The sequence below is a fragment of the Delphinus delphis genome, chromosome 1 (assembly GCF_949987515.2).
Source record: "Delphinus delphis chromosome 1, mDelDel1.2, whole genome shotgun sequence".
Lineage (NCBI taxonomy): Eukaryota > Metazoa > Chordata > Mammalia > Artiodactyla > Delphinidae > Delphinus > Delphinus delphis.
The window spans coordinates 18088686-18159548 of NC_082683.1; the positions used below are offsets into that span (position 1 = coordinate 18088686).

Here is a 70863-nt window from a genome sequence, read left to right on the forward strand (position 1 = left end):
AGAGCTACCATATGATCCAGCAATCCCATTCCTGGGTATATATCTGGAAAAGATGAAAACTCTAATTCAAAAAGATACATGCACCCCAATGTTCATAGCAGCACTATTCACAATAGCCAAGACATGGAAACAACCCAAGTGCCCATCAACAGATGATTGGTTTAAGAAGATGTGGTATGTACGCACAATGGAATATTACTCGGCCATAAGAAAGAATGAAATATTGCCATTTGCCGCAACATGGATGGACCTAGAGAATTTAATACTTCGTGAAGTGTCAGACAAAGACAAATATTATATGATATCACTTATATGTGGAATCTAAAAAATAGTACAAATGAATCTATATACAAAACAGAAACAGACTCACAGATATAGAAAACAAACTTATGGTTACCAAAGGGGAAAGGGAGGTATAAATTAGGAGTAAACAAACAAACAAACCCCATGGAACTGTAAGCTTCTCAGGGGTAGGAAGTTTTCTTTCTTTTTTATATTGTGTAATGCCTGAAACCCAGTGTGGGCACGTTACTAGTGCAATGGTTCTCGAAGTAGGGTCCCCCCTGACCAGCAGCCTCAGCATTACCTTGGAGCTTGTCAGAAATGCACATTTTTAGGTCCCACCCCTGACCTACTGACTCAGAAACTCTGGAGACGGGGCCCAGTAATTTGTGCTTTAATTAGCCCTCCAGGCGATTATGATGTGTGCTAAAGTTTGTGATCCACTGGCCTAGAACATAGAGGCTCAGAAGTGTTTCTTTAAAAGGATGTACCAACCTGTAAAATATGTGATTTGAATTAGAATAGGCTGTAAGCTCCATGAAGGCAGCAGGGGCCATGGTTTCCCTAGCACCTAGCAGATGCAGGTACATAGTAGGTGCTCAAAAAATGTTTGTAAAACAAATAAGTGAAAATCCCTTCCAGTTCTTTTTGTGGTTCTTAGTATCTTAAACTTTCCAAATTTCAGTTTTATTACCTGTCCTCTCTCCCAGGATTGATGGAAGGATCAAGAGGCAAATGAAATATATGAATATACATAACAAACTAGTATTGTCATACTGCTAAGCCCCATCAGAAATTCTCCTTTACAACCCCCTGAGAGGTCTGGGCTTCTATCCCTGCTCTAATCTAGAACTTCAGGCACCTTAAGAGTTCTGTGTGCAGACGCACATCTGCCAGGCCTTGTCCATTCATGGAAAGAGGAAGCCAGCTCCTAAAGCAGGTCAACACACTCTTGACAAAGAAGTAGCAGTAGTTATGACCCTACCCTGGCACCGTGGCAGAGTACACTGTAGTTAATTGCATGGGTTTTGAGCCATCAGATCTGGGCTTTTTTCTTCCTCTTGTCCTATTGCTTTGTCCAGGATCACCAGGATGATGTTGAGTTGTAGGTGTCCTGGTCTTGTTTCTAAGGTTTTACTCTTAAGTATGATATTTGCTGTGGAATAGTAATTACTGTGTATTCTGATTTACCTATCGGGTTTCTAAAAACCATAAATGAGTGTTGAATTTTTCCAGTGTTTTTCCTGTATCTATGGAGATGATTACATGGGTTTTTCCTTTAGTTTGTTAACATGGGAATTGCATAGATTGCTTTCTTTCCATTTTTGAGGGCAGGAGTTTGTGTTATGCGTGGTGTCAGAACAGCACCCAGCACTTAATAGGCACCTAAATATGTTTGCTGAATGAATAAAGGAGGAACAGATTCCTAGGAAAACTTCCGAAAAAGTAGCATTTCTAGTTCATATTCTACACATAAGAAAAGCTTGGAGTTTTGCAGCAAATGTGCTGACAACATGTTTGCATGCCTAGGGTCAATCCAAGTTGGCTGTGATTTATTTTTATTTTACAAGGCTATATTTAACAGGTTAATATGTATTTAGGATTTGTGTCTCTACGTTTGAGAGAATTCCTCTGGCATTTTCTTTTCTTGCATTGTCCTTGTCTGGCTTGGGGATCAAGGTTATCCTAGCCTCATGAAACACATTAAATGACTTTTGTTTCTCATTCTCTGAAAAATGTGTAAATTCAAGATTAAGGTTTAATAAAACTTGTAAACTCCATCTGGCTCTGGTATCATTTGGAGTCAGAAACTCCTGAATGCCCATTCAAGCTAGTTAACGATTTGTATTTCTTCTTGAGCCAGTTTGGGTAAATTTATTATTTTCCAGAAAATTTTCCCTTTCACATACATTTTCAGCTCTGCCTCTCATTGGCTGTGTTATCTGGGAACTCTTTTTTTTAAAAACAACTTTATTGAGGTATACATATATATATATATATATATATATATATATTTTTTTTTTTTTTTTTCTTTTGCGGTACGCGGGCCTCTCACCGCTGTGGCCTCTCCCGTTGCGGAGCACCGGCTCCGGACGCGCAGGCTCAGCGGCCGTGGCTCACGGGCCCAGCCGCTCTGCGGCATGCGGGATCCTCCCGGACCGGGGCACGAACCCGCGTCCCCTGCATCGGCAGGTGGACTCTCAACCACTGCGCCACCAGGGAAGCCCTATTGAGGTATATTTTACATAATCTAAATTTCACCGATTTCGGGTGTACAGTGCATTGATATCTAGAAATTGCATCAAGTAACTACAACTATTACCATAAATTTTCATGTCCCTATGTCCACTTGTAAAACAATAGCTTTGTTGAGATATAATTCATATACCATACAATTCAACTACTTAAAGTATACAATTCAGCGGGTTTTAGGGCATTCATGGAGTTGTGCAATCGTCACCACACCGATTTTCGAATATTTCCATTGCCCCCTCTCAATAAATCCCTGTACATTAGCAGTCATTCCTCTTCCTCCTTCCTCCAAAGCCTTAAGCAACCACGCATCTACTTTCAGTCTCTAGATAGGCCTTCTCTGGATATTTCATATAAATGAAATAATATCCTATGCCGTCATTTGTGTCTGGCTTCTTTCATTTAGCATGTTTTCAAGGTTCATTCATGTTGTAGCATATATCAGTAGTTCATGTCTTTTTATTTGCTAAATAATGTTCCATTACTATATGAATATACTCTATTTTATTTATCCATTCATCAATTGATAGACATTTGAGTTGTTCCACTCTTGGATTATTATGAATAATGCTGCAATGAACATGTGTGCACAAGTTTTTGTGTGAATATGTTTTCAGTTCTCTTGGGTATGTATGGGGTGGAATTACTTCGGGTGCATCGTGGTTTTATGTTTAAACTTTTGAGGAACTGCCAAACTTTTTCCCAAAGTGGTTGTCGTATTTTACGTTCCCACTAGCGGTGTATAAGAGCTCCAATTTCTCCACATCCTCACTGGAGCATCGTTATTATCTGTCTTTTAGATTATTGCCATCCTAGTAGGCATGAGGTATCTCTTAGTTTTGATGTGCATCTCCCTGATGGGTGGCTAATGATGTTGTGAAGCTTTTCATGCACTTAATGGCCATTTGTATATCTTCTTTGGAGAATAGTCTATTCATATCCTTTGTACATGTTTTTTTTAGTTTGGTGATATATATATTTATTATTAAGTTGTAAGAGTTCATTCTATATTCTGGACACAAGTCCCTAATTAGATATATGATTTACAAATATTTTCTCCCATCCTGTAGGTTGTCTTTTCACTTTCTTGATGATGTCCTTTTCAACAAAAAAAAACTTCTTAGTTTGATAAAGTCACATTTGTCTGTTTTTTTTATTTTGTTGCTTGTGCTTCTGGTGTCATATCTAAGAAATTATTGCCTAATCCAAGGCCATGAAGATTTATGCCTTTTTTCTAGGCATTTTATAGTTTTAGCCCTTATATTTAGGTCTTTGAGTTAAATTTTGTAGATGGTGTGTGTTAGGGGTTCAACTTCATTCTTTTGCATATGGATATCCAGTTGTCCCAGAACCATTTGTTGAAAAAATTATTCTTTCCCCAATGAGTTGTCTTGGCATCCTTGGCAAAAACAATCGACTGTGAATGTGAGGGCTTATTTCTGGACACTAAATTCTATTCCATTCATCTATCTATCCTCGTGCTTGTATTGACTACTGTAGCTTTGTAATGAGCCTTGAAATGGGGAAGTGTGAGTCCTCCAACGCTGTGTTTTTTCTTTTTTGAGATTGTTTTGGCTGTTCTGGGTCCCTTGGATTTCCATGTTCATTTTAGGATCAGCTTATCGATTTCTGCCAAGAAACCAGCTAGAATTTTGATGGAGCCTGGGTTGAATTTACAAACCAATTTAGGGAATATTGCCATCTTAACAATATTAAGTCTTCCAATCCATTAACATGAGATGTCTTTTTACTTATTTAGATATTCTTTCATTTCTGTCAACAATGCTTTGTAATTTTCAGAACATAAGTTTTGTACCGCTTTTGTTACATTTATTCCCAAGTATTTCATTATTCTTGATGCTATTCTAAATGAAATTGTTTTCTTAATTTTGTTTTTTGCATTGTACACTACTAGTGCATAGAAATATAACATTTTTGTATGCTGATTTTGTACCCTACAACCTTACTGAACTCATTTATTAGTTTTATATTTTTTAATGGAGTCCTTAGGATTTTCTATACACAAGATCATGTTATCTGCAAATAAAGCTAGTTTTTCTTCTTTCCAATCTGGGTGCCTTTTATTTTCTTGCCTAATTGTCCTGGCTAGAACTTCCAGTACGATGTTGAATAGAAATGGAGGGAGTAGACATCCTTGCCTTGTTTCTGGTCTATGGGAAAATGCATTCAGTATTTCACAATGAAGTCTGGTGCTAGCTGTGAGTTTTTCATAGATGCTTTTTATCAGACTGAGAAAGTTTCCTTCTATTCCTAGTGTGCTGAGTTTTGTGTTTTTTTTAAAATCATGAAGGGGTGTGGAATTTAGTGAAATGTTTTTTTCTGCATCTATGGAGATGATCATTTTCGACCTTTATTCTATTGATATGGTGTATTCCATTACTGATTTTCAGATTTTTAACCTACCTTGCCTTCCTGGGATAAATCCCATGGTATATAATCCTTATTTATATGTTGATAAATTTGGTTTGCTAGTATTTTGTTGAGGATTTTTACATTTCTATTCAGAAGAGCCCTCGTGCCCACTTACAGTTCATCTCATTCCCACCTCCAGTCTCAGGCAACCACCAGTTTACTTTTTGTCTCTATAGATTTGCCTATTCTGGACATTTCATACAAATGGAATTAACAATAGGTGCTCTTTTGTGACTAGCTTCTTTCACTTAGCGTATTGTTTTTGAAGACACTCTCATCCATATTGCGTCAGTACTTCATTCCTTTTTGTGGCTGAATACTATTCCTTTGTCTAGATCAAATAGTTTCTCTCTTCACCGGTTGATAGATATTTAGATATTTCCCATTTGGGCTATTATGCTGCTATGAACATTCATGTGCAAGTCTTGTCTTTGCATGGACACATTTTCATTTCTCTTGAGCAGACACCTAGGAGTGGAATTACTGGGTCCTACGGTAGTTTTCTATTTTTGAGAAACTGCCAAATTTCAAAACTAGCTTCTACCATGTTATATCCCTAGGAGCAAAGTACAAGGGTGACCTGGGAACTTATTCAAACGGAGTGTTTCCTCATCTATAAAGTGGTGATAATAATAACACTGACTTCATAAAGTGAACATCAAATGAAATTATCATATGTGAAGGACTGAGCACACTGCTGTGTCCAGACACATGTGAAGGCTTAAAAAATGGTGTCTTTTTTGTTCCTTTGTCTATGCTAATGTCTCAAACCTCAGCCCTTGCTTTGCTTACATGGATGGGATTGTCTTCATGCCCTCCATGTAAACTGACATCTTGGTGTCATGTTCAAGACCCTCCTCATTAATCAGTCCCCTGTGGTCTAACAGGACCCCCAGACCTAGTTTCCCGATCCCACTGCGCTTAAGGTCTGTGTCAACCACTTTGGCTCAGCAGGTTTCCCCAGGGCAAGAGCTCCAAATTGGCAGAGTTGGGGCAGCAGGCAGTGCTCTGTGATGCCACCCTTGTCTGCTGGATGGCAGGACAGAAGGTATTGATTGCTCTGCTTGGAAGGAAGTCTCCCATCCCTCATTTACCGTTACTCCAGGCTAGTCTTATTTATCTGTTAAGACATAATTTGGGCATCACCTCCTCCAGGAAGCCTTCCCTAATGACTTCCCCTCCCAACTCTTATAATGTATATTATTGCAACTGACACATCATTTGTAATTTTTTTTGGCCATGCTGCACGGCATGCAGGATCTTTAATTCCCCAACCAGGGACTGAACCCGCGCCCCCTGCATTAGAAGTATGGAGTCTTAAGCACTGGACCGCCAGGGAAGCCCTGTAATTATATTTTTACGTGTCTGTGTCTTGTGAGCATCCTGAGGATGGGGACTATTCTTATTTATCTCTATCTCCCCAGTTCCTAGCACACAGTAGGTATTCAATAACCCATAAATGGCCATATCTGTGTACAAAGTATTAACAGCTACATACTAGTGTCAAGGAAAAACTCTACAAAAAAACTGAACTGGGCCTTGAGGAATAAGCAGGAGGGCTTCCCTGGTGGCGCAGTGGTTAAGAATCCACCTGCCAATGCAGGGGAGATGGGTTTGAACCCTGGTCCAGGAAGATCCCACATGCCGTGGAGCAACTAAGCCTATGCGCCACAACTACTGAGCCTGCGCTCTAGAGCCCGCGAGCCACAACTACTGAGCCCACGTGTCAAAACTACTGAAGCCCACATGCCTAGAGCCCGTGTTCGGCAACAAGAGAAGCCACTGCAATGAGAAGCCCGCGCACCGCAACAAAGAGCAGCCCCCGCTCGCCGCCGCAACTAGAGAAAGCCCGTGTGCAGCAACAAAGACCCAACTCAGCCAAATAAATAAATAAATAAATAAATTTATATTAAAAAAAAGAGTAAGCAGGAGCCTGCCCAGGTGAATTGCAGAGAAGGGGGAAAACATGTTGTTTTCAGGAACTGACAAAGAAGTCCAGTGTGGCTATGGGTGGTGGGAAGGAGTGGCCAGTGAGGCTGGAAAGGTAGGGTAAGCCAGTTGCAAGGTTAGAAATGGACGTTCACACCAAGTGAAAGGGCACTTTATCCTGAGGGCAGAGAGAAGCCATCCATTAAGAAGGGGAGTGACATGATGAGAGCTGTGTTTTAGAAGGATCTCTCTGGATTAGTGGGGTCATGGTTCTCAAACTTCACCTGCACTAGAATCACCTGGAGGGCTCATTAAGACACAGATTCTGGGTCCCACCCCCTGAGTTTCTTATTCAGAAGGTCTGGTGTGGGGCCTGAGAATATGCATGTCTCACAAGTTCCCAGGGAATGCTGGTTTGAGGGCCACACTTTGAGAACCACTGATACAGAGGATGGGGTGGAGAAGAATGGGTAGCGGTGAGAATATTAAGGAAGCTACTGAAATTGCTCAGGTGAGAGGTGATGGAGGCAGACGCAGGGCAGGGGCTCCCAGTTTAGATCTGGGTGCTGCTAACTTCAGGGTCTTATTGGTGAGATTTCAGGCATGGTACTAAGCCAACGTGGGGAAGGGAGCCTGTTTCTGGGCATAGATCAGCCAGTTGGTCAGAACAGGCTCCACCCCCGGCCTGGGAGGACCAGACCCACACTTGGTAATGACCTTCAGAAAGCACAACAGAGACAAGGGGCCCAAGTCTGTCATTTAATGCCCAATCATCACAACACGTGGAGGCTTACACGGTGCTCGTCAAGGCAGGACACACGGCAAAACCAGAAACCCGGCCAGAGGTGAGTGACCCGCATGGAATCCCAGCACAGAAACCAGGGTCCCTCTAGACACATGCAAGGCTTCAGCACTTACCCAGGAGCCAGCAGGCTGGCTGGGCTTCTGCTCACCGAGGGTCCCCATGGTAGGCTAGGGTCCTAGGATGAGGTGGGGACCTCAGGACACAGTGATGAGAACCAGAAATCTGCTTGCAAACAACCCCAAAAGTCTTTCACTTCACATGCTTTAAGCCACACAATGCTTGGACGCAGGAGCACCCAAACTCTTTCACTAAAAACTAAACACGGCGCAGAACTGAGGCTGAACACCTGGAAAGAGGAAATAAAGTCAAAACCACGCTCCAGCCAGTTTTAACACCCTCTGCCCTCCCCCTCGTCTTCCCTGTAGCCGCACTGCTCAGACCATAGCGTGGCTGTGGAGGAGAGATGCTACTCTGGTTTTAAGAAATCTCTCTGAATCTCCAACTCTACTGCACAATTTTTTTTTTTTTTTTGCAGTACGCGGGCCTCTCACTGTTGTGGCCTCTCCCGTTGCGGAGCTCAGGCTCCAAATGCGCAGGCTCAGCGGCCATGGCTCTCGGGCCCAGCCGCTCCACGGCATGTGGGATCTTCCCGGACCGGGACACGAACCCGTGTCCCCTGCATCGGCAGGCGGACTCTCAACCACTGTGCCACCAGGGAAGCCCGTCTACTGCACAATTTAATGCTACTGGGTTCCTGGGAGTCCCTGAGCCTTTGATGCCCCTGGGGACACGAGTGACGGGGGTGGAGTGGGGGCTGCCAGAGCGGCTGGGAAATTTCCTGGCAGGAATAGTTTACCTCAGAAAGAAACTGGCTTTTCTTCTACCCTGGTTTTAAAGTTTACCTGGGCCCTGAAGGGAATTCCACTCAAAATGCTTCTTAAAGTACTTGACGGAACTTGGGAGGTTTCAGACATCATCGGGAAGAAAGAGGCACAAGCTTGTTTCCTACACCAAGCCTGAGGCTTGGCCTGGTGATCCCGCCACTGGGCCAGGACAGGTGTGGAGGGGACAGGATGGCGGGGTCGCCAGCTGCTCTGGATATAGGCCATGGGCCCAAGGGACAGCCTCTCTGTCCAGACCTTTGGCTGGGCGTTGGGGAATGAGCTTCAATTCTGGCTGGACTTCACCATTAAATTCATTTCCCTTTTCTATGATTTAATTCTAGGAGAAAGCTCTAGACAGAGCCCAAGGCATGGAAGTCAGACAGCTCTGTCCTCAGATATGATGGCGCATGGCTAGATGGCAGCCCAGCAGAGACCTCACAACAGCCATGCCATCTCCAGCCCCACCCGCCCCAAACCACATCCCAGGCAGCACCCCTTCCCCCCACCCAAGGGCCAAGGTGGTCCCTTGGCCCTAGGCATCCTGGGCTTCAAAACTGCCTTCGGCTGAGACCCCTGTGAGTGTTTATAGAGTAGAGACCAAAGTCACTTCTGTAAAGCACAACAAAACTAGCCCTGTTTATAGAGCAGGGTATCTGTGACCATTCCTGAGAGGCCACTAACTTGGGGACCCAGGAAGTTGAGCCAATGACAAGGCCTGACTGTCCCCGGCTGGGCATTAGCTCACATTGGACCCCACCCCCAAAGAAGCCCACCTTCCAAGCTTCAGAAGCCAGTAGGTCAGCTCAGGAGCAATCCCATGGAGCCAACTTCATATTTGAGACCAACTTAATGCTACAAACTTAAAAAAATAAAAGTGCTGCCCAGCTGAGCCCCTGAGGAAACCTAGCTCCCTGAGGGTGGGTGCTGGGTCTCTCAGACCACCACCCCTGGCTGCCTCTCTCAGGAAGGTACAGCCTTGGTTCAGCCCAGAGCCCCCCACCCACCCCAAGCTGGGCGGGGGAGGAGAGCTGACTGCCCCATACCCAGCTGGGCTACGGGGACAATGTGGGATGGTCAAGTCTCTGGGGGATGGGGTGAGGCCAAAAGACCTTCTTAGGACCCTAAGCCGGAAGAGGTAACATGAGCCCGTCTCCCCATTAGCTGCCAATGTCTGGTCTGCCACGGAGACGCTCCCTGTCACCCCTTCAGCATCCTGTGATGCCACCAAGCCGTGGTCACTTCTGTCCCTGGGGGTCTGTGTGAGAGCTGGGGGGAAGGGGAGGTCCTTAAAGAATCACCCCCTTCAACAGATGCGGCAAAAAAAAATCCTTCCAGGGCAGGGGAGGACGATACCAGCAGCTCCCAGCAGAGGTGCTTCCTGGCAGTTTCTTATTTTCTGCTCACCCTTGTCCTTAGCGGGCCTGTCTCTACCGCCCAGGTCCTCAGTGTAAAACAGCCCCTGTCCCAGCAAGAGGCAACAACGGAGGAAAGGTGCCCACAGCAGCGGACAGCTGCTTCCATGTTCGTGCCCCAGTTTCCCCGGGAGCTCTTCTGGGCTGACTCCCTGGCACCAGCTCTGGGACAGAGGAGACCAGGAATCCCGCAGCCCCCGCTCGAGAGAATTAGGAGGCTGAAGTGCAACTGGCATTCCAGCAGACTGGACGGCCCCTGAGGCCCGGTCCCCCACTGCTGGGGGGAGTCAGGGAGTTGGCCTGGGCCCCTGCAAGCCCCGGCCTGCCCTTGGACCTGTCTGAGGAGACGTCTTCCTAGGAACTAGAACAACCTCCCTGCTAAAACTCAGGGAAGGCAAACAAACAATACTCAACCTGAAATAAATACAAAGGCATTAAGTGCTTCTTGATAAACTGAGGGTCCTAACTGCCCCTCTAAAGGCAATTGCGGGAACTCTCCTTGGACCTGGTCACCTCCCCTGTGGCCCTTCACATGAGAGATCAGAGGTCAGAAGACTGGCTGGGTCTTCCCAGGCCCAGTTTCCATGAAGGACAGGACCCAACCCCTGACAGGCTCCTTCCCCGTATCCTCCACATTCCCCCGACAGCACTGGCCGGCAGGTGGTAGGTAGGAAAGGAAAAGGGGGGACCCCCATACCCTGAGGGCAGCACCTCGTGTCACATCCTGTGCAGGCAGAGGGCCTGTCAGTCTGCCTGTGAGGAGGTAGAGACTGGAGGGGTTGCCGGGGCGCAGGCAGGGGCCATTCAGTTAATCAGCAGGTCCCCAAGGTCATAGGTGTCGAAGAGGTCACTGATGCCCTCCCCGCCGTCCAGGCCCCACAGGTAGTCGTCCTGGTCCAAGGGCGGGGAGAAGCTGATCAGAGGGGAGCTGCACGGCAGTGTCGGGGACAGGAACTGGTCCTCTGTCTGCTGCAGGAGTGGGTGTGGCAGCTCCAGCATGCTGTCGGTGGCCTCCAGGGGGACAAGGGACGGCGGGAGTGGTGGCAGGACCTGCTGGGACGTCAGCGCTGGTGCTGGAGACAAATCGACAAGGGTTATGTCTGATGCTGGTGCCCGAAAGCCTCTGGTCAGACCTCCGAGAACAAAAACAGCCTCTGGTCTCTCCTACCCTGGCTCACGCCTGACAGCACAGGACACCCTGCCCTTTCCCGCCCCAGCTCCAGCAGCCCCCTTCCTTCACCCACACTCTCTCCCCTCCCCTCTCCTGTCTCCACACCCACCCCCAGCTTCTGCAGTCACCCTACCCGCTTTCACCATCAAGGTCCTGGCCCCTGAAGTCACTATGTCTTTTTCCTGCATCATCAATTCCTCTCACTCTCCTAGATCATTCCTGTCAATACACAGACATCCTCTAATAACTCTTATCTGTATTATGTTTTTTTGGACTCACCATGCAGCATGTGGAATCTTAGTTCCCCGACCAGGGATCGAACTCACGTCCCTTGCATTGGAAGCGTGGAGTCTTAACCACTGGACTGCCAGGGAAGTCCCTAATAACTCTGATCTTTAAAGAGCATTCTCCCCTGACCTCATGACTCTCTCCAATTACCAGCCCATTGTACTGCTCCCTTTCACAGTGAAGTTTCTTAAGAGGTACCCGTGCTCACTCCCTACTTCCCCACCACTATTCACACTTCAACCCACTCCAACCTGGGGTCTGTCTGAACCAGTGCCCTCCATGTTGCTAAATCCAGGGGTCAGTTCTCTGGCCTCATCCCATGTGACATTCCGGCAGAATCTGATGCAGTCGTTCACACCCTTCTTCTTGAAACATCTTCACTTGGCTTCGGAGGTACTAGATTCTCCTGGTTTTCTTCCTACCTCTTTGGCTGCTTCTTCCTGGTCTCCTTTCCTGGATCCTCCTCGTCTTCTCAACTTCTAAACCCTGAAGCCCAGGGGCTCCATCCTCCGATTCTTCTCTCCTCTGGCTGCACTCCTCGCCAGGTGATCTCAGCGGGCCCCATGGCTTGAAATCCGTCTCCAGATCTACTGCCCCCAAGTGGATGCCTCTGGCACAGACACCCGCCCCCCCCCCTCCGGCTCTGGGCTCCTGCTACATCGCTACTTGATGGCTATGGTAGGTCAGAACTCAGCACGTCAAAACCAAACTCCCGGGCTTCCACCAAACCTGAGTCTTCCCCCATTGTATTTAATGAATCCCCGCCCACTCAGTTGCTTAGGCCAGAAGGCCCAAGAATCACCTGTAATCCTGCCATTTCCCCGCATCTGACCCAGCAGCAGGTTCGGTCACCTCCACAACCAAATCAACCCTCTAAGCTCCCCGTCTCTCTTCAGTCCCGCTGCTGTGATCTGCGGCTCGCCCCTTCCTCTCACCCAGGCCCCTGCAGAAGCCTTCTCACCAGTCACCTTGCTTTGACTCTTGGCCTTTGCAGTCTGTGCTGTGACTTAAAAATGGCTTAGAGGGACTTCCCTGGCGGTCCAGTGGTTAAGACCCCGCGCTTCCAATGCAGGGGGCGCGGGTTCGATCCCTAGTCGGGGAACTTAGATCCCAAATGCCAAGTGGCACGGCCAAAAAAAAAGTGGCTTAGAATAAAATCCAAGTTCCCACCAGGACTGAGCAGGCCCGGCGCGACTTGGTCCCGGCCTTCCTTCCTGGTCCCTCTCCCGCCTCCCTCCCATAGCTCACGCTCACCTCTCCAGACACACTGGCCATCACCTACTCTTCAGTACACCAGCTCATTTCCATTTAGAGGTAAGGACGTGATTCCCTACACAGGCACGTGGAGCAGGGCGCCGGAAATCTCCTGCCAAATACACCCTGATGCCCAGAATCTCACCATCTGGGTCGCTCCTTACCAGCCAAGCATTGCTTTGAAAATACAACCGTGTCAGTGTGCCAGACCGCCTGATCAACCTCGAGCTAGCTGAGTAACTGTGGACAAGCGACAACGTTCATAGGTCTCCGTTTCCTCACCCTAAAATGCGGATGATGATTATACCTGCCTCCGGTTGTTGAGAGGCTTAAATGGTAAGTGCAGATAAAGAACAGCTGGTCTGCAGGCTGTCCTTAAAAATAGTTCCCATTTCCCAAGGGCTTACTCCGTCAGCTCTGATCTCAAGGAGAGGCCTGTTTCACCTTCTTGGACACTCCAGAAGCCCCAGGGGGAGGCACTGTTGTTATGTCTACTCACAGATGAGGAAACTGAAGCTCAGAGAAGCCAATTAAATGTAGTATTTGAATGAAAAACAATCAAATGTTTGTTTAGCGCATCGCAGAGGCCTGCGTGTGTTAGAGTACGAGGCCTGGCTTGGGAGTGAGGAAGAGGCTGTGGGCTCAGTCCCCAGCCCCTCACCAGCTACGGGACCCGGCACCTCAGTTTTCCCAGTAGGAAAAATAAGGACCCACCACCCTGAGTTGTGGAAGCAGTAACTGAGCTATCACATGTGAGAGCCTTTACCTCAGGTCCGACCCCTCCCATCCATCCCTCCATCCATCCATCCATCCTCTCTCTCTCCCTCTTTCTCTGTCTCACTGTATCACACCCAGAAGAGAACTGCTCTTTGTAACATCTGTGCCTCCACTGCACCCTGAATGGCTCATGTTCACTTAAATATCTCCAAACCCACACATAACAGGTGTCCAGTTCACACAAGCTTTTAAAAAGTCACATTCACGCTGTATCATCACCTGAGACGCACCCAATAATCATGAGGGAGTTTTATTTAGTGTCCCCCTTTTTGGAGACGTGGGAACAGAGGCTCAGAGGGGTTAAAGTGACTCCCCCACAGTCACCCCATCAAAGGAGGTGAGATGCAGACTCACACTCGAGCGTCCCAACTTCAGCTCCTGTGCCCTCAGCCACATGTAGTTTTAAGTCAGAAAGTCACAGCCCGGAGAGATGTTCAATGACTCAGGTTCAGATTCGTCCCATTACAGATGAGGGAAACGAGGTCCCCAAACAAGAATGATTCCCCTGGTGGCGTCAGAACTAGGATGGGAGCCTGGGTCCTAAGACTGTAGTGGCCTCCTCTTTGGACCAGGCCCTTGGTGCTTGTATCTTGGTGCTTGTATCTTAGGCCAGAACATGGAGCACGTGCGAGTGCACGTGTGTGTGTGTACACCTTCTGGAAAACTTCCTCCTGCTCCTTTCAGCAGGGACATCACTAAGAGACCACGTGGCCAGGGCGAAGAGGGGCAGCAAGGGCATGGGCCCTGGCACAGAGCTGACTTCTGGGCTGGCCCCTCCGCCTACTGTTCCGTAAGCCTCTATCTAGGCTTTTCGGGCCTCAGCCTCTTAACTTGTACAACTGAGGTAAAATCCTTGTCCTTGCTTATGAGGTAGGGTCCTCCACCTCTGCCCAAGGTCTCAGATGACAACTGAAGGTTCTAACTCTGGAGAGCCGTGCACTTGTTGACAGTGGAGCAGCGAGAAAGCAGAGTGTGGGAGGAGGAGAGAGAACAGGGTGGGGCACAGGTCTGGACTGGGAGATAGGCACTGGGAGGTTCCCGGAGGGACAGATGGTCGGTTCAGGGACAGCCCTGGTCCTGGGACTGGGCTGGAACACAGGAGAGATGGCTAGAGAAGAACTAGGAGTCTGGGCTCTTGTCTGAGCTCTGCCACTAACTTGCTGTGTGACCTTAGGAAAGTCACTTGTCCTCTCTGGGCCTCAGTTTATTCATGTGTAAAATGAAGTGTTGAGTTAAATCAGGGGTCAACAAACTTCTGTAAAGGGCTAGATAGTATTTTAGGCTTTGCAGGACACGTATGGTCTCTGTCACACCGTCACTTGCCCTACGCCGAACCCCCAACTCTTTAAAAATGTGAAAACCATTCTTAGGTCATGGGTCATATAAAAACAGGCCAGATTTGGCCTGCAGGCAATAGTTTTATTAACCCTTGAGTTAAAGAAATGGAATGCAATCTGGGTTCTGTGGACACCTGCCTCCACCACCACACACACAAAAAGCTTCCTCCACCAGACCAGTTCTAGCTCTGCATTTGTTTAAAACACTAGGGCTCTATTTAGGGGAATTCTGCTGCTAAGAAAACAAAAGCGGAACACTGGCCTACATGGCCTCGAAGGATCCTGCCGATCTAACCTGATCTCAGTAAAGGGCAAAAACCATTCTGGGGGAGGGGCCTTCATAGGCTCCCATTTCTACTCCTGTCCAACTCCCAGTCTCCCTGGGGAGACCTCGGGGACTCTCCCACCTCTTTACTCCTTGGCAACGGCCTCATACTATTTCCTGCCCGGCATAGACAGCTTTTAGCTCTACCACCCACCTCCCAGCCACCGTCCTTCCTTGATCTGTTCTGTGCCTCGTGGAGAGAGCCCTGGGCTAGAGTGTGGAGACCAAGGTTCAAGACACAGCTCTGCTGCCTCCCAGCTAGGAGGCCTTGGGCAGGTCCCATCACCTCTGTTTCAGTTTATCTATCTCTAAACTGGGAACAATAAAACCTACCTCAAGAACCGCTGTGAGGAGTAATGTGATAATGGATGTACCTGGTACACAGTCGTGGTTAAAACACCTTAGTTATTATCTCCTAAGAAAGTGCTGAGCCTTCCTCAGAAAACCTATAATTTCCATTTACTATGGGCTTATTGAGTGTTAGGAGCTCTGCCGTTAGGAGCTGTTACAGAAGTAGCAGTACTAGTGGCGGTGGCCGTAATAATGATAATAATAGCTAACAGTTATTGCCAGGCACCGTTCTAAATGCTTTACCTATATTAACTCATTTAATGTTCACGAACTATGAAGTAGATACTATTAATTACTATGCCCAAATTACAGATGCATAAATTAAGGCAAAGAAAGGTAAAGTAATTTGTCCAAGATCATATAGCTGGTAAGTGGAAGAGGTGGGATTCAAACCCAGGCGCTCCTCTGCCCAGAGCAGCAACAGTCTCCCCACTGAGACAAGGAACGTGCATGTGCTTTATAAAGTGTAAAGGGCAATGCACACGTGTGTGGGAGAAGGACTGTATCCCCTGCTGCTGGGTAGAAGGTAGGTACCCAACAAATGCTGACAAGGAGGAGGGAAACTCTAAGGCTGGTCCCTCTCGGCATCCCTTGTCCCTCTGGACAGAGGGTCTCACCTGAGGATGCCGTGGATTCCGTGATTCCAGGGTTGATGGTGCTGCTGGGCTGGGTGGGGCCAGGGCTGGGACTGAGGGCAGAGGTGGAGGGGAGGGGCTCCTTGGCAGGACTGTTGGGCTCCTGCACCTCTTCTGGGCAAAGGTAGACTTCGATGGGCCCCTGCGTGCTCTTCAGATATATCTGCAGGTTCTCCTGGAGAAGGAAGAGAAGCCAGGTCATGGCTCTGGGCAGCTGGACTTACTCATGGCTCAGTGGGTATGGATGGACACATGAGGCTCCCACCATCCACATGAGCACGCTCGGCTCCTGAGCTGGGTGCTGGGCCTGCCCCATGTGGTCTGTGGTAGACATCTGTCTGGCCCCAAGACCCCCTTCTTTTAGGGAGAGTGCCTTGATTTTCCTTTGGGCAATCACTCCTCCCCCACTCTCAGGCCTGAGCTGGTATCATAAAAGCTATCTTTGCCACGGTAAGGGGAGAGCCCACCTGGGAACGGAGTTGGCCAGAAAATGGCAGAGTGAGATGGAGTGTGAAGCCACCTTTACGACACGGTTTGAGCCTCTGCATCCAGCCTTGCCTGCAATCCCCAAATCTCCCCCTGGACCTGTCACTTGGTTCCCCCCGGGTCCCCCTCACTTAAGCCAGTCGGACTTGGCTTTCTGTTATTTGTAACCAAGAGACTGACACTTGGCTTTCCTGCCCTTGCCTCCTGCCCACCTCGTACCCACAGCTTGAGCCACAACCGGCAACGCACATGCCGCTGCCGATCGCATTCAGGTGTCCACGCCTGCGCCCAGGCAGTCCCTTTGCCGGCCCCTATGGGCCTTATATAGCTTAATGCTTTTCCACTAAACAGATTATTTCTGGAGCCCTTATCAGACTCTGGGCTGGGGGTACCACATGGGTGGAACACGGCTTTGTGGAGGTTACACTGTAACAGATGAAGCAGAACATAATTATGTAATCACCAATATATCCCGGCAAATGGAGGTTAAGTGCGATGGAAAAGAACACGTGGTTATGAAGTCTGGAGGTAATCAGGGAAGGCTTCTTGAGGAGGTGATGTTCAAGTTGCGACCTGTAGGATGAATAGCCGTAAACCAGGCAGAGAGAGGGAAGAGCACTTCGGCTGGAGGGAATAGCGTGTGAGAAGGTCTTGTACTGAGGTCAAGCTTAGTGTGGTGGGGAAACGGCAGGCAGTTCAGTGTGGCTGAAGTAGAGACAGAAGGGGGTCAGCATGCGAGAGGAGGTGGGTGAGGTCAGAGCACAGACAGCCTCATAGAGAGTGTAAGAATTTTGGTCTTTAAACTAGGTTAACATGGAAGGATTACTGTGAGTACTGACATTGCTGTGCGTGAGTGCACGTGTGCTTGCGCATGGGAACGCAGGGGCTGGTGGGATGCGGAGAGGAACCAGGAACAGAGATTTTCTCCAGCTGGTACCTAATGCCTGATGCCCTTTCCAGCTTCCGCCACTTCTGCCCCAGCTTGGAGACCATCAGTCTTGCCATGGCCACCAGCATGGACCAGGGAAGCTTCGGACTAGGCAGTGCCTGGAACGGAAACTGCAGAGCTGTCTGGAATGTTCCTAACCCTGCTCTCCACTAAATGCTTCCCCTCTCACCTCGCTCCTGTCAGGCACTTCCAGTCTCGTCTGCGGAGGGGCCTTGACAGCGATCACCGTCTGCTCCTTAAAGCTGCCCACAGCACGGATGTCCTGGTAAGTCACGTAGGCCAGTGTAGGGGCAGGAGAGTCAAGAGAAGTGACTGTCTGGTCAAAATTAAAACTCCCGGCCTACTCGGAAGGGATCTAACCCACCTCTCAAAGACTCTGAACACCCCAAAACTGTAACCTGTTCTTTTAATCTCATAAACTACCTTGGACCCCTTTAGAAATGGGGGTATGAATCATTAAAAAAAATGCTGCCTTATATCAGCTTTTTACATAAAGGCTTCATCTACCAAGCTAGATTTTTAGCTCTGAGAGGGCAGGAAGACATGTCTTATTTCTTTATATTTCTCACAATGCCTACTATCCTTCCAGAAATACAAGGTCAGATCCAAATACCAATTAGATGGTCCAACCATTTGCAAAAAGTATATGTAAAGCCATTGCAAAGTCTATGCTCTTTGACCTCATTGTTTCAATCCTAGGAATCTAACCTAGGGAAATAAGTAAAAAACTTGAGAAAAGTTTCTATCTATAAAGATATTTGGGACTTCCCTGTTGGCACAGGGGTTAAGAATCCTTCTGCCAATGCAGGGGACACGGGTTCGAGCCCTGGTCCGGGAAGATCCCACATGCTGCAGAGCAACTAAGTCCGTGCGCCACAACTACTGGAGCCCGCACACCCTAGAGCCCGAGTGCCGCAACTACTGAGCCCGCGCACTCTAGGGCCCATGTGCCTCAACTACTGAGCCCATGTGCTGCAACTACTGAAGCCTGCGTGCTTAGAGCCCGTGCTCCGCAACAAGAGAAGCCACTGCAATGAGAAGCCAGGGCACAGCAACAAAGACCCAGCGCAGCCAAAAAATAAAAAAATAAAAATAAATAAAGATATTCATCACAATGTCACTTTATAAAACCGAAATCTAGCATTGATCTAAATGCCCATTCTAGGCCTTATCAACAAACCATAGTGGTCTGAGTAGGACATTCTCAAACCATTTAAATATTCCCTGGCGGTCCAGTGGTTAGGACTCTGCACTTCCACTGCAGGAGGCACGGGTTCGATCCCTGGTCGGGGAAGTAAGATCCTGCAAGCCGTGCAGTGTGGCAAAACAAAAACAAACAAACAAACAAAAATATATATGATGTTAAACCATACAAAACTGCAACATCAGCAATTTCATGTGGACCAACCAAATAGTTAGGAAGGACATGTAACAACATAAAAACCACCTATGGTAGTACACTAAGTGGAGAAAAGCAGAATATAAAACGTTGTATACAGCAGGTACACACAGTATTTAAATAACACACACCCTGTGTGTAGCTAAGGAATGATGGCTGTGTTCGGGTGGCAGCTCTTTTTTCTTTTCTCCATTTTCCAGATTTATAGAAATGTACTTGTCTTATTTTTATAATGAGAAAGTAACTTCAAGAGACCCAAGAGGAAAAGCCACTGAGGAAGGAAGAAACAGATATGCGAGACCCCTAGGGTGGATCAGTCCCTGCAGGGAGGTACTGCATCAACTCTGGGTAGTTATGAGCATGCAACAGGCCCCCTGCTCCCGGACCCCTTCCTCCCAACCAAAGAGGATATCTCTTGTTGGCCTTGTCCTCCGTCAGGTGCTTGAAGTGCAAAGAGCAGCTCTGGATGAGCTGGTCCAAGGCCTGCTCCATGCTCATTAGCTCCTTCAGCTCCTGCCCCAGCTGCTGCTGCTTCCCAGGCCGGGTGGGGTCTTCAAACAGTCCTCTGCCTCTGGGGACAGAGCAGTCCCCCAGTGTCAGTCTCAGTCTACATCCAGGGACCCCAACCCCAGGGCTGCTGTGCAAAGCTGCACAGACGATGTGGGCAAAACTCCAGGAAGAGGCCATTCACATGGTCTATGATGGTGCCTCCTGGCTTGTACAAATCAGTGGTCCTGCCTAGCTCCCAGGGAGCTGCCAGGGATTGGAACTTGATGTTTGGGGGTTGGGCTAGGGAAAAGAAACAAGTCAGGGCCTGACACCACTTTTGGGGGGCTTTCAACTCTACCCACCCTATGCCCCAGGCTCCCCCAAATGGCAGGGAGCTGGAGTGACCTCACTCCGGACTTCTCTGCCTGCGTTCTCTTAGAGTTCACGCCAGGGGTTGCAGGTCTGTTCTTTAAGACCTTATAGAAGTGAGGAACGGAGTCTGTAGTACTTATATCTCAGCTGGAAGGAGTCTGGGTTACTACTGCGCAGATCCCAGAGGACTTCCCTAAGTTAGAAGAGGGCAATATTGGGACCCCTGACTGAAGAGGATCTGGGGTCCTCTTAGCCTTTACACGTCCTATAAATCATTCTCTGACCCTGCCATGCTCTCCTAATACTACTTCAGCATATACACCTGCTCTTCCGTCCCCCTCGTAAATACATTGGCTCCACCCGCAGCGTGTAAGCTTATTGGATGTTGCCCTTCATTTCCCCCGCCAGCACTTGTGCCCATTGGATGTTGCTCTCAGGCCCGCCCCCTACATTCACAACCCCAGGGTATTGCCCCTGGCTCCACCCACAGCACGCGCACTCATTGGTGCCATCGGCCCCAGCCCAGGCACTCACACCCACTGGATGTTGTTCTTGGCCTTCTTGCGGATGAGCTGGATGCCCTCCAGCACATTGGTTATGTCGTAGATGCGCCGCTTCTGCACGTCCAGCACCTCAGCAGCCCAGTTAAGGTCCAGGACCCCATCCTCAGACTCGCTCAGGAGGTAAATGAATTTCTTGGTGAGCAGCCCCAGCGACGTGTCATAGCGAGTCTTCTCCCCAGGCGACTTGGGGGCTGACGAGGAAAGGCGCTCAGCCATTGCTCAGAGAGGGCCCCCTGGGGGACTTCCTCCATTGACCTGGACCCACTTTCCAGTTTACACCCTCCATGTAAGCACCCACTTTCCAGTTTACAGAGCACTGGGAGGGAGGGGGTCATTCACCACCATTGTTCAAACAGGGAATCTGGTAACTAGAGAGGCAAAGTGACTTGCTTAAGGTTTCACAATCGGGGGCAGCGTCGAGGCTGGAAACCAAATATTCTAACTCTTGGTTCGCACCTTTCCACCAAAGCTCAGGGCAGCCATACCGCCACCACCACTAACAACAACAAATGCTTACTGTGTGTAGCTCACTGTTCTAAGCACTTTCCATATATAACAAATTTAATCCTTACAGCGCCCTATAAGTTTGGTGTGTAACCACCCCCATTTTACAGGTGAGAATACTGAGGCACAGACAGATTAAGTAACTTGCTCAACTCACTCAGCTAGAAAGTGGCAAAGCTGGGACTTAAATCCAGGCAGTCTGGCTCCAGAGTCTCCCTTCCTAACCATTACCCTATCCTGCCAGTTATGTGAGGAATTTGGAATTAGGGTAGGGAGGGAATGACAAGAACATGTTTATAGACATGTTTTTTTCTTCCCTTCCAGTTTTATTGAGATATAATTGACATACAGCACTGACATACAGACTTGCTCTTTCTTTCTATGTGTCATGCAATGATTATCTGAGAGGAATCAGTCCTATTATGTCACATGTGGCAGGTTCATGAAAAAGGTCCCTTTCTTAATGAGGTCGATGTCACAAGACCACATCTCAGCTGCAGCATCTTAAACCACAAGAAGACTTTTGCAATCTAGTGACTTGCAAGTCATATAGCAAGTTAATGGCTAAACTAGTTGTGGAAACTGAATTTTAGAGAGTCTCAGATTCCTCTAGAAGGGGACTTTAGAATCCCTTAATAGATAGACAGCAAGTATTTGGCACACAGACAGTGTTGTCAATTCTTGCATTCATGGCAGACATTACTAACTGATTAGTGCACTTGGGGTCCTTCAATAAAGAGCTCTGGGCAGCCCCTACTAATCAGTTGGAGAGGAAACTTTCTTGCTATTCCCGATCTAGCTGCGCCTTGCTTTGCAGATGAGACAGCTAAGATTCACAGAAGAGGAGTGACCAGTCAGGTGAGAACAGAGTCCTGACCAGACCCTCAAGCTTGCCACCCAATAACATACCTTCTTTATTAGGTCTCTGTCCCCCTGAATTAGAATTCCTCCCTAACGCAGTTGCTTAAACTCCCTCCCAAACCAGAATATTGACCGAAAATATCAAGAGGCAGAAACTGGGCTCTGGTCCTGACTCCACCGACTAGCAGTGTGACCTTGGGTAAGTCACTGAAACTCTGAGTCTCCAGTTGCCTCATCAGTAAAAGGGGGATAATCCACCTGCCTGGCAGGATCCAGTGAGAAGGCACAGGAAACTGCTGTGTAAACCAGAAAGTGTGCTACAGATATTAGCCCTGGTGATCTGGGCAGGGCTGCTGCCCGCTGCCCCTCCCCACCCCACCTCCAGTCTCCTGAGCCTGCCCTTAGATAACCCATTGGCGTGGCTTACTTTTGGGGCTGGGGAGGCCATCCACTCTAATGCATTTCCGCTTGGGAGTCCGGAATTCAGGGACCACAGGCTTCCCGATCCCCTCCAGGTCCAGCTTCCTTTTGGCCTTGGGGAGAGAGAGGGGAGAGAGGCAGCGTTTGAGAATCATTCGTCCTTTAGCTTCTCCCCGACTTGGGGCCAAAGCACTGAGGCCACCAGCAGCCACCGCCTGCCTCAATTTGCCACCAGTCCTGGGTGAAAAAAGTCACTGTACCTGGTAAGGAAATATCAGTGACCTGAAAAATGAGCTTTCAGGGGAAGGAAGTCCTATTTCTGAGGGGCACACAACACTCCCATCTTCCGAGGCCCAGGCACTTGAGACTACCAAAGCCAGTCTGGGTTTTAATACAGGCTTCCTTAATAACTGGACCCGACACCCGCCTCTCTACCCCCCTCCCCCAGGCTGATACAGTGAGGAAGGAGAGGGGAGGGCCTGAAGCACATCAGGCTGGGGAGAGCGTCCGCACCTCCACTGCAGAAGCAGCTGGCTCAGCCAGACTGGGTGCCCATCACAGGCTCACAGCTGGCCCTTATCAGGGTGGGGCTGGGCATCCGCCCAGGCCCAGGGGACTTCCTGGCTCAGTGCCACACCCCAGGGAGGTGTCCACATCGGGAAGCAGTGCAAACATCCCCCACCCCGCCGTTTGGGCTCCAGCTCAAGGGCCCCAGGGCCTCCTGAATAGACTCTATTTGCCATTCTTTCTTTGCTGAGAGGGGCAGACAATGAATCCTTCCCCTGTGTCTTAAGGACAAGCAGCTGAGGTCCCCCTGCTCCCCCCTCCCTGTTCCCGCCAAGCTTGGGAAACACCTGCTGGGGAAATCAAACCACAGACCCATCTGCTCCTCTCCACCCCACTGCCACCCGGCCTCAATTACGCCCAGAAGCTGGGCTGGCCCGGAAGGGGCCTCTCTCCTTGTTAGGGCTGGGCAGAGGCAGGGCTGGGGCACTGGGGCACAGGTCAGGGACCCAGGCGTGAATCTCCCTGCTCCTTCACGGGCTCGCTGTGTGACTTGAGGAAATGCGCCACATCTAGGAGCCTCAGTTTCCTCCTCTGTAAAATGGGGTGGAAAATACCCACCGCCAGGGGCTGTTGTAAGGATTCAAGGAGATAACGTTTGTAAAGCACTCAACCCGTGGCTCAGCGTTCAGTAGGTGTTCAGGAAATGCAGAGTCCCTTCCCTAAAATCCAAACTCGGCCTCTTCCTAGACAAACTATTCTGGGGGTCACTGAGCTCATTTCCTTCTTCCCTTCCCCCAGTCACCCAGACACCCCTACCTTAGTTGGGACAGAGAGGTCTATTTTAACTTTTGATGGTGAGGTCATGCTCAGCAGGGCTGAGACTTCTAACCGCTGCTGAGCACAGGTGGGCTGACACGTGTGGGAGGTAGTGATGGCTCTTCCTTCTGTCAGCTCCCTTCCCCCTTCTCATGCCTCCTTCAGGAAGTCTTCCTGGACTGATTTGAGGAGCCCTGCTCCTGGGTTGGAGGAGCCTGGATAAGAGGATCCTCCCCTCCACCTCCACCCAGACCTGGACATGATCCAAACACCACATCTCCCTGCTCATTCCTCTTTAAGTCCTTCTGGAAAATATTCCTTTTCTAACCTCCCAGCCTGTGAGATGCTAGATTCTAGGGAAAGTGACCTGCTCTAGTCCCATCTTGTTTAGAGGAAAAGTCCTAATCATTCACTGAGACCTTCCACCTGCCCTAGACCAAGCCCCAATGTTCATCACCTCACTGAATCTTCCCAACGCCATGAATCCCAATTTTACAGCTGAAGCAACTGATACCTGGTGAGCCCAGGACAAGGAGAGGAAGGGAAGTCAGGCTGAGTTCTACCTGAGGCAGGGGTGGCAGCCCAGAGTCTCCCCAGCCCCACTCACATTCACCTGACGGAAGCCAGCCCCTACTGAGTTCACAGAACACACCAGGAAGAACCTCACTACCTGCAGAGCAGGGAGGCGGGGAGGGCCTTGAACGGAGTACCTGTGCAGGGCCTATCACGTGCTCATCAGTCCTAACTCAGTACTGCACTCTCTCTCAGTGGACGAGAAATGGAGACTCATAGAGGTTAAGCCACGTGCCCAAGGCCACACAGACAAAGAGCAGAGCCAGAGTTTGAACCCAGATCTGTCTGACTCCAAAACCAGGTATTGGGCTGTTCAGCTCCATGCCATACACGTTGCCCCAGAACTTGCTGAAATTTGAGCCGAGGCCTGGTTATGTCCACCGGCCCCCATCACTTTACTTCACACAGACACACACACTGGCCCCCTCCCTTTTCTTCCTCTCCTTCACCCTTATCCTGCACTGTCAGGGTCCCTAAGCAGCAAACTGTCCCCCAGCTGAGGACATCTCTCTGACACCTCTGAGCACTGCCCAGAGAAAAGTCAGCTCATCATGGATGGGCCTGAGCCTGCAGAATGGAAGTGGCAGAGGACAAGCCCAGGAGGACAAGGACCAAGGAGAGGCTGAGCACAGGCCTTGGAGTCAGAGCTGCCTGGGTTCCCATCCAGGCTGGGTGAGCTGGGCAAGTCCGCTGACCTCTTGAGCTGCACCTGTAAAAGGGGGTGCTCTGCTCCTCCCTCCTGGAGGATTCAGTGAGGGGGCAGCAAAGCGCTTGCTCACGCGGGGGAGCTGCGATCACTAATGCACCAGGGCCACCACCGAGGGGGAGGTTCAGGGCTGAGCTGAAAAGCGTCAGGGACGTGCTGAGGGCAAAGTCCAGGTCGGCTCCAACCTGGCCCTCTTAGGCAGACCCTTTGGCTGTTTCTTAAAGGCCTGGTTAAGATTCGAGCCCACCGTGCCAACCCCGAGAGAGAAGAACGGAGCTCCTTCCTCAGGCAGCCCTAGAAGTGAGAGGGCCAGAGGCCCCAGACACCACCCCCTTGCAGGCAGCCAGGTGAGGTAACCGGGGCTCAGAGGGGAAGTGACTTGCCGGAAATCACACAGGGAGTGGAGCCAGGTCTCTCCTAAGCCCTAAGTTAGACAGTGGGGGTAGGAGCCAGTGGAAGGAGTTGAGAGCCTTGCTTCCAGATCCCCGCTCTGCCTCGTGGTGGCCTGGGAGGGACTCTCTGCCTTGCCTCCCTAAGCCTACATTTCCTCATCTGACCCACCTTGTACGGTTGTTCATTAAAATGTTCATTTTCTTCCCTGGTTCTCAGAGGAAATTTGGAAAAGACAGACAAATGAAAAGAAAAGGAGAACTCTGCAGAATCCCACCCTCTTCACAGGTTCCTGCAGGAATGACACAGAGTGAGGCCATGTGCCCGGCTGGGGCAGGAACATCCCACGCCTCCTCCAGAGGTGCCGGAAAGAGCTCTAGTCAGGGAGTGAGGAGACCTGGGTTCCCGCCTTCATTCTGCCGTTGATCTTGGTCACCGTCCCTGGGCAGTGCCTAAGGTCCCTTTAAACAGCAGTTCCCCAACAAATCCTGCTCACCCTGCACTTTGCAGCCTGGGCACAAAACAAGTGGCCACACCCAGGGTTGGGTTTGGAGCTGCTCCAGGTCACACCCTGTTAAAATGAGTAAGCAGGGGGCCAAGGCCTGCCCACCGGGTTTTGGGGAACAGGGAAGCCAGGGACTGACAGGAAAGGGGGCTCTGGGCCCCAGAGGCCTGTAGGGTGGTCTGATGCAAAGAGATGCTCTCGCGTCTTGGCGTAGGACTTGGACAAATGACTTCATGTCTCTGCTCAGGTTCCTCATCTGTAAGATACCTCATCCCGGGCATCTTGGCATCTTGACCAAGATAAGGAATGTGAAGAGTGCCAAGCAGTGCCTGGCACACGAGAGGCATTCAGTAAAAGAGCCATTCTTGCTGTGATCACTGAGCCCCTCCGGGAGGGAGGTACAGACAGATGCACTCAGCTCCTCTGGGAGGGAAGCAGTTCAAAACCACAGCTGTTACTGAAACTCTGCCGGGTCTCCTGAAAGCAGCTGGCCAGAGGAGAGACTGGGCCCACCACTGAGCACCCTCCCTGGGGGCACCCAGCTCCTAAATCAGGTGGTACTGGGGAAAGTCAAGGCTGCAGAGAAGAGACTAATAATGATAACCTGCCCTGTGGGTCATATATTTCCCTATATGATCTTGGACAGGTCACATCCCCTCTCTGAGCCTCAGTTTCCCCCTGCAACATGGAGCTACTAAAACCATCCACTTCATAGGGTAGAAAACTATTTTAGACTGTAAAATGCTGAACTAAAGATAAGTAAAAACTCCCGGTTATCCTTGGCTGCTTGACTTGTAAAATAGGAATAGCACTCCTGCCGCCTTCCTCCTAGTTGGAAATAATGTACAGGAAGGGGTTCTGAAAGTTTAAAGCCTTGAGCATTGGCAAAGCAGGATTCCAGTAGCAGGGAGTGGGGCTCTCTGCCTGCAGCCAGCGGTGGCTGGAGGCCAAGCCTGCTGATTGACACAGGTCAGATCAGTGCCTCTAGGGCAGAGGGGGTGGTCTTCTCCCTGTACTTGAACTTAACTCACCACTCACAACAAAGCCAACCTACAACATCCCCATCTCCCCTTCCTGGATCCTGCTTCCAAAACCCAGGACCTGGAAGAGACTTGAGATGAGTTAGTCCCACAGCTACTCCGTGCACGCACACATTTTCAAGACAAGGAAACTGACGCCCAGACCAGGGCCAAGACTTGTCCAAGGACACACAGTGAATTAGCGGCAATCAGGACCAGAAATCAGGCTCTCTAACTATCACCCCCACCTCCCAGGGCTCTTCCAACTCCACCCCACCCTATGGTTGTTTCGATTCTCACGGGCTCCAGGAATTCCACTCCCAAAAAACACACCCTGTGCCTGGTGCCACCACACTTTGGGCCCTCCCTGGCAACGGTCCTGCCGCTTTGAGAAAAGAACAGTCAATCTGAACAGGAACCTCAGAGGGCTGCCCCCACCTTGCACCTGCTACTGGCTGTCTGGGACAGAAGACGGCCTGGGGGAGGACCTAGGGCAGATAATTGGGAAAGAGTTGGCCGGATGGAAAATGAGGCGTCTCAGCCAAACTGGACCTGAGAGACCTCCCCCTATTTTAAAGCCCCCATGGTATCCCCAGGCTCAGTTCTGTGCTTGGACAATAGCAGGTGCTCAGTACTGGTTTCTGGGCCAAACAATGAATGAAAGAATGAATGAATGACAGCAAATTGACTCCGTAGACTTCCCCAAGGTCACAGGGTGCACTGGGCGTAGGGCGTTGGGTCTCCACACTCCTGATCCAGTGCTCATTCCATTCCACCCCAATGGATGAGGTTATTTCATCCCAAGTCTGAAAATGAAAGGCTCTTCTACTTAGATATTGGGGCAATGGGTTGTTCTGGAAGCTGAAAGCTCCCCTTCTCCCTCCCCAGACTCGACCTGCCTCACTCAGACAGCTCCCAGGCGTCCCTCCCGCCCGTCCCACCCCCGTAAAAGCAGAGAGGAAAGCGGTGCGGGGGCGGGGGCGGGGTGGTCCCCAGCATTACCGGCAGCCGGCCAGCAGGCACGCATCGCACAGCTTGGCCCTCCGGTCCGTGGGGGGTGGCGTCGAGGCAGGTGCCCGGCGCCGCAGCAGGAGGCACAGTCTGCGGGTACAGCTGGGTGTAGTAGGTGGTGGTGGCCGGGCAGAGCTGAGGGCTGCTGAGGCCGGGCGGCCACAGCTCCGTGGGGCTCATCGCGTGCAGCCCCTTGGGGGGTGGCCCCGCGGCCGGAGCCAGGGCCCGCGGCCCTCGCAGCATGGCGAGCGCAGCGCCCCCCTCCCCAGCCGGGCCTGGCGCGCCCGCCGGCACCTGCGGGCTTCGGAGCCCGCGGCGGCTCACACGGCCCGCGGCATGGCGCGGAGGCCGGGCAAGGCCGGACCCTCCCCTCCTGGCCCGCCGCCGAGCCGGGCAGTGCTTGGAGATCGCCGCTTGGAGATCGCCCCGCGCCGGCGGCGGCGGCGGCGGCGGCGGCACGGCCAGGGGATGCCCCGCCGCGAGGGCTGCTGCGACCAGCAAGGGCCCCGCGCCCCCTAAGGCTTCGGCACCTGGGGTCTGGCCCCGTTCGGGAGTGGTCTCTGGGATGCCCACGGGCTCAGCAGAAACGCGTTGCGCTCGGACGGGGGAGGGGGACCGATTGCACCGACTCCCTCTCGCCTCGCTCTCGAGTCCTTGAGCTTTTCTCTTTTTTTTTTCTGCTTTTTTTTTTTTTTTTTTTAGCGCGAAACTGCGTGCCGCGAAATTCGGATCTCCCGCGGAAAATGCCGCGCTTCGGTTGGTCGCTGCAACAGGCACAGGCTCCACCCCCCGGAAGGACCCGTCCCCGAGGCGGTGATTGCAACACGAGCTGGATGCTTAAAGGGGACGCCACAGCTGCTGTCGCCCGGCGCCCGCCCGCGCTGACAGCCAGAGAAACAGACTGGGAGGGTGGTTCCCTCACAGAGCTGAGGACTGGGCCCGAATTCCCTGGGGGTGGGGGCAACATTTTGGCGCGGAGTCTTGACCTGAGCCCAGACCCAGCACTACATTGCCCAGGCCACAGACCTTTTGCTAGTTTGCATTATAGGTCAGCCAACGATAACATATAGGTATTTATATCGTTTTACCCCCCCGCTAAAATGAAAGCCAGGAAACTGTTCTCTTTCTTGGCAAGGGGGCTGAGGACGGAGCCTAACGTTTATACCTCTTCATAGGGGGTACTAACGTCAACTGAGTGCCCACAGTATGCCTAGCACTCTGGAGATGATTACATCTTATTTAATTTGAGCCAACAGTCGTCAGAAGAGGAATGATGATCTTCGTGGTAAAGATGGACAGTCTGAGAGGCTAGGTAACTTGCCCAGGGTCACACAGAGAGATTCGCTGATTTGAGTTCAGTCTGGGACAGGCCCGGTCCTGAGCCCTTGCTTGTTCCAATAAGAGGCTCCTTCCCTGCTCTCCCAAGCTGTGCCCCTTGCAGGCTTGGGTGGGGGTCCAGGGTGCACAGTTCTGATTTGTTCACAGTTGTATTCCCAGAGCCCAACACTCAGTAAATATTTGAACATCTCCAGGCTTCTCCTCAACAATCCTTTTGTCACGGGTCTTCCCTCCCTCATTGCCGATAATCCATTTACATTCCTCATCTCTCCAGTTTAGAGACGTCAAGGCTCAGAGAAGGGACCTTGGCTGGTGAGTGGCAGAGCTGCTAAAAGCTGCTTCTTAATTCCAGGTCTGCTGATTCCTGCCTGTTGCTGTGTGATTTTTATGCAAGGCTGAGCCTGGCATTCAGAGCCCTTCCGAGTCAGTCCCCAGCTTAATACCTGATCCTCAGATCTGGAGGATGAGGTAGCAATAATGCATAGTGGTGAAGAGCCCAGACCTTGAAGTAGACAGCCCTGGGTTCAAATCCAGGCCTGGCCACTTTGCTAACTGTGTGACCCCAGGGAAGTTTTGTAAACTCTCTGAGCTTGGTTTTCTTATCCCTTACCACTCACTTCATAAGGTTGTGGGGAAATCTCATGAGATAATGCATGTAAAGCACTCAGCACAGAGTGTGGTTCATAAGGAACCCCAAGAAATGGCAGCTGTGGTTACATCTCTGGCCTTATCTCCAGTACACAGACCCCTTTACTCCTGTCTACACATTTCACTGGTCTTTCATGGCCCAGTTTATTTATTATTATTATTTTATTTGAAAGAAAATAGACTTTATTGCCCAACAATTAAAACCATTTGAACATGTATTTTTCTACATAACTTATTGAGGTGATCAGTGTTCACTAAAATATTAATTTTCATCATTTGCTTCAATTCATGTCTTCTTGACCAATTCTTCATTTTTCTTTCCAAAATACTGTATGCCACACCTTTCAGGCAATGAATTTTTAAACACCACAGCCAAGGACTTAAACATTCATCTGCAAGTCCCTATACGCTTATTACATGCAGTTGTGCTCCCAGTGGTTTTCTCACAGCCATCCTCTACAACAAGTTTTTGGAAAACACTTATCATGACAACCTTCATTCACCTTCAACTCATAGGCTCTGTTGCACCTTGAAGAGCCTGGTGACAGGCCTCCAGGCGCTGCTGCCCTGCCCACACAGCTGATGGTGTCTCTGATGCCTTCTTTCCTTAGTGGCCACATGGGAAAAAGCTTCATAGCCTAGCTTAAACATCACCTCCTCCAGGAAGCCTTCCCTGCCTGCCTCCCCTCTCCCAGTCAGAGTGCCTCTCGCCCTCTTAGGACCCTTCGTGTGTTCTGCCTCAAAAAACAAGGCTTTGTTTTCATGCCTGGTTTATCTGTTGGGTTCTAAGCTCTCTCAAGGGACCAGGTGATATCTCTCTCTGAATGCCCCTCAGCATCTACGGCCTGGCGTGGCATGCAGAAGATGGGAAATAAATATTGATTAAATGATTCATTCATCTTCCCAGCAAAGAGTGGCAGAAGTTAATGAGATTTGAAGTCAGAGGCTCAGCAGGCCCAGATTCAAGTCCCACTCCCCACCTGCCATCTGAGCGCCGCTGGACAGGCTGCTGGTCTACCTCTCAACATCAATTTCCTCAACCATCAAATACCGATAATGCTTCCACTTAGCCGATGTCACAGGACATCAGGGATATCATTAAGAGGATGATGGTGATGATGATCGTTAATATTTACAGAACCTACTGTGTGCTGGGCTCCAAGCACTTGGGCATCTCCTCTGATCCTCACGTCACCCCTCTGGGACAGGCACTATTATTAACCCCATTTTACAGATGAGGGAACCTGGAAGGAATTGTGGCAGAATAGGTTTGGGGAAGGAGCAGGGCCTCAGGGCCAGGAAGGGAAATGGGGGTAGCAGGGTGGGGCTGGGACGAAAGAAGGGAGCCAGCAAGGGGGCCGTGAGCCAGCTTTCCATAGTTGAGAACCAGGCAGCTGGGGCTGGCTTTAGAGTTTCACTGCCTGGGAACTAATTCCTGCCAGAGGTGTGAGATGCAGATCTGCACTGGGTCACCCTGAACGTGAATTCCTGCCACATCCATTCCTAGTGTAGGGCTCTTAGTCAGGTTGCTGGATCTCTCTGAGCCTCAAATTACTCATCTTTGAAATGGGAATGGCAAAGTGACCTTTCCATTTACCGTGAAGATTCCATAAGGGATTGGATATAAAGTCCTCAGAGGGGTGCGTAGCAGGTATTTAATATATTTTCACTGAGATTTGTGTGAGATGGACTGAAGAGGCCCTCACATGGAACTGAATTAAAATACTTGCAGTTTTCCCTTCACGCCCTACACTCTCCCATTTCCCAGGCTTGGCCTCCATGGCTCCACATCCACAAGGCCTCTTCTCCCTCCCAACCCCAAGTGACAAATCTGACCCGCCCTTCAAGGCCCAACTCAAATGGTGGCGTGACAGGAAAAAAGAGTCTGAAGTCAGACATCTTCAAAGTCCTTGGGAACACGACCCATGCTGTGTTTTCACCTTCATGTCCTCCTCCCTGAGAGTGCCGGGCACACAGTAGGTCTGCAGTAAGTGATGATGGTGTTACGAGCTCACGTTTCCTGAACACTTCCTCAGTGTAAAGCACCAGACAGGCACTTACATGCGTTACTATATTGAAACCTCCCAACTATCCTATAACGTAGGTACAAGAAGGAAACTGAGGCTCAAACATGTAGGGGATTTGAGCAAGGGTTGGTTAAAGAGGAAACCAGGATCTGACCAGGATCTGAACTCAGATCTCTATCTCCCAAGGCACTGAGCCACTCTTTTTTTTTTTTTTTGCGGTACACAGGCCTCTCACTGTTGAGGCCTCTCCCATTGCGGAGCACAGGCTCCGGACGCACAGGCTCAGCGGCCATGGCTCACGGGCCCAGCCGCTTCACGGCACGTGGGATCCTCCCAGACCGGGGCACAAACCCGTGTCCCCTGCATCGGCAGGCGGACTCTCAACCACTGCGCCACCAGGGAAGCCCACTGAGCCATTCTGAACAAAGAACTCAGCCCCAGAACCAACCCCATTGAAGGAGGGTATGTTCTGCCGGTGAACCCAGAGTTCCAGTGCTGCAGGCATCGTTGGGGGTGGGAGGAGTGTGCCCACAACTAGATAAGTTAGGGATGCTTAGTCCCATTTTCCAGATGAGGAAGCTGAGGCACGGGGGACATTAAATGAGACGGTACAGCTGGTAAGGGAGAAAGCCCTGTTCCAGCCAGACCCAAAAGCCCTAGAAAAGTCCCCAAACCAAAGCAAGCTTCCATCGCAGCTGGTGTACCTCATCCCTGGTATATCTTCTCCTGAAAAATGCCTCTGATACCTTCTACTCAAAGCCCTACTTTGCAAAATATGAATTGCTTGATAGAAACTTCCTGAAGGCACAGACCTCCTGTTCTGGGGCTCCCCACTGCGTTACCTGTTCACATAAATCCAAAATCAGACAGAAGCCAAATCAGAGCTGTGGGAAGGACGAAGGAAAAAATCTCTGCTCCATCATATTTGTGCTTCTCTGTAAAGTCTTTTCCAACTATTCTAAAATGTGTTACTTTGGTAATTGGAGAGAAAAAGTTGTTTTTTTTTTTTAAAAAAAAGAAGGAAGTTGCTGCTTCAGAGAAGTTCTGCTATTGATAATGATCCTTTCACTGGAAAACTGTTGGAATGTGAGGTTCACAGGTGCTCTGGACTGGCACATAGTAAATACTATATGAATGTTTCTTAAGTAAGTAAAACTCTGGGCCCTGACACTCCGTAAGCTGTGGGCTTTTGGGCATATCATTGCACTACTCTGAGCCTCAGTTCCTTCACCTGAAAAGTGGCGCAAATCATGGCTTCCTCATAGAGCTGTTGTGATAGTTGAAGTAAATCTGGGATGGTACGAGAATGTGCTCTGTGTGTGTGTCTGTGTGTGTGTGTGTGAACACGTTTGGCATAATATTACCAAAATGTATTGAGAAGATAAAGTATTTGAATGGACAATTCTCCAAAGAAGACATACAGAGGCCAATAAGCACATAAAAAGGTGCCCAATATCATTAGACATTAAGAAGTGAAAATCAAAGCCACAACAAGAGGGACTTCCCTGGTGGTCCAGTGGTTAGGACTCCGCACTTCCACGGCCGGGGGCATGGGTTTGATCCCTGATCAGGGAACTAAGATTCTGCATGCCGCGCGGAGAGGCCAAAAAAAACCCCCACAAGATTCACACATACTAGAATGGCTTTAATCAGAAAGAATGACAGGGCTTCCCTGGTGGCGCAGTGGTTGAGAGTCTGCCTGCCCATGCAGGGGACGCGGGTTCGTGCCCTGGTCCGGGAAGATCCTGCATGCCGTGGAGCGGCTGGGCCCGTGAGCCATGGCCGCTGAGCCTGCGCGTCTGGAGCCTGTGCTCCGCAACGGGAGAGGCCACAACAGTGAGAGGCCCGAGTGCCGCAAAAAAAAAAAAAAAAAAAAAAGAATGACAATAACAAGTATTGGCCAGGACATGTAGAAATTGGAGCCCTCATATATTGCTGGTGGGAATGTAAATTGGTTCAGCAACGTTGGAAAACGGTTTGGGAGTTCCTCAAAAAGTTATACACAGAGTTACCATATGACCTAGGAATTCCACTCCTAGATATATTCCCAAGAGAACTGATGTTTTCATAGCAGCATTATTCATAATAAGCAAAACTTGGAAACAACCCAAATGTCCATCAACTGATGACTGCTTAAATAAATATGGTATATCCATACAGAGGGATATTATTCAGTCATAAAAAGAAATGAAGGGGACTTCCCTGGTGGTCCAGTGGTTAAGAATCTGCCTTCCAATGCAGGGGATGTGGGTTTGATCCCTGCTTGGGGAACTAAGACTCTTACAAGCCGTTGGGCAACTAAGCCCACACGCACAACTAAAGATCCTGCATGCCGCAACAAAGATTCTGCATGCTGTGACTAAGACCCGAGGCAGGCAAATAAATAAATTAATTAAAACAAAACAAAGCAAAAAAGAAATGAAGTACTGATACCTGCTACAATGTTGTTGAGTCTTGAAAACATTATGCTAAGTGAAAGAAACCAGACACAAAAGGCTACATATTATATTATTACATTTATGTGAGGTGTCTAGAATAGGCAAACCTATAGAGACAGAAAGTTGATTAGTGTTGCCCGTGTGGGTCGGTTTCATTTTACAGATGAGGAAACTGAAGCTTAGAGAGGCTAAGTTCCACTATGCCCACCTATCTGTGTGACTTTGGACTGACTGGTGGCTTCACCTCCTAGAGGCTTCGTTTTCTCATCTATAAAATGGAGGTGATGACGAGCACCTGAAAGGGTGGTTGCACATCCTTCATATTTCTTAGTTCATTTTCCCTTCTCTCTGGCCTTTGGGTGGAAGCTGGTGGGGTTGAAGGGTTAAGGCTGCCATCTAGCGGTGAACTCCAGTACCTGCCCAAAGCCTGCGAGGCTATCTATTAACAAGTTAACCCCCTGTGGACTTAGGGAGGAGAAAAAGAATGTGAAAGATGCAGCCCCGCTGGGAAGGCCAGGGCTACCAGATTGGCCAAATTCTTTCCAGATGTTTCCAGACCCTGTAGATGTTTTTCACAGATGTTGAGTCTTGTGGGTCTCATTGGAGGAGGACAATCGGATTTAGGTTCCTGTAGAGGTGTCCAGAGGAGCTTGGGGAAGCACAACCTACAATTCATGGGATTATCAATTTATTCCCTCCTTTTCCCGAAGGAACTCTTTAGGGTTTTTAAAAAAGATTTATTTATTATTTATTTATTTATTTTTGGCTGCGTCGGGTCTTAGTTGCTTGCAGCACGCACGATCTCCGTTGATGCATGCGGGATATTTCGATGCTGCACGTGGGCTTCTCTCTAGTTGTGGCGGCGGGTTTTCTCTTCTCCAGTTGTGGTGCACAGGTTCCAGAGCGTGTGGGCTCTGTAGTTTGAGGCATGGGGGCTCTCTAGCTGAGGTGAGTGAGCTCGGTAGTTGTGGCACGCGGACTTAGTTGCCCCGTTGCAAGTGGGATCTTAGTTCCCTGACCAGGGATCGAACCCACGTCCCCTGCATTGTAAGGCGGATTCTTTACCACTGGACCACCAGGGAAGTCCCCCGAAGGGACTCTTTAAAACACACATTTGCTTATGGTCTTGCAAATAGCTCCCAGCATGGCCTGACCACCCCACCCCCTGCCAGCCCCTCTGATCTTCAGCATCCTTCACACAGGGACCTTAGGCTCTCATAAAACACACTTTTTCCGACAACCCCTCTGACCTCCCTGCTCTCCCTGTAAGCTCACGGTATTCTCTCTGCTTGGGATGCTTCTCTCCACCTCTTCTACCAGGAAAAAAAAGGTCTGCTCTCAGACACAAGTTTCTCAGATACACAGCTCATTTAGAATGCTGTATACCCCATATGCACGTGTGATCTCAAACAATGCTTAGTAAAAATGGGTGTATTTTCCATTGACAGATGAATGGATAAAGAGGATGTGGTACATATATACAACTGAATATTACTCCTCCATTAAAAAGAATGAAATAATGCCATTTGCAGCAACATGGGTGGACCTGGAGATTATCATACTAAGTGAAGTAAGTCAGACAAAGACAAATATAATATGATATTGCTTACATGTGGAATCTAAAAAAAAGATACACATGAACTTATTTACAAGACAGAAACAGACTCACAGACTTACAGAATGAACTTATGGTTACCAGGAAGGAAGGTGGTAACCAGGGGGTGGGATAGATTGGGAGTCTGGGACTGACATGTACACAGTGATATATTTAAAACAGATAACCAACAAGGACCTACTGTATAGCACAGGGAACGCTGCTCAATATTCTGTAATAACCTAAATGGGAAAAGAACTTGAAAAAGAATAGATACATGTATATGTAAAACTGAACCACTTTGCTATACACCTGAAACTAACACAACATTGTTAATTAACTATGCTCCAATATAAAATAAAAATTCTTTTTAAATGGGTGTATTTTAACTCTTTAGTTGAACAGAATTGAAGCCTGGGACAGCAACATCAAGAATCCAGATCAATTATTAACATAAAAAAATAAGACTCAGAAGTATTTTGAAATAAGCAAGACATTCAGTCTTTGGAGTCCAAGTGGTATTGGCCACAGTATGAGTATGGGTGGTGATAGCTTACAGCACCCATTTCTCAGAAGCTGACTCTGATCCCTGCTCCCCACCTCCTGTTAGGAATCTCAATCTGTCATCATTTCATATTGTAATTGTTTTTCTGTTCTGTCTTTCCCCACCAGATTTAAGTCACTCCTCGTCTTCTTTATCTTCACACCCCAGTATCCAGCCCAGTGCCCATCGTGGAATAGAAGCCCAAGAATTGCTTATTGAACTGAACTCAGTGAAAGATTTTTGGAATAGTTGAGAGGCCACTTGGCCACTGTGAGAGGCTCTGTGACTCTGCAAGCCAAAGAGGTCGCCAGGGTCAGAATTCTCAGGTATCTCCTACTCCTGGTTTATGGAGAGAGGAGAAGTATCCCTCTGCCCATCCCTCTGCCCCCATGATCATTCCTCCCCCAAAATGCAGATAAAAATGATGCGAATAGTGGTAAAGCAAGTATGTTCATACCCCAAATCCACTTCAGTTACAGTGAAGTGGTACCACAGCCCTAAGAAGAAGGCACAATTAGCCCCATTTTACAGGTGAAAGAACTGAGGCCAGGAGTAGTTCAAGATATGCCTGAAGGCACACAGCTTAAGAAGTATCAGGGCACAGAATTTTATTTACTATGTGCCAGTCACTGTTCTTAAGGCTTATAAATAATCCTCATAACGTCCTTATGAAGTGTGTATTGTTATCACTCCCTCTTTACATATGAAGAAACTGAGACTCAGAGAGTTTAGGTGCTTTTCCCAAGATCATAGGGCTGGTGATGGTGGAGCAGGTTTTGAGCCAGGCCAGCCTGGGTTCACCCTCTCAACCACTCTGCTACCTTTCCTTCCTTCTGGATATCGTCTGAAAGCCTTGGCTTCAGCATGTATAAGTAAGATAAGAACACCCATATCTCAGAGTGGCTGTGAGGATTAGATCTGCGTGTGGGCGTCTGGAACACACTAGATACCAAGGAAAAAGAGGTAATAATTTTTGTTCGTCTTTAGAACCGAAGCTGACAATTGCAGCAACTGGCCACCAGGGGGAAATCGTGCGCTGAAGACCTAATACCTTCCCAGGCCCTGGTTCCATGGTTAAGAATTCCACTGAGACCTTACTTTCCCTGTGCCCAACCCTGTAATCAATGACATCTCACCAGTGCAGAACCTCACAGAACTAACCTTCTTGCAAAAGAAATAAGGTTTAGGCCTTAAACGCATCCAAGGCCCCTTTGACAACACCAGTTCTGGGAGGATGTATGTTGTGGGGAGCCCAGCTGTGTCCCATTTTGTGGTGGCAGTGGTGGGGGGTGGTGATTATCAGTAGTGCCCCTTCTGCTGGAGGCCGGGCTCCTGGAGCCACAGCTGCAGGGTGAAGGGTGGCAGGGAGGGCTTTGAAATTGTCTCCCTAGGGATTTCCATGGTTACAGATTGATGCCGGCAGACCACTAGGCTGGGTCCTTTATCTGTATTGTCTCGTGGGGAGACAATTGGCTTTAGGGATGGGGGGGCCCTCCATGCAGATCACTGCTGCAGCAGGGCCCTTGTGTGCCCTGCTCTGTGAATCTCCTGACCCCAGCTGCTGGGGCTGAGAGACTGGGGCATGGGGGTCAGCCTTGGCAATCACTCCTTGCTTTAGGGTACAACACTACTGCTGCAGAGACTTGGGAGAGACCATCTTTCAGGCTCCAAGACAGCAAAGCTGCAGAGGCCACAGGGTGTTCAATAAAAAGCACACACTTTGGAGTCAGCCCTGAGTATATCATGATTCTGACTTGGACAAGTTATTTTACCTGCCTGAGTCTCAGTTTCCTCATCTGGAAAGTGGGGGCAGCACCTGCTTTATAAAATTACTGTGAGGAAGCATTAAGCACAAAGCCTGGTGTCAAGATGCTCAGAGAGGACCTGAGCTCAGACGGGCTCATAGCATATCCGGGTCATAGGACCAGCTCTGTCACTCACTCTGTGGCTTTAACCAAGGCCCTTCTCCTCTCTGGGCCCTAGCTGCCCCATGTGTGACTTGGGGACTTTGAAAGGTTTGTCAAGGATGAGATGAAATGATGATAAGAAAATGCTTGGAAAGATAGAAATCAAACCCTGAACACACAACTCTGCCTCCCAGGACTTAAAGGAACTTGTAATATACAGCACATGATCACAGGGGGCATATGGCACTTGGGTGAGTTGAATCTTTGGAGCTACGGCAGAAAAGGGAGATTATTTAGGAGGCGGGACATGCAGGGTCTCAGAATCAGGGAGTTATTCCAGAAAGATCTGCCACCCTGATTAACAAAAGAAACAAAAGCACAGAGAGGGAATTCCCTGGCGGTCCAGTGGTTAGGACTCCCTGCTTTTCATTACTGAGGACGCGGGTTTGATCCCCAGTGGGGGAACTAAGATCCCACAAGCCTCAGGGAACAGCCAAAAAAAAAAAAAGAAAAAAAGCACAGAGAACTGAAGGGACTCAGCTCTCTGCCACCCAGTTTAATCACCTTGTCCTGTCACCAGCTTCTTCTCCAAGGAAAGGGTGTGTCTAGGTGGAGAGGAAAGGAAGGAGTAAGGGAAAGTTATTGTCACTTATGGGACACGTTTAAATGAGGTTAAGTTGATCGTTAGCCCCATTTTATAGATAAGGAAACTAAAGATGGCTATTATGGTTATTCAACTGGATTGGCCAGCCAATGTATAAGACCCCAAAATAAAAATAATTTGCCTGCAGAATGGAAGACAGAACTTGCTGAAGGGAGAAGTAAAACAATCCCTTCACCTTTAAATAATCAGCAAAGGGACTTCCCTGGTGGCGCAGTGGATGGGACTCTGCGCTCCCAATGCAAGGAGCCCGAATTCGATCCCTGGTCAGGGAACGAGATCCTACCTGCATGATGCAACTAAGAGTTCGCATGCTGCAACTAAAGAGCCCACGTGCTGCAACTAAAGAGCCCACCTGCCACAACTAAGACCCGGTGCAACCAAATAAATACATATTTTTAAAATAAATAAATAATCAGCAGAGGGAATCAAAAACTTTTAAATGTCTATCACTCATCCTTCCATTAAGATGCACTTAGCCCAGAGTCTTGCACACAGTAAGTATTCAGGAAATGAAAGTTCTTATCACCACTACTGTTTTTATTAAATTTAGTTCTACACATTCAATGCAGGGGATACAAAGGTAAATAAAACTCCCTCCTGTCTTTGAGGAATTCAGCCTAGTGAGAGGGAAAGGAAGGGTGCAAAAAATAATCTCTTACACCTGCTGGACTTTACAATGTACAAACCACTTTTACATGCACCATCTCACTGAATTCTCAAAACAATCTCATGAGGAAGGTATTTTTCCCATTTTAGAGATAAGGAAACTGAGGCTCAGTGGGCTCCAATGACTTGCCCAGACATTGTAAAATATGAATAAAAAAGGAAAGAAGATAGTTTTAGGAGGAAAACCACCTTTATTGGATTAAGAGATGTGTTTAAAAAGCAATAAAGAAAAACAAAGCAATAAAGTGTATTAATTATATAAGGTACAAAGACCATAATCCTGTTTTATTAAAGAATATAAAAAAGATACCTCTTACTGAGTTAAAAAACCAGCCAGGCTTTGAAGAACTCTCACTTATGGAGCAATGACTACGTGCCAGGCACTTTTTGTGCATTTCTCTAATCCTCACAGCAGCCCTGAAAGGTAGAAACGGTTAGCCCCCCTTCACAGATGAGAAGCCAAAGCTCAGAGAGGTGAAGCTAGTGCACAGCAAGGAGGGGAGAGAACGAGGACTGAGACCTGGGCTCTGATACTCAGGTTACCAGCTAGAGCCCGGGCTTCCTCCCAGGTCAGTTTTGCCAAGGAAATCTCCTGCTGAGGGGTGAGCACAGCTTCTTGTCTCCCTCCACAGAGCACAGTGAGTGGGAGGGAGGTGCAGGCAGCTCTCCAAGGTAAGAGGAAGCAGCACAGCACAGCATGGCCTTCTTCACAGTGTGTGTGCGTGTGTCTTCATGTATGTGTGTGTGTACACGCCCATGTGTGGCTGTGTGTGAAATTGGCTGGGCTCTGGGTCTCACAAAACCATATTACTTATCTGTACTTCTTCCTGAAATGTCAATTTTATTTTTTAAAAATTGAGACATTACGATTCTATATACAAGCACAGATGGCTATAGAATGTATGAGAACACACTGCACATGGTATGCTAAGATAAGGAATGACAGCTAGCATTTGGGGGGGTTCCTATTACGTGTCAAGCATTAGACTGAGAGTGCTATGTGTTAACTAATTTAATCCTCACAAAGTAGGGACTTTTATTATCCCCATTTTATAGGTGCAGACACTGAGGATGAAGGAAGCTAAGGAATTTGTCCAAGTTCACACTGCTTGTGGGGGACTGCAGGCACTCATAGGCATTTCAGTAGCCAAATATTGTACGTTCAATTGAAAGTTTACTAAAAGATTCACAGGGACTTCCCTGGCGGTCCGGTGGTTAAAACTCCATGCTTCCAAGGCAGGGGGGTGCGGGTTAGATCCCTGGTCAGGGAACTAAGATCCCACATGCTGCGTGGCAGGGCCAAAAAAAAAAAAAAAATCCAAAAGGATTCACAGATGAGGATGATGACGAAGAAGCAGGTGGGTCCTGCCCCACTAGATCTTGATAAAATTATAAGGGCTGCCAAGTTCAAGCATCTCATCTGTGCCAGGTACTCTATCTCTGCTGTCTTATTTAATTCCTACAACAACCCTAGGAAAGAGGTACTATTGGGAGTTTCAGATGAAAAACTGAGGCTCAGAGAGGTGGTCACACAGCTAAGACATGGCAGAGACAGGTCTGTCCTATCACAGATCTCCTGCCACGTTCGGCCTCCAGGTCCTCTGGCCTCTGGGTCATGTCCTTCCTACCCCAAACCCCACACCCCCATTCTATTCTAAAAAGGGGTGCTTTCATGAGTAAGCTGGGCCTGGGTCTAAAGCTCTGTCCTTCCACCAGCTGAAAACACATTTGTCATGAAATAATTACAAATCCCAATAATGAGAAAGTAGTAGCTGGGCATGGACTGGGAGTGTGAAGATCTGGTTTTTAATCTCTAGGTCTGTGAGGGGGCCTTTCCCTATGACATTGGATGAGTTGCTTACCCCCTCTGGGACTCCAGTTTCTCCATCTGTGAAACGGGACTATTCCTAACTCCATCTGTGACTTACTGAGTGCCTCCATGTGCTGGCAGGCTTCTCAGTGCTTTACCTTTAGTTCCTCACTAAATACTCAGCAGGACTCTGTGGTGGCTCTGTGCTGGTTCTCTGAGGTTCAGAGAAGTAAAGGAGCTTGTCCAAGGTGGCAGAGCCTGGGAGTGGAGATGCTGGACTGCAGCCCTGCTTTTTAAGCCCCTGCACTATTCCTCAAGGCACCAAGCTGTCCTGCTGATCAGATACTCCTGTGGATATGTGAAAGGCCTCTGAAGAACACACATGCTAGACAGGCAGTGCTGAGATGCTGGGATTGGATTATGCCAACAATACTGCCACCCGGAAAGATGAGGAATCTGACAACCATACCCAGCAAGCTCTGCGGATGGCATCACCCAGGGCCTACCAAGTGCCAGGCGCTTTACATATGTTGTCTGCTTTAAACATCACAGCAGCCATCTAAGGCTCTGAGAGGATAAATAACTTACCTGTGATGGCATAGCTAATACGTGACAAAGCTAGGATTTCAGCCAGCATCTGTCTGATTCCCAAACTCACAGAAAGTACGGGAGGGCTGTGGGGTCTGGCTGAGGCCAATTCTGTGTGACCATTGGTTTGTACAAAGTTAAAAGAACTGCAGGGAATTCCCTGGCGGTCCAGTGGCTAGGACTCGGCGCTTTCACTGCTGTGGCTCGGGTTCAGTCCCTGGCTAGGGAACTAAGATCCTGCAAGCCGTGCGGCACGACCAAAAAAATATATAAAATTAAATAAAATTAAAAACTGCAGACATCAACACGACTGGATGTGGAAGCTATGTCGGAGACCTGGGCTCTGACACTTACTCCAGGGACCTTTGGCAGATCCCTTAATATCTGTGAGCCTCACAGGGGTGAAATGGAGGCAGTGCTCCGGTCTCACATTACCACATAGACTAAAATGCTGTGTACTAGTGAATGGCCTCTTTTGAACACTTTCTTGCTGCTGTCTTTGAATGTGGAGTCAAACTTTTCGAGGGAAATGTGATGGACAGGAGTCAGGACCAACATTTAGGTCCCTCAGGGCCCACCTGGATGAACCCTGGATGGAAGCTGGGATCAATCCTTCATGCATCTGGACCCAATGCAAGAACTGCCAGGGGCCCTGGTGGGGAAGAGACGTGTGTGAGCGGTGGTGGTGGAGGGGACTGTCTTGACGGTGCCTAAGTACTTGTCTCCTCCCCCCAGAACCTATAGTGGCCGAGTACCCAGTGTCTTGAAATCTTTTCTTTTTTTTTTTAAATGCTAAAAATGGCATAGGCTGGAAACAAAACCAGGTTCAGGAAGAACCTGGATCGGTGAGCGGGCAGGTTATTCTGGGGAGTCTGCCTTGGGTACCCCCATTGCCACACAACACACACTTGTAGCCCCAAACTGACCAACGGCCAGCTGGCCAGCGACCACCTCGACTTAGGGTAATGAGTTCCATATGCTTCCATAAGAACCCAGCTGAGCTCTTCCCCAGCAGTTCTTAAAAAGTGTTCTCTCTCCTCCCTGGCTTCACTTGGCCACCCTTGTTTCATTTGCTCCTAATGAGGGCGCGAGGGAGGGGGCTGGGTGGCAATGACAAGGAGACAATGCTTTAGGGAGTCACCATTCCCTGACTTCACATTACCACATCCTCATGTGGGGGTCTGCGCAGTCCACCAGCCCCCGGCAGTCCCTCTGTGAGAGCTGTGTGATCCCTGAAGCCTCTCAGGGCCTCAGCTGCCCCACCTCTAAAGTGGGAGTAACAATCCTTGCTCTGGGGAGGCAGAGTATCACACGAAGTTTCCTAGATACAAAGTTAGGAGGCATGGGTTCGAGTCCTGTCTTTTTTTTTTGGCCAAGCTTGCAGGATATTAGTTCCCCCACCAGGGATTGAACCTGGGTCATGGTAGTGAAAGTGCTGAGTCCTAACCACTGGACCGCCAGGGAATTCCGTCAAGTTCTGTCTTGACCACGAGTTTGCTGTGTGTCCCTGAGCAGGCTCCTTCCCCTCTTGGGCCACATGTGTGACCTCTAAGGGTCCTTCCATCCCTGACAGCCTTTAGGTTTATGAACAAATGACAGAAAGGTACAGGGAAGAGCATCAACTTACCCGTTAAACATGGGTGGCTCCAAGGCCGGATCCCTTGGAAGCCCAAGGCCTCCCTGCCATGGCCAGTGTTACTGCCAGTCTGACCACGGTCTGGCCCGAGGAGGGTTTTGCCTCCAGGCTCTGGGACAAGGTAGGAGCAGGGTGGCATTGAGGACAGGGAGTGTCCCAGTTGGAAGGGCAGCTCCACAGCCTGGGTGATGCAGGGAGAGGCTATGGTCAGCCCCCAGCCATAGAGGGATATGAATCCGAGTTCAGAGAGCTACAGCGCTCCCTTCCCCTTATCTGGCTTACCAAAGGCAACCCCTAAATCCTGGTCTCTGGGTGACCTACTACCCTGATCCAGACTGTCCACTGATTCTACCCAAAGACTGACTCACTAGCCTTGGCCGATGATGCTATTCAGACTAACCCTCACACCCTGTCTATTAAGTCCAGCCACAGACTGACGGCTGCCAACTTCTACCCACACTATCTCCAAACCTTGCCAGTCTGGCTGAACCCCAATTCTGGCCACACTCTGACCCCTCACTCTACTTTCAGACTGACCCTTGATTTCGGTCACAAAGTGACCCCCTGACCTTGCCACTGACTGACCCTTAACAGCAGAAATAATCAGAGAACAATTAAATGCTAAACTCCAAGTGAAATAGACAGGGAGGAGAGTCGGGCGGGGTGGGGAGGGAGACTGGGCGGAGGGCAGAGGCTTGGCGGAGGGCACAGGCTTCCCGGAGGACCCTGGTGGGCCTGGGGCCACACTCGGAAGGTCGGAGAGGCCTTGTGCGGGGCACGTCGCAGGCGCTCGAGGAATGCGAGTTGCCTGAAAGAATGAAGGAAGGAAGGAACGGGGTGCGATCCAGGGCGGCAGCCCGGCCCGGGCAAAGCTGCCGAGGCAGGAAGCGGGGTGGGGGCGCGCCGAGGCTGCAGCGGCCCAAGCGCAGCTGGGGGCAGCGGGAGAGCAGTCGGGTCAGCAACTCCGCTGGGTGGGGGGCCCCCCAGGCCGGGAGGCTGGGAACCGGGAGGCCGCGCTGCTGGCAGAGTGGCTGGGGCGCCGCGAGGCTCCGGATGGGCTGGGAGCCCCGCCCGCAGGCTGCGGAGGGAGCCGGAGCCAGAGCGGAGCCAGCGCTCAGACATCCGGGCGCCAGCGAACACCTGCGAGCGGCCCCCAGGGCCAGCGGGGGGAGCGCGGGTCGTCAGGCTGGGGGCGGGGCCAGCTAGGCTCCGCCCAGCCGGGCTCTGGGCCACGTGGGCCGAGGCTCCGCCCCTGGCCCGGCGCAGAGAAGAGGCTGCGGGGAACGCCTCTCCCAGCGGAGCAGGGAGCGGGCAGAGCGGACCCGGAGGCGCAGTTCTGCGAGAAAGAGAGAGCGAAAGGAGGATTTAGGATGTAGCCTGGGGAATGGATAAGAGTGGTAGCCGTGAGAGGTGATGAGACCGGGAAGACAGATAATTAACGGTTGTCCGGCACATCCACAGCTAAGGAGAGCTGTAACTGGCTTTCTCGGAAAGGGCACCGTCTCCGGTGTCACAGGCATGAATTTGAATCCCTGCTTTGTTACTTAGGAGCCGTGTGGCCACGGGCAAGTTACTTCGCCTGTTCTGAACCTGTTTTTTTATTTACACAGTAAGAATCTCTTCCAAAAGTCCGTTTGTCAGAGCTGATGCAATAGTGAACTGTAAGACTCAGTTAATAGTGAATCTTGTATTTTCAGGGAGCCTGGTAGACGCTTTACGCATGTTATTTTTAATCCGAACCACACACCTGCAAAGGGAGTACCATCATCCCATTTCACAAATAAGAGGGAGACCTGGGGCGGGCTTATGTCTTTCATTCAGCAAGCACTTACTGGGGACCAAATATGTGCCAGGTAAAGGGAATGGTGAGGGGAAAAAATTGGCCTGAAGTAGAAGTAAGAACATGGACTTCGAAGCTAGATGGTGCTGGATGGTGGCTTGCTGTGGCACTTCCTTGCTTTGTGACCTGGATCAAGTTAATCAGCCTCTCTGAATCTGTTTCCTCTGTAAAATGGGAATAATGATACCCACTTTGCTAGGTTGTGGTGAGGATTAGAAAAAATTAAGATAAAATAGAGCCTGGCACCTGGTAGGCATTTGATAGGTGTTTATGACAGAAGACAACTATCCTCTCTGAGTTTTCTCACCTAGGGCCAAATTGCTTTCACTCCCTAATGACTAATGAATTGGTGTGCTGGTTTCGGCTTTTGTCCCAGCCACCTGACCAGCTCAGTCTTGGAGGACCTTACAGGCAATTTCCTTGGAATTAGCTTAATAATACCTTGTAGGTGTGTGATGCATTTCAAAGAACTTTCCCACCATTATCTCTGTCCAGGGAGGCAGCAGTACAAGAACGACCAGCTGCTGAGCAAGGGAGGAGAGAGGCTGTGAGAGGTGAGGTGTCTTGCTCAAGCTCACATGGCAGATGAGCGATTCAGCTCTTCCCAGCCTTCCACAGTCCCACAACTTCCAAGCAGGAAGCAGCATACTGTGGCAGAAAGGGCACAGGACGTTGAGTTCAGTGCCTGGCTTTACTGCAATTAATGGTGTAATGTGGGGCCGGGTGCCTCAGAACTGTTTTCTCAATATCAGCAGTCTCATACAGATGTGGAAACTGAGGCTGAAGAGACGCAGTTGCTAGCTTGCAGTCCAACTGCTAGTATGTGGCAGACAAGGATTTGCACCCTTGTGTGGCTGACTCCAGAGCCAGCAGAGGACACCGAACAAATGATCCAAGGTAGACCCAGCCTGGGTCTTGTACTTACTTGGTTTGAAGCAAGAGTTCCTCACATGGGGTGTGAGGGCTTCCCAGGGCATTGGAGGTATGCTATTGCTCGGCAAAGTTTGTGTGTGTATCTTCTGAAGAGAGCATTCATACCTTACATCAGATCATCGGAGAAGACCAGGAAACAGGTTAAGAACATTGGTCAGCTAGGAGGGTGGTTTGCAGAGACAAAGGTTGCCTCCTCTCCACATGCCCCTGTTCGCCCCTGAAAGCTCACCAGGGTTAAGGCATGAAGGTGGGTGATGACGTGACCTGTTTGTTATGAAATATTGAAGTAACTCATGCCAGTGGCCAACACACATGTGAGATCATATCATAAACAGGAGTCTAGAGAGGCCAGGTGCCTGGTGGAACCCACCTGGGGAAGTGCCAGGTGGGGGCAAAGGTGGCATGGTTTGGGAGTCTTGCCCTCTGCCTGACTCTCAGGCCTGGCTCCATGGAATAGCCAGTCTCAGACCCTGCTCCCGTCCACTACTGTCATAGTCACTGTAGTTAAGGTTAAAATCCCATCTCTGCCTCTCAAGGGGTTGTGTGAACCTGGCTCCAACCCATTATCCATGAGTCTCAATTTTCCATTTCTGAAATAGGGCTAAAGATGCTTACAGAATAGGCTCCCAATGGAGATGTTATGAGAAGGATATACCAGAAATAAGGGCTGTAGGGCCTCTTCCTCAAATTCCCAGTCTAGGCTCAGAGTCTTCAACTACCTGCTGGTAGAGGGATTTGTTCCCATATTTCCCAACCAGCACCAAAATCCTTCTGATCAGAGTGGCTGAGGATTTGAGGGAAGAGACCCCTCTCCTATTTTCTCCAACTTTGAAAGCCCAAGAGAAAATTAAAACAGAGAACATGAAGAGGGAAATGAAACCAAGCCCAATGATCCATTTATTCAATTCTGAAATGGGTCTATCAACCACCAACCCTTCCTGGGCACCAGGTGAGGCTTCTCTTCCACATCCCCTGCTAGAAAGACATCATGAATAATTAATGGCATTGAAGAAGGCAGCCATCTGCTAGTTAGCAAAACAGCTCTCAAAGTACCTAACAACTGAGACTCAGGAGACCCGATTTCTATCCTGAGCCCCCAACTTGCTGGGTGAGCTTGTGCCAGTCACTTCCCTTCTCCAGTCTTCCCTCACTTGTTAAATGAGACAGGACAAGGCTCTTCTTTGCACCCAATGGATGTGGGGCTCCCCCCCTTCCCCAGCCTTAGCTGGGTATTCTCCCATCTCCCTTTTAAGGGAATAAGCAAGTTTGCTTTCCCCAAGCTCCAAGACATTAATTTAGTCCCCCTAAATTCAGTCTTGTGCGAAAGTGTTAGCATTAAGGAATCAAATTACATACACAAGTGTTTAAAAACCGTTTATTATGCAAAATGTTAACTTTTATAAAAAGTTTAATATACATCGCATGGTTACAGAAAGTCACCTTCCTGCAAAAAAGGTACAAAAGCTAAATACTCTATTATAGAGTTCATAATCAGGGCAACAGAGCCTTTCTCCAAGGAGACCAGAAGACCAGCTCTACCGCTGCCTTGCCAGAGTTTGGAGAGCAGCCAGCCCCGCCCCCCATACACCTCCACACACTGAAAGACAGTCTTTAAACTTGGGGGTGGGGTGAGGGCTGGGGGAGGTTGCCCAGCTGGTGCCCAGAGCTAGCTCTGGCTCTTTAGGCCACCCAAGTTCACAGTCCTTCGCTCCCGGGCGCAGGTCCAGCCTCGAGGCAGGGGTTTGGGGAAGTCAAGTGGGCAGGGCGAGGTTGGGGCCCATCCATGCCCTCGGGCTTCCGGCCGTAGAGGGTCCCGGGTCCCAGGCGGAACGGGCGCCAGCACCTGCGTTCTGGGCGGGGGAGGAAAGAAGACCAGGGAGCCGTCAGTTTCCGCCGAGCGCGCCGAGGCGGGGGCCGGCCGCAGACTGGCCGGCGCCAAGGAGGAAACTTGGTCTCTACCTCCAGCTGATAACTCCGCGCCCCACGCTGCCCCCACCCAGTTGGCGCCAAAGGACCACAGGCGGAGCTTGCACCATCCCTCCCTCTTGGAATTAACACTAGCTGGGAGGGGGCTGAAGAAAACACGGATCCTTTAAGGACTCCAAGCTACAAACAGACTGGCTATTTTATTTAGTCGGACCCGCGCCTACTTTCTCGCGTCTTTGGCCACTAGGGAAGGCAGGGACACCGTGTGTTTAAGGTTGAAATGAACACTGGATGGGAACTGGTTCCGTCATTCATTTGATGTGACCACGGGCAAGTCACTTGCACCTCTCTGGACTCGGTTTCCCTAAACCGAGGGGGCGCGGTAATCCCTTAAAAGGCCTACCAACTCTAGGATTTGCCATTTAAGCACCAGCTGCCCTCCTTTCCCCGCCCCCGGGAGAAGGCGTGGATACTCACCTGGAGGCGCCAGGACGTCCAGGTCAGTGGCAGAAGCTCCTTTGGTCGTTGGAGATCACAAGTTCCGGAGCAAGCTCGGCTGTCTGAGAGAAGGAAAACGGGAGAGTTATGCACGGCGCTAGGAAGTTCTAAGGGTCCCGCAGCATCCCTGCCCTGGAGCTCAGCCCCGCCCCTGCTCCAAGCACGCCCACGCGCACCTGGATGGGAAGATGCGGGCCGTCTGGGGGTCCAGGAGCGGGCTCGGCCAGGACCACCTGAAGGTCGAGGATGTAGTCGATGACGCGCTGCAGGATTTCCACCTGGCTAAGCTGAGTGCCTCGCGGGACTCCGGGTACCAGTTCCCGCAGACGCGAGTAGCAGTGGTTCATGTCGTCAAGCAGGCTCAGCGGCTCCTCAGCTGCCGGGCTCTTGCCGCGGCCCCGCGCGATGGCCAGGCTGCGTTCCGACAGGCAGCACACCGCCTCGTAGCAGCCGCGCACCGGGCTCAGCGCCTTCATATTGAGGAATGAGGTTGGAAGTGCCGAAAGAAGAAAAAAAGCCAAAGAACCCCTTGAGCAGCTAGCAACGCGCGCACTCTCACGGAGGACCGCAGTTATAGAGCCCGCCTGGAAGGCACGCCCCTTTATGCAAAACAGCCCGCCTTGGCCCCGCCTCCGTCGACCCTGGGCGTTCACAGCCCGGGTAAATTGCAAACAGGCTTCCTCTGGCGGGTCTGACGCCGAATACCGCGGAGCCGCGGATTCAAAGAATGAGGAAGCGCTGATACAGAGGAGAGGCGGGCCTCTTTGCCAGAAAGGATTTAAAAAATCACTTAAAACCATTAACTTTAAGAATTTGCCTTTTCCTGGCAGCGCCCCAGATCTTAGAGCTCCCCTGCCCCCTGCCAGTCCACCCACAGCCCAACACTGGTTCGAACTCACAGTCCTCCGAGGTCGTAAATCCCCGAACAGCAAAGAAGCTTTTTTTTTTTTTTTTTTTTGGTAAGCAAAAGATTTTTCAAGGGAAACTTGTAAGGAATTAGTGCCGCCTTGTTCCCCAATTTGCTGTTCGTCTGACCTCCAGACTCACTGGCGTCAGGAATTATCTTGTGACCAGAGGGGAAAAAAATTAATTGCGGTGAAGCTGAGGTTACAATGAAGAAAACAGATTTGGGCTAGGCGCTGAGATTGCAGAAGGAGGAGGGGAAGGGGGTTTGAGCAAAGAACACTATTTATTTGAGCAACAGGGGGAAAGAAAAAAAAAAGAAGACAGCAGCCTGAATCGTGCTTTTTGCATGGGGAAGGAAGAGAGCTCCCATTCTCTGGCCCCATGCACTCCATAAGGAGCCAAATATATGCCCAGTTATATTTTGGAAGTGAGTTTGATTAGAAGTTTGGACAGGGTTTTGAATGGGGGTGCAGAAGGGATGATTTCTAAATAACCTTTTTAGGAGCTCCCGTTAGGTCAGCAAATCTCTCTTTAACTCTCACTTCTCCCTTCCCCCATTCTCCACACACCTCTATGCGGAAAACAATAGTTTGGTAATTTCATCACTCTATTGTCTATCCCTCTCTGCTATGGAAGGGCAGGCCACCTGGACTGGATTATTCTTACCCTTGCTGAAATGGCTCCAGCTCTATCTGAGAGTCCAGGAAAGGGACTACGGGACAGGCAAGTAAGCCCCGTATCGCAACGGGACATTGCATTCAGTATTCTTTGCTTGTCATCTTGTCATTTCCAAGGACTTTTGGGAATCTGCAGCCTCAGAATGCTGGTTTCCATCATGGAACTGGCCAGGTGGGATCCCCCAATGGTTGCTTCCTTAATCAGTCAGTTGGTAAATATTTATGGAGTCGCTTCACATAAAACAGTGGCTCCTGCTCTCAAGAATCTCACAATTTGGGGAGACAAGATTAACACAGGAAACAATTAAGAGTTCTATAGTATGTGGCACTGATTAACAGGACAATGGGAGCTCAGAGCTAGGAGAGTCTCAAAATAGTCATAGTAAAAAGGACACTGGACTGGGAATTAGGAGTCCTAGATTCAACATGCCAGCCTTGCCAATAATTTGTCATGTGATCTTGAACAAGCCCAGGTACCCTGGCCTTAGTCACCTTGTGAACAAAATGGGGAAATGGTGCTAAGTGATTATTTAAAATCCTTTCCAGCTCTAGAAGTCTAATGCTTTATGAAATTTGGACAGGCAGGTGTGGGATGGTAAAGGGTACAGAAAGGAGTTATAAAATATTTCCAAGGTCACACCACAAGTAATGGTAGAGCCAGCCCTGAATCCTTATTCTTTGCTGTCATACCACAGGACTCTGTGTCCCAAGAAAGAGTTGAAAGACTTCTTCCTGAAATATAAATGTTTTCCAGGACAGGCTCTTTGGTATAAGAAAATATCCCATGAATGGACAGATCAGTCTATATAGGCTACAGATGTCAAGTGAAGAGCATGCCAGCTATTTGGTCTTGGGAAGGGAATATGGTGGCTATGCGGACCCCTGAATGACCAAATAAATAACACTTTTCTGTCACGCAGACTTCCGTGGTTTGTGCAAAATAGTCAAGCCCATGTTCTGGAAAATATCATGGCCTTCAGAGCTAGGCAGATTTATGTTCAAATTCCCATTCTTTTTTACTAATAATGTGAACTTTGGGTAAGTCACCTCTGTGCCTCAATTTTCCAATTTATAAAATGGAGCTAACTAGACCTACCTCATTCCTTCAACAAATAATTACTAAACGCCTCTTCTCTGCAAGGCGCTTGACATACTCTCTCCCTCACATCCATTAGTCTCCTTGGTGCCCGAGGACCCAGCAAGTGGCCGGTTGAGTGGTCTGTGCTCAGTCCATAGGACCACACAGATTCCCCTCGCTCCTTTTCCCTCCCCCATTACTACCCACTGCTGCCTCAGGCTTGTGCAGCCATTTGCAAAGCACCTTCACATTATCTCCCAAGATGCTTTCAGGGTGAAATGCCCATGAGCTGGGTGACATAGGCAGGAGAGGGATGCCGGGATCAGCAAGCAGAATTCTGTCCTGGTCATGTCAGTAACTTGCAATGTGGCCTTGGAAGAATTTCTTTCCTTCCTGGGCTTCATTTTCTGTAAAATTGAGGGAGGGGGAAACAAATGACCTCTAAGGGTACTCTCCAATGTAAGATTCTAATTCTGAAAGAAATGGGTTACGGTTGAGAACACTGAATAAAGTTTGAGCCCAAAAGACTTCTTTTTCCCAACAGCGGACTGGAGGGCTAGCTCAGGCCTTCTGCAACTTGTTTAGCGGTGGTGGGGCCTCAGTCTCTTATTCCAAATGCCTCTGAACTTTCTGTTCCCAGTTCTGCTCCTTTTACCAGCTTTTTCCCCCCTCTTGCATTTTTTATTTTTATGAAAGGATGTCATTAAGGCTTTTGTCTGCGCTGTTTTTGTTTCAGAACTTTTCTCACAATCCTATTTTTTGTTGAGGAATCCGCTCCTTTGCCCAGCTGTGGGTCCCGGTCCCACAGCTGTGTTGATCTAAGACTCAGCCCCAGACAGCCTGGCGCCAGGGTGGGACGTCATGCGTTCACACAGGGATGCGTGTCCCAGGCAACCTTTCCTCGGGCAGTCACCGGCCGGCGACTGCCGTCCCCACCAATGAGCGTCCGACACCCGAGAAAGGGGAGGGGTCTGCGCCGCCCCGACCCGCAAGCGGCTTGTGAATTGCAGATGCTGAGAACTTGATAACGTTCTTGAATTGGGGCCCTTTAAAGTCTTTTTTCCTTCTATCTCTTTTAGTTCTTTCTTTTGTTTATTCTCTTTCTTGCCACCTTCTGCCTTTATCTATATATGTTTATAAGTTTTCGTCTTCTTCCTTTTTTAACTATCTCCTCCCAGTGTCAGGAATCATTTTGTAAGCATTTCCAGGAACTGAATCTTTCTTTGCCAAAATTAAAAAAAAAAAAAAAAGAAGAGAAGAAAAGGAAAAAAAAGTCAGTGTTGTGCTCTCTGATTTTTTTAAGAGTTGGCAGAACTATTAAGTTATACTGCTTTGTCTTTAAAATTTTGAAAAGTGGTCGGGGGTCTCTGAGCTGTCGATTTCAAAGCCAAAATAATGATGATGAGAATTGCAGATGTCTTTTTGCCTAAACTGAGCTTCTATCTACTTGTCTACCTTTCTATTTTTTGCCATTAATGTTGAAAGTGGGGATCAAGGGAACTTCCAAATCTTGCCCAAGGTTACTCTGGATGTCAGTTGCTGACATGTAGCCAGGACCCAGACCTCCCCCTCATTTGGCTTCCTGTCCATTCTGCCCTCTAACTCTCCTTAGCATTAGGGTGGTCTGCTGTAGTCTCAGGACATCCCCAGATGCTGCAATTTTTAATATGTAACTGTTGGCTCACAAAGTACATGTAAAGGTGTGCGGAGGACTTCCCAGCCATACACTTAGAACATACCCCTTCTCCTCCCCCAAGCAAGGCTAGACCTCAAACTACTGCTTGAGACTCATGTGATACAAGAAGAGCACGGGGAATTCAGAATCAAGGCTCAAACCCTTGGATGGACTACTTATTCTTCCCTCTGCCTCAGTTGTCTCCTTGTAAAGTGGGGTGAAAAATAATATCCACCGACCTTATTTACAGCTGGGAGGATCAAGAGGACAAGGGATGGAAAGTGTCGTAGGAACCAATTAGTTATTTTCATGTGCTATGATGTGATGTAGCCCCTGGTGAGTGAGATAGGTGGTACCAAGTGAGCTTAATGGTTCCTGCTGAGTCTGGTCTCAGGAACATGTGAAATACTGCAAAGGGGACTATGGTGAGCATCTGGATCTAAGGCATGAGTCCTTATAGGAATGGGGATTTCAGGGGCCTCCAAGATGGGCTACTCTACAGTTCAAAGGTCTTGGTGCCGCCACTGCCGCTGCCACCACCACCATCATCATCATCATCCTTCATTGAATCTTAACTATTTACCAAGTCCCACTTGCCTTCTCATACATTATCTCATTGACCCATTTTATGCACCAGGAGACTGAGGCTCAGAGAGGTTAATGTGCTTGCCCACAGTCACATGCTAATAAGTTGCAGATCTAAGATTTGCACCCAGGTCTGCCTGTCTCAAAACTTTTATCCTTCTGTGTTTATGCTTTTCCTTCTGCCCTTTCAAGGGACCTCCTAGGAAGGTAGTTTGGACCTGAGAGGGTTTTATTCCACCGGATAGAGAAAAGCAAGGGGGGGCATGCATTTGGTTGGAAGACAGACACCAAGGTATTAGGAAATTTCTTCTAAGTAGGGAGACTCAGACAGCATTGGAAATTTCTTGGAAATTTTTCCCCCCCTGAAAAACCTTCCTGTCCATGCTTTCAGGGATGTTTATTCTTAAACAAAGTGCAGGCTGACTACTCCTGTTTTTAGGAGTCAACTTGGGAGTTGAGTTTCCTCCCTCTCTCCTTCTTTCAACCCAAAGCCAGACTAGCTTAGTCCAGCCATACCACCCTGAAGTTAACTAACCCCTTATGTCAGCAGGTAGGCAGTGACCATGGGATGTCCAGGGGCTGGCTTGGCATCTGGGGTGTGTGTGGGTGGACAACCACAGGAAAGTAGGAAGAGTTTGTTTTCTGAGAACCTATCTTGTGCTGCTGCTTTATAAATTCTATCTCATATAATCTTCTCTATAGTCTTTTGGGGTAGATATCATGACAAAGGTATTGAGGTCAAAGAGATTTGTCCACAGAGCTAGCAGGCACAAAACTCCAATAATCAAAATTTGAACTCAAGCCTGTGGCTCAAACATTGATGCATACAAGGATGGAGACAAACATCCAAACTGCACACAGCGTCCAGACACACAAGGGCTAGTTTCCTCATCCTAGCATTTCTAGGCTAATGAGGACAGACAGGGACAACCTCATTTCCCTGTTAAGAAAAGTTTGGAACTTCTAGACTTTGGAGAGCATCAGTAAGTTATGTAGGAGTTTAACTCTGATTTAACAAATAGCAAAAGGCAACGAATATGTTGCAGAGATCTTGCTGTTTCCAAACCACTTTCATTCATGGTTTCTTTGAACACTTCCAACCACCATATGGGGCTTATAGCTCACCTGATTTGTAATCATGTCATATCTGTCTTCCTGGTCTCAGTATCCCTCACAGTGCCTGGCACAGAGTGGGCAATTAGTAAAGATGTACTGAATTAAGTTCCACCCCAGTAATCACTTTTGGGAGACCACTTAGGGGATGTTCTTTGTCGCAGACAGCGGCTGACAGTTGGATTTGGGCTCCCACTAATGGGGTTCAGGAAAGGCTTTAGAAAGATGATGGAATCCAAGGCAAGAAAAGATGAAGGCAAAAAAAAAAAAAGGCCTTGAAAAGCAACATTCACCCTGCTCAGATATTGTCTTGTGTTGGCCTAGATCCCAGCAGCAGTTCAAAAGCTGTGAGGGTAGGTATGGGAGGGATCCGGCCTGGGGACAGAGCTGACTCTGTCAGAGAGGAAAAGTCTCCCCCACGCCCAATGGGGCACTGAGGTGGAAATGCAGGGGTGCCAGAAAGCAGAGGCAGAGGCTGCAGCTCAGAGAGAGCCTCCTGCCGGCCAAAGCCGCCCTTGAGTGTCATCATTACAGCAGCCCACGCATCAGCAGGCTCATAAGGGATAACTTTTGTCAAGTGCCAACAACGAGTCAGGCATCTTATTTATATTATCTCTCTCAACTCTCGTATCCATTGAAGCTCAGAGTGGTGAGGTGACTTGCCCAAGGTCACACAGCTGTCGGGAGGCAGAGCAGGGCTGCCTGAGTCCAGAGCTTGTGCTTTGAAGCATGAGCCAGGCTACCAACTGGAGGGAGAAAGGAAGCAAATGCTGGAGAATGGGGGCCTGTCTTAAGGAGAAATTGGGGCTGGAAGGAGAAGGAAATTCATATCGGAAATCCATTTTGTTCAACAGAGCTTTATGGCGTTAGGCTGTGTGTGTGTGTGTGTGTGTGTGTGTGTGTGTGTGTGTCTGAGTAAGTGGGTTGTTCTCTGAATGTGTGTTCCTCCCTGAGTGTGTGTTGTTGGCCTCTCTCTGGCTGTGGGACCCTTCCTCAGGGTTGTGTGTCTGTGTCCCTGATGAGAGTGAGAGAGAGAGAGACAGAGAAAGAGAGAGAGAGAGAGAGAGAGAGAGAGAGAGAGTGTGTGTGTGTGTGTGTGTGTGTGTTTGTCTCCCTGATTGTTGCTTAAATGTGTGGTGTGTCTCCCAGAGTTCTCATGGCCCCCTGCCTGAGTATACGACCTCCTCCGGGTGTGCAGCCTTCTCCCCATCTGCCCTTTCAACGAGTGTCCATCTTCCCCCAATCTCCGGCCCTGGTGCAGAACAGGGCCAAGAGGACAATGGGCTTGCGCGCCCGGGTGGCCTTTTTCTCCACCCCCTCAGCCCCTGCGACCCTCCCGCCCGCACCCCGCGCCCCGGCAGCCCCCACTCCGGCCCGTCGACCTGCCCAGGCCGTCCGCCCCGCGCCCCTGCGCCCCACCCCTGCCCGGCTCGACCTCCGGGCCCTCAGCGCCCGCGCTCCGGCCCCGCGCCCCGGCGGCCCCACCCCGGCGGCCCCAGGCGCGCAGCTGCGGGACACACAATCGCCGGCGCCCCCGCCCCGCCCTCCGCGCAGCCCCTTGCCCAACAAAAGCCGCTTTCTTTCCCCACAGCAGATTAAAGACCAGGAGGGGGTGAAAAATAGTTTCTCCGGCCCTGGCGGGGGAGGGGCGCGGGAAAAGCCGGGGCTTTGGGGACTCTTTGATGGCAAGTGTGTGGGAAACCCGGAGGAATGTGGCTACTCGGACCGCCGCGGCGGGGAGAGGCGCCGGGAGGAGGGCCCGCCCCCCGGGACCCCCGCGGCCAGGGCACCTCAGATCGCTGCGCGTCTCCCCTCGCGCTCTCCTTGTCCCCCCTCCTACTCTTCCCCATCGCGCCCCTGCTCCTTCGATCTCTCCCTCAAATTCTAATTTCTCTATCTTCTCTCTACTTTCCCTTCTAATTTTCCTTTTCAGGCATCCCTTTTTCATCTCCGCCGCCTTTTCCACTTTTTCTTATTTCTCGTCTCTTCGTCTCTCGCTCCGTGCCTTTCTCTTGATCTAAACATCCATCCTTTTTCTTCTCTTTGTCTTGGACACACTCTCTGCCCCTTTGTGTCCGTGTCTCTGTTTCTTGGCGGCTCCTTCTCTGTGCCTCTGGCTAGGGCCCTCTTGGGTTGGCTCATGGGGATGGTGCTGGGTTTAATATGTCTCTGGTCGCCCTTTCTCCTGCCTGTTTGGAGAGGCTGGGAAGAGGGAACAGGGATGTGGGCAGTCTGTTTAAACATCCCTCTCCCTACACACGTGTGAGTGGAGATGGGAGCTGGCAGGGGAAGTCTGGGGGAGCCCAGAAGATGGCAGAGAGGAGATTTGGGGAGGCCTGGCCTGCTGGGCCCGGGTGGAGTAGGAATAGGAGCTCTTGGAGGCTTCCAAGGGTTCAGAATTATTTTCGGCTCAGTTTAATTCAGTCTGTGAAAGGAATTCCTGGCCCAGGACCGGATGGTGGCCTTGGGACCCTGATGGGAAATGGGTTGGGTCTCCTGGCCCCCTCCTCTCTAGTCTTTGGGACAGGCTTGGGAGAGGAAGGGGGCTGCTTCAAGACAAAAGGCTTCCAGGTGGCTGGGGGCAGGGCCTTCCATGTACAGACAGTGAGGTACATGCAAGACACTCAGCCTGGGAGCCTAGAAACCGGGCTTTTGCATTTGGCTCTCCCACTCTCTGACAGCCCTGGACAAATCTCCTTTTTGGGCATCAGGTTCCCCACCTGCCCAATGAGTTATTTAGATCAGTGGCCTTCCACCTTTTACTACACCCACAGATCCCAAGATCTCATTTATTCCAAATGCATTGTTTATATTAATTAATCTGCTTTCTCATTTTGTATTTATGAAAGGCAAGCATTCAGTCAGAGTTTCTGATTAGCATGATTCATTGCCATACAGAGCTGTTCTAATTCCAGCCAAAGGCACCCCAGGAGACCCCCAAAGCCCTTGGTGCTTTAGTAGTCTGTGCAGCAAATCCCATGGAGGACTGTGGGCTTTGGAGGCAGACAACTTGGATTTGAATCCTGAGTCTGCTAGTGTCCAGCTGTGTGACTTAGGGAGAGGTCACATCCTCCCTCTGTATCCTTATCTGTAAAAAGGGAGATATTCATAATACCAACCCCACAGGATTGCACTGAGCATTATGTCAGATAACAGATACAACAGTGTAAGAAATTAGGTGCTCAATAAAGAGCAACTGTTAGGATGTTGGTGCTCTTTACCAATGCTGTCCAGTAGAACTAAAATTTAGCCACAGACCTGAGCCACATGTGTAATTTAAGGTTTTCTAGCAGCCACATTTTTAAAAAGAACAAGTGAAATTAATTTCAATAATGTATTTTACCTAACCCATATACCCCCAATACTATTTGAACATGTAATTAATACAAAAAAAACTATTAATTCTATACTATTGTCATACTAAGTCCTCAAAATCTGGTGTATATTTTATAATTCAGCACACCTTAGTTCAGACTAGCCACATTTCAGGTGTTCAACAGCCCATAGACAGCACTGGTCTAGTTAGTTAGAAAGTCAAGATAGACCTTGGAGAGGAAAGGACACCTGAGTTGAGTCTTGAAAGGCAAGTGGGATTTTAATACTCAAAGAGAAGGCAGGAGGGAGAGGGCAGAGAATGGTATGAGCAGAGGTGCTGATCAGCTTGGGTGGGCAGAAGCTAGAGGGTAAAGTGAATGCTGGCCAAGATTGGACAGGTAGATGGAGGTGGGGGTGTGGAGAGCCTTGAACGCCAGGCTAAGCGCATACAGGATGTGGGCATTAATACTGTAGAGTGACTGCCTCTTGGAGATCCACTTTCTTTTCAGGGAAGGAGGCAGCAGTACTGTGGTTTCTAGCACTACAGCTGATTCTATTAAGACCTCTATTAATTCTAGCTATCATTTATTGAAGATTCAGGCACAATGCTAAGCATTTCATGTTAATTATCTCATTTAATTCTCTCAACAAATCCTCATACAGTACTGATTGGAATGGAAAACTTTGAAACTATAAATTGACCATATGACTTAGCAATTCTTCTGGGTATTTACCCAAGAGAAATGAAAATATGTGTCTACTCAAGACCTTGTAGGGGGATAGTCATAGCAGCATTGTTCATTGTAGCCCCAAACTGGAAACAACCCAAATGTCTATCTGATGAATGCATAAATATAATGTAGTATAATCATACGATGGAATAGTATTCAACAATAAAAAGGAACAAACTAGGGAATTCCCTGGCGGTTCAGTGGTTAGGACTCAGTGCTTTCACTGTCTTGGGTCTGGGTTCAATTTCTGGTCTGGGAACTAAGATCCCGCAAGTGATGTGGCGTGGCCAAAAAAAGAAAAAAAAAGGAACAAACTACTGATGTATACAATTCATAGATAGACCTCAAAAATATTAGACTAAGTGGAAGGAGCAAGGCACAAAGGACCACATATTGTATAATTCCATTTACATGAAATTTCCAGAAAAGGTAAATTTATAGAGACAGAATGTAGATTAGTGGTTGCCTAAGGCTGAAAAGAAAAAGGGGAGTGGCTGTTAATGGGTATAGGGGTTTTTATGGAGGGGTGATGAAAATATTCTAAGACTGATGTGGTGATGATTGTGCAATTCTTCAAATATGCTAATAATCACTTCATTGTATACTTAAAGCAGGTAAATATTATGGTATATAAATTATACCTCAATAAAGCGCTTTTAAAAAAGACAAGCATCCCCAAAACATTTGCGATAGATACTATGGCTATCCCATTTCACATATGTGGAAACCTCAGAAAGGTGAATCCCACGGCTACTCAGCTAGGAAGTGGAGAAGCCAGGTTTGAAACCTACAAGGCTGTGCTCTTGATCGGTGGGCGCTCCCACTTCCTGAAGTTGGCTTGGGCAGTGCCCTCCAACTTTCCAGGGCATTTAACTCCATGTTTGGTGCCAGACATGTTTTCAAGCTGCAACAACTGCTCCTTAGATGACGAGGGTCAGGGGGGGAGGCAGCAGAGGGCCTGGGGTGGATTTGGGACACTGGGAGAGCCTCCTTCGTGAGAAAGCTCAGGCAGCAGCTGGGCCGGGGTCATCCACGGCAACCCCCATGCTCTGACACCCCTTCCCCAACCCTGTATCCCTCCCAGGGGAGAGAGGAACTTGGCTCCAAAGCTGAGGCCAGAATGTGAGCCAGAGACCCGACCTGACCCCCACCTTAGAATCTACTGGATCTGGGACTATGACAGGGGAGGGACTGTCCCCAAACCAAACTAACAAACTGAAATCCAACTGCCCCACTCAGCCCTGTTATTTTATGATCACACCATATAATCACACCATAGGACAGGCTTGAATTGAAAGTCGTGGGAACTGGAATCTTGATATCCTGGTTCAAGCCTCTATCTTCTCTGTGTCCAAACTCAACGTCCTTGAGCAACTTGCTTACGTTCTCCAGGCCTCAGTTTCCTTATCTATGAAATGGAGACAATGATATTCCCTTCAGAGTGTGTTTGTAAGAATTTGGGGGACCAGAGGTTAAATTCACTTCATTTTAGATCACCTACATTACATGTCTGAAGTTGTTATGGCTTTAATAATTGCCCCACTCAAAAGAAACAAGGTTAAAAATAGTAAAATAGTAAAAATAGTTAATAAAAAGAGTATTTTTGGACACTGATTTTGTGCTGTTTCAAGTGCTTTACAGGCATTAACTCATTACTCTTCATAACAACCCATGAAATTGGTATCATTATTACCCCCATTTTACAAATGTGGAAACTGAGGCTCAGAGAGGTTAAGCACATTGACTCAAGGTCACCAGTGTGGAAGGGGCAAGCTGACTGACTCTAGAGTCTTAGCTTTTTGCCATTCAGAATGGAATAGAATAGAACTTAAGACACCAATCTGGTTTACTGGGTCCCGGTGTGTGAGGATAAGGAAAGCAGCAGTTAAGATGATGGATACTGGGGACTTACCTGGTGGCGCAGTGGTTAGGAATCGGCCTGCCAATGCAGGGGACACGGGTTAGATCCCTTGGGTCTGGGAAGATCCCACATGCAGCGGAGCAACTAAGCCCGTGTGCCACAACTACTGAGCCTGCTCTCTAGAGCCCACGAGCCACAAATGCTGAGCCTGCATGCCACAACTACTGAAGCCCAGGCACCTAGAGCCCATGCTCCGCATCAAGAGAAGCCACCGCAATGAGAATCCCGCACAACGCAGTGAAGAGTAGCCCCCACTTGCCGCAACTAGAGAAAGCCTGAGCTCAACAACGAAGACCCAACACAACCAAAAATAAATAGATTAATTAAAAATTTAAAAAGACGATGGATCCAAAGTAGTTGGCCAAATTTATTAACAATTATTCACATTTCCATTTCTTCTTGCAGTGAGGTCACACATCCCATCTTCATGAAAGTGCAGTGGAGTCTCCATGACAACTGCATTCATGTTTTTACCTTTAACGTAAAGTATTGTAGTTTAAAATATTTTTTAATGAATAAAAGGATTTCACTTCAATGTTTTAAATAGGTAGTACTTTCACCTGGTTCAAAATTCAAAAATCTTTCATGAAAAGCCTCCTCCTCACTCCACCCCTGCCATGCCCCAGCCCACCAGTCTCCACACAGCCAGCCAGTATCACTAGTGCTTTCAGGGGGAAGGGAAGAACTGATACCTTTTGAAATTAGAAAAGGTCTGCTTGATTTGTTCTGAAGCCACAAGGCATAAAGCCTACCTCAGTCTGGTTGATTTCTTCAGGTCTGCCTCTGCCTGATTTCCTGTACCCTTTGATGCACCACTGCTTCCTGCAGGTGATGGTTGGTCTCTTAGGGAAATGGTTGGTCCCTTCTCCCTCTAAACTTTCCCCCGAGGCACCCCCTGCAGTATCTGCTATGCTCCTGACCACGTTCCCTCCCACCTCCAGACACAGCTGGTTCCTCATGCCCCAGAGCCTGCAGAGCCTGTAAATGCCAGAGAACATCTCATCATCTCACCACGGTTGACCGGGTGGAGCTGAATTCAGAGGTCACACCTGGGTGGCCTCAGGCCAAATCTAGCACACACAAAAAATTTTTTTTGGCCTGTCCAGTGATTTCAAAATTGGAAAACTTCACCTGAAAAATCTAATTTTCCAGCTTGAAATATTGGCAGATCCAGCCACACTTAACCTCTATTCATGCATGAATGATGAGATCGTCTGGGGCTGAGTAGGTGCCCCCTTTAGAAGGGATGTGTACTCTCTGGATTGTCATGGTCTCCACTACTCCCTGTTGGTTCATGTGGTAGGCAGATTAATGGCTGCTTCGAAGGTATCCACATCCTAGAAAAGGGAACCCTCCTACACTGTCGGTGGGAATGTAAGTTAGTGCAGCCACTATGGAACAGTACTGAGGTTCCTCAGAAAACTAAAAATTGAGTTACTATATGATCCAGCAATCCCACTCCTGGGCACATATCCAGACAAAACTCTAATCCAAAAAGGTACACGCACCCCTATGTTCATAGCAGCACTATTCACAATAGCCAAGACATGGAAACAACCTAAATGTCCAACGACAGATGAATGGATCAAGAAGATGTGGTACATAGATACAGTGGAATACTACTCAGCCATAAAAAAGAACAAAATAATGACATTTGCAGCAATGTGGGTGCGACTAGAGATTATCATACTAAGTGAAGTAAGTCAGAACAAGAAAGACAAATACCATATGATATCATTTATATGTGGAATCTATAATATGACACAAATGAACTTATCTACGAAATAGAAACAGACACAGATATAGAGAACTGACTTGGGGTTGCCAAGGGGGCAGGGGTTGGAGGAGGGGTGGATTGGGAGGCTGGGGTTAGCAGATGTAAGCTATTACATATGGAATGGATAAACAACAAGGTCCTACTGTATAGCACAGAAAACTATATTGAGTATCTTATGATAAACCATAATGGAAAAGAATATAAAAAAAAGAATGTGTATATATGTATAACTGAATCACTTTGCTGTATAGCAGAAATTAACACAACATTGTAAATCAACTATACTTCGATAAAAAAAGAAGGCATCCACCTCCTAATCCCTGGAACATGAATATGTTATGTGAATACGTTACATTACATGGCGAGTGGGAATCAAGTTTGCAGATAGAGTTAAGGTTGTTAATCAGCTGATCTTAAAGTACGGAGGTTGTCCTGGATTTTTTGTTGGGTTCAATGTAATCACAAGGGTCCTCACAAGAGGGAGGGCTTCCCTGGTGGCGCAGTGGTTGAGAGTCCGCCTGCCGATGCAGGGGACATGGGTTCGTGCCCCGGTCCGGGAAGATCCCACGTGCCGCGGAGCAGCTGGGCCCGTGAGCCATGGCCGCTGAGCCTGCGCGTCCGGAGCCTGTGCTCCACAACGGGAGAGGCCACAACAGTGAGAGGCCCGTGTACCGCAAAAAAAAAAAAAAAAAAAAAGTGGAAGAGGGAGACAGAAGGAGAGTCAGAGATGTAACAGTGGAAGTAGGGTGTCAGAGAGGTGTCATGTTGCTTGCTTTGAAAACGGAGGAAGAGGTCACAGAACAAGGAATGTCAGCAGCCTCTAGAAGTTGGAAAAAGCAAAGAAATGGATGCTCCTCTAGAGCCTCCAGAAAGAAACACAGCCCTGTAGACACCTTGATTTTGTCCCAGTGAGTTCTTTGTCGAACTTCTAATCTACAGAACTGTAAGATAATAACTTTGTGTCATTTTAAGCCGCTAAATTGTAGTAATTTGTTACAGCAATAAGAGAAAACTAATACAGTTTATATGGGGGGGGTTCTCTTAGGTCTCTGGGGATGGGGGAGTGGGGCACAGCAGGCAAGGGCTGTTTTAAGTATGTAAGACACTTAGCTTAAGATGCTCAAAAAATGGCACCTAACAACTCCTGAACCCACGAGCCACAACTACTGAGGCCCGCGCACCTAGAGCCCGTGCTCCACAACAAGAGAAGCCACCGCGAGAAGCCCGCACACCGCAACGAAGAGTAGCCCCCGCTCGCTGCAACTAGAGAAAAGCCCACACGCAGCGACGAAGACCCAACGCAGCCAAAAAATAAATATATAAAATTGATTCTTTAAAAAAAAAAAAAAAGAAACGCCATCGATTGTTATAAGGAATAGGCTTGTCAGGTGGGCTCAGGCAGAGGGGAGACATGGGGGGTTCTTGCTTTGGCTTTTCCTCTGTCTGCTCTCATAACACTCCTCTGCCTGGTTTCCTTCCCAGAGCCCAGTGCTCGCTGAGAGAGCAGCTAGGTCTTGGAGGATGTACATGGTGAACACTCAGAGAGTTAGCAGGTGTCAGCAGCCAGTGGAGCCATCTGATTCCTGATTGAGGACAGGGTTAGAGGGTCAAAGCAGAAAAGCAAGGACTAGGCCCCTGGCTGGCTAAAACGGCCATCAGAGCTGCAGGGGGGAGGATCAATAGCGGGCCCTGAAGTGGGGTGCAAGGTGGGACAGGGCACAGAGTTGATCCAGGCTGGAGGCCTGTTCGAGGTGGTGCTGGCTGCTGTGGGCATGATCGATGGTTAGGAGTCCCGAGGGTGGGCAATAGACTGACTTGCTGGGAGGGAGCTAAACTAATGTATCCTGAACAATTACTGATGACAGCTTTGGCTTACCGTGTCAGACTTGCCAAAACTATTCATGTTTAATAGTGCATATCACTTCTACATAAAACGATGAAGTTGCATTTCAGGTAGCAGTGTCTGAGAAGGAAAACCTCGTGGTCAGGGAGATGTAGGATGCCACGTGGATGGCCACATGACTCACCTGCTCTCAGGGCCCTACACCCCGAGAAGGTCTCCCATCTTCTAGTTTCCATACCCTTAAATGTCTTTAGGATTTCACCACAATCCTTTCACTTATTTTCTGTGTATTTTGGACAAGTTTGTTTATTTATTTTTATTATTTTTAGCAAATACTCATATAATAATAGGTGTTAAGGCACTGTTCTAAGTACTTTACAAATATTAATTTGTTTAATCATCATAACAACCATTGACAGAAGTACTGTTATCTCTATTTTATATTACAGATGAGGAAACTGAAGCACAGAGAGGTTAAGTAATTTTCCCAGGACCACACACTTAGTGAATGGCTGTACCTTCTGAGCCTCAGCTTTCTTGTCTGTTAAATTGGGTTGTATTGTAGAAGAGTGCCCTCCAAATTACAGAGTTTCTCAGCTCTGGCACTACTGACATTTGGGGCCAGATAATTCTTTGTTGTGAGGCTGTCTTGTCCATTGTAGGATGTTAAGCCGTATCCCTGGCCTCTACCCATGAGATGCTGGTTACAACCTCCCCTCTTAATGACAATGTCTCCAGACCTTGCTCAGTGTCTCCTGGGGGCACAGTCGACCCTGATTGAGAACTCTTGCTCTAATGGGATCTGGGGAGGATTAAATGAGGTAATTCATCTAAGATACTTCCATAGACTCCTTTCCCCATCCTTCTATGCCTATACTGGGTGAATTCTGCCTCCTCAGAACCCTCTTTATCTTTCTGTTCCTTTACAGATCTTGAAAACGTGCCCACCTAAATGTAGACTGGGTGCTTGAGAGCCTCTTGCAAAGCCGAAGCTGGCTTCAGGAGTCAGACCTGTGTTCTGGTCCCATCACTTCCGCTGACACTGTGTGTGGCCTTAGCTGAACCCCTTTCCCTCCCCCAGCCTCAGTTTCCCCATGTGTCCAATGAGGGGGTTGACCTAAAAGCTTTCCAAAAGATCTTCTAGCTGCAGAGATCAGTGACTGGGTTATTCTTACCAGATACAAATGCCCCTTACAAAGTCCAAATTCTTCCAGAGACTTAGTCATTCCAGGGTTTGAACTTTCTCGCAAAAGCCATTTGAAAAATTCCTCCAGCTTAAAAAAAAAAAGCTATTAAAAGAAAGTAAAAGTTTCAAAACCAAATCCTAAGCAAACACCCCTGAAAACAATACACACACACGCACACACATGCACGCACACAACACCCAAGGTAACTCCGAGAACAGGATATGAAACCTCGCAGGCTGGCGCTAAGAAATGATTCACAGGCCTTTCGAGATGCTTCTATTTCAAGGCATGATCCGCCCACTGGATCTGGTGGCTCCAAAAACAAAATAAACCTTAAAGGAGCTGCCGTTTCTTATCTCAACAGAGTTAGCCCAGCCAGCATCCTCAGGTCTCAAGGGCTCCAGCCAGAAGACAAAGTTGAGTCCTGTGAATTCCCTTTCTGTTCTATTTCAAGTCTCAAGCTGCAGGCTTGTTTAAAGTCTTTTGCATCCACCTTTGGTTGGCTGACCCCGAGTTTAAAGCAACACAGCCTAATGGGTTTACAGCACAGCCTGGGAGTTCATAAGTTTAGTTTAGCAATGTCTCTGTATGGCTCTGTCCTACTACATTTTGGGCCGATCATTCCAATAACTGTCTCCAACTAAACAATCTTACCTGGCTTGGGGATTGTGCTAACAATATTATACTTGTCCAGGAAGCATGAATTATAGCACACCATTCAAAATATCATGCTCTTATGTAAAACAAAAATATAAAAGTAATTTATTCGTTCAATGAAATGGTTATTGAACACTTACTATATACCAAGCCCTGGGATGTACTGGTAAGATCCAGTCCCTGCCTTCAACAAGCTTTGTGAATAGGAAAATCTGACAAGTTAAATGTAATAGAAACATATAGAACTATTTCTTATAGGAAAAGCCCTGCATAAAAAGTGATACCAAAGTTGGAGCAAAATTTAAAGAAATGCAAATGCTTGTGGTATGGTTAAGTACATTCTCATCTGTGCTTACCCTTGATTTTTTTGTTTGAAATACAGAAAAGTTCTACCCTTCATGATGCTTCAGTTGCTCCCTAGAATCCTGCAGAAAAGGTCACCATCTGGGCCAAACCTACTCTTCTTGCCAATAAATTTCCTCACCCCAATCATATGTTCATACCACCATTGCTACATGGTGTCATCCCTCCTCTTCTTCTTGTCTCTGAGGTCTGACTCAAAAGCCCACTTCCCCCAGGAGGTATTTGCAGACCTATCTGGCCACGTTGTCACTATTCCTAAACACACAGATCTCATGCTCTTTACTTGGCTTTTAGCCTGTCCTGCTTTTGACCTCTCTTGTATTTCTGTCCTGAACTTTTACCTAACTTGTGAATCAGGGGAAAGAGGACGGGAACTGGCATTTATTACATGCTTTCTTGGTGCCAGGCTAGCCCCTTCCTGCACATTTTGTGCCTGGCACAGAGAAAATATTCAATAAATATTTGCTGACTGAATGCTTGGGTGGTTTCACTTCAACCTAATAATAACTCTTTGAGGCAAATGCTATTAGTATTCCCATTTTAGAAATGAGGAAATTGAGGCACAGATGGGTTAAAGCCTGCATTTGAGGTCTTTCTGCCTCCAAAGCTAAGGTTCAGGTTCATTCTCCTACTCTGTATTGTTTTTCTTTCACATACATATTTTTTTCCCTAAAGTATCTTGCACATAGCAAGTGCTTAATAAATAGCTACTGATTGATAGGACACACACCGTGCTCTCTACTTTACCCCATCCCAGACGCTACTACTTGCTCTCTTTTATGGGTCCATATGCTTTATTTCTACACGTAGCTTAAAAACCATCCTGCTGTTATCTGTGCCCGTCTGCCTCTCCCACTAGACTGTTGGCAGCATTAATGCAGTATGCCTTCTGTGTGCCTGGCTGGCACATGGTTCATGCTCCATGAAGGTCTGCTGAACTGGGGTGGTGGTGGCGACAGGGTGGGTTGAATTATGCCTTTAAAAAGATAGGGGCTTCCCTGGTGGCGCAGGGAAGAATCTGCCTGCCAATGCAGGGGACACAGGTTCGAGCCCTGGTTGGGGAAGATCCCACATGCCACGGAGCAACTAAGCCCATGTGCCACAACTACACAGCCTGCTCTCTAGAGCCTGCAAGCCACAACTACTGAGCCCGCGTGCCACAGCTACTGAAGCCCGAGCTCTACAGCCCATGTTCCGTAACAAGAGAAGCCACTGCAACGAGACGCCCATGCACCATAGGTAAGAGTAGCCCCCAGTTGCCGCAACTAGAGAAACCTCGCACACAGAAACAAGGAACCAACGCAGCCAAAAGTAAATAAATAAATAAATTTATAAAAAATAAAAAAAATTTAAAAAGGTATGTCTAAGTTCTAACCCCAAGTATCTGTGAATGTGACTTATTTGGAAATAGAGTATTTACAGATGTAATTAAGGTAAGGATGTCAAAATGATCTCCTCTTGCATTCAGGGTGGGCCCTAAATCCAAGGACTGGTACCCTTATAAGAGAAAGGAAAGCAAGATTTGAGGCAGAGAGAAGGCCGAGTGAAGGCAGAGGCAGAGATTGGAGTCGTGAAGCGCAAAGCCAAGGGACACTAAGGACTGTGGTCAGCCATCACAAGCCAGAAGAGAGGCATATGGAATGGATTCTCCCTCTGAGCCTCCAGAGGGAACTAGCCCTGCTGACACCTTGATTTGGGGCTGCTAGTCTCCAGAACTGTGAGAGAATACATTTCTGCTGTTTTAAGCTACAAAGTTTGTTCCAGCAGCCCTAGGAGAATAATAGGGGTGGAGCAAGAGAATAATCCTGGCTAAGAAATTCAGGGCTTGAGAGAAACAGCTTTGACTTTGGGGTCTTGTATACCTGGCTTTGGCACCTACCTGTTCTATGGTCTTAATTAATGGATTCTGCTCCTCTGAGCCTCAGTTTCCTTCTTTGTAAAATGTGGACAGTCATAGTGATAGCTAACATCTATAGGGTGCCAGGGAGTGTGCTAAGCCCTTTCCATGCATCCTAAGACTCGGCCTGAATAACAGTCCAGGAAAAACCATTAATAAAATAAACTGGGTTTGAAATGTACAGTCTCACCTTGCCATGCCTGAAGATTCTGCACCTGGCATTGTTTGGCTCTGAATCTGACATTGTGGTAATGCATGACAAGGGCACAGATGGAGTCAGACAGAACCAGGTTCAAATCCTGGCTCTGGCATTTACTAGCTGGGTAAACTTGTGCCATCTGTTTTGCCCCTCTGAGCCTCAGTTTCATCATCTGTAAAATGGCCAAGGTACTGGTCTCTACTTCATAATGTCGATGTGATGACTGGATTAAATGCTATAAGGGAATGAATGCAATTATGAGCTGTTCCGTGAAGTTTCCAAAAGTGCAGTTCTGGCACATAGTAGGTCGTCAATGAGAGGAAGTGGCTGCTGTGCTGAAAATGATGGTTCAGAAGGGGACAACCCAGAAGAGCAAGGGAGTGAGAAGAGGACTACAACAGCTGGTGGTTGATTTTCCCAGCGGAGGACTGAGGGACAGCGAGGGCCTCTCGGGCAGCTGCTTCCTGGAGTTGTGATGTCACCAGCCCATCCAGGAGGCCATGGTACCCGCGCCTGTCACTGCCTCCCAGCTGGCCGGCTCCACTTCCTGCGCCCTGAGCCTGCCCTTGCCTTCTTTCTCATGACCCTGGGGAGGCAGCTGGACTGCAGCTCAAGGAACAACTCCCATCTGCAAGTTGGGAGAGCATGAGCCCCTCCTCCTTCCCCAGGGCTCCTGCATCTTGGGAGGGACCCTAAAGTGTGACTCTTGTCCAGTGGTTTTCAAACTGGGTTCCTCCAAGCCCTGGGATTCTGCAGAAGTGCCTCAGGGACCACTGAGGGTAGGGAGGGGGAGTGTGGTGGGAGCAAGGGGTACACTAAGCAGGGTACCTTCTCAGGCCACCCCCTCCACTGCTCAGAACAGCCCCACCTCTTGTCTTCTTTACATATTAGGACTTCATATAAAATTTAAGTTTGGAAAAAAAGATTCTGTGAGAAAAGAAAGTTGAAAAACCTTTGATCTTTTGTGGTATGTGAGTTATATCTCAGTTTTTAAAAAACCCTCTGATCTATTCTACCACTTTCATTTTCTAGATGGGAGGCTGAGGCCAAGCGAGGAGAAAGAGCCCATGCATGGTCACCCAACAGGTCGGCGATAGAATTGGGAACCGGGCCACCTGTTACAAGCCAGATGCTGTTTCTACACCACGTGGTACCAGGAGTGGGATGGAGGGCAGACAACTCTGGTTGCCACATCTGACCATCACCACCTCATCCTGTCGCTCTCTGGGACACAGCTCAGATGCAAAGTGGGGCCGCTCAGTGACTAAGACAGGCAAGCTTGAGGCTAAACCACCAATCATCTTGTCTCCCTGAGCCTCCATTACCTTCCTCTGTAAAAAGGAGATACATGGTGCCTAAAGAGGGGTAAAGGGAAGAGCAAATTTATTAGTTGTTCTTTGAACAATTTTTTCTTTTTTTTGGCAGCACGTCTTGCGGGATCTTAGTTCCCCGACCAGGGATCAAATCCAGCCCTGGCAGTGAAAGCACCAAGTCCTAACCACTGGACCACAAGGGAATTCCCTGAACAAATGTTTTTTTCAGTGCCTACTATGTGCCAGGCATTGTACTTGGCTTTGAAAAATTGAGAAGGGACCAGGATGTCAGGCTCCCACCCTCATGGAAACTTACATTTTTATGGGAGAGGCATGAGCATAAGTAAATAAACAAATGACAACAGGAATGTGTCAGAGAATGGTAAGTTCTATGAGGAGAATAAAAAGGATGACAAGGTAGAGACAGAACACCTTTCTGAGTAGATTGGGCAGTTGGAGAGGATCCTCTAAAGAGGCGATATTTGAACTGAGACCTCGAAGAGACCTAGCGAATTCATGCTAAGCAAGGGTGCGGTGTCAGTGCTGAAAAGCGCACATGAGGGATGAAACTGCCCACCATGAGTATCCATCTGTATCACAATTGCATTATTATTATACATATGCAAATGTGATGTGAACATGTCACATGTGTGTTTCTCTACTTGTGTTTGATGATGGTAATGACTATTAACCATTTTCGCACACTCACAGTGTGCTGTGTCCTCTTCTAAGCATTTAGATCTGTTGCTTCATTCTCATAGCAACCCTGTTAGGGAGGCACTATTATTTCTAACATTTCACCCATAAGGAAACTGAGGCTCAGAGAGGTAAAATGACTTGCCTGAAGTCACACAGCCAGAAAG

The 70863-nt window shown here is 48.7% G+C and overlaps 2 protein-coding genes across 2 annotated transcripts; both read right to left on the reverse strand.

Annotated features, from left to right (window-relative positions):
- Window positions 1–9087: 9087 nt before the first annotated feature.
- Window positions 9088–28014, reverse strand: E2F2 (E2F transcription factor 2). The gene is made up of 7 exons (XM_060015916.1): window positions 27698–28014; window positions 22187–22292; window positions 20366–20585; window positions 19383–19541; window positions 17741–17855; window positions 16119–16311; window positions 9088–11071 (listed from the first exon to the last, which is right to left on the reverse strand). The coding sequence occupies exons 1-7, from the start codon at window positions 27947–27949 to the stop codon at window positions 10803–10805; spliced, it is 1314 nt and encodes a 437-aa protein (XP_059871899.1). The 5' UTR covers window positions 27950–28014; the 3' UTR covers window positions 9088–10802.
- A 19686-nt stretch (window positions 28015–47700) lies between these two features.
- ID3 (inhibitor of DNA binding 3) lies at window positions 47701–49315 on the reverse strand. The gene is made up of 3 exons (XM_059997779.1): window positions 48940–49315; window positions 48743–48825; window positions 47701–48189 (listed from the first exon to the last, which is right to left on the reverse strand). The coding sequence occupies exons 1-2, from the start codon at window positions 49237–49239 to the stop codon at window positions 48766–48768; spliced, it is 360 nt and encodes a 119-aa protein (XP_059853762.1). The 5' UTR covers window positions 49240–49315; the 3' UTR covers window positions 47701–48189; window positions 48743–48765.
- Between the last annotated feature and the right edge of the window lie 21548 nt (window positions 49316–70863).

Bases quoted from the DNA above. Each gene is read 5' to 3' on its own strand.
- E2F2 (XM_060015916.1), bottom strand. From the start codon at position 27,949: ATGCTGCGAGGGCCGCGGGCCCTGGCTCCGGCCGCGGGGCCACCCCCC. The intron at 16,312-17,740 runs GTGAGAGGGGAA...TTCCTTCTCCAG, and splicing joins AAGTGCCTGACAGGAGCGAG to GAGAACCTGCAGATATATCT. The intron at 11,072-16,118 runs GTGAGACCCTCT...ATTTGTCTCCAG, and splicing joins GGAATCCACGGCATCCTCAG to CACCAGCGCTGACGTCCCAG.
- ID3 (XM_059997779.1), bottom strand. From the start codon at position 49,239: ATGAAGGCGCTGAGCCCGGTGCGCGGCTGCTACGAGGCGGTGTGCTGC. The intron at 48,826-48,939 runs GTGCGCGTGGGC...TCCTTCTCTCAG, and splicing joins GCCCGCATCTTCCCATCCAG to ACAGCCGAGCTTGCTCCGGA.